At 28.4% G+C, this 59,583-nt stretch overlaps 3 protein-coding genes and 1 pseudogene across 3 annotated transcripts; 3 read left to right on the forward strand and 1 right to left on the reverse strand.

Moving 5' to 3' along the window:
- Positions 1 to 15,077: 15,077 nt before the first annotated feature.
- On the forward strand, positions 15,078 to 19,052 carry LOC111307910 (uncharacterized). Its single transcript, XM_022906245.2, has 4 exons — positions 15,078 to 15,536; positions 17,778 to 17,882; positions 18,087 to 18,143; positions 18,536 to 19,052. Exons 1-4 carry the CDS (start codon positions 15,219 to 15,221, stop codon positions 18,893 to 18,895), a joined length of 840 nt encoding a protein of 279 aa, XP_022761980.2. The 5' UTR covers positions 15,078 to 15,218; the 3' UTR covers positions 18,896 to 19,052.
- A 599-nt stretch (positions 19,053 to 19,651) lies between these two features.
- LOC111307081 (S-protein homolog 7-like) lies at positions 19,652 to 20,095 on the forward strand. Its single transcript, XM_022905130.1, has one exon. The coding sequence runs from the start codon at positions 19,652 to 19,654 to the stop codon at positions 20,093 to 20,095; it is 444 nt and encodes a 147-aa protein (XP_022760865.1).
- Positions 20,096 to 26,645: 6,550 nt separating this feature from the next.
- LOC111307911 (NADH dehydrogenase [ubiquinone] 1 alpha subcomplex subunit 13-B-like) lies at positions 26,646 to 29,837 on the reverse strand. Its single transcript, XM_089751843.1, has 3 exons — positions 29,505 to 29,837; positions 27,251 to 27,322; positions 26,646 to 27,166 (listed from the first exon to the last, which is right to left on the reverse strand). The coding sequence occupies exons 1-3, from the start codon at positions 29,717 to 29,719 to the stop codon at positions 27,022 to 27,024; spliced, it is 432 nt and encodes a 143-aa protein (XP_089607969.1). The 5' UTR covers positions 29,720 to 29,837; the 3' UTR covers positions 26,646 to 27,021.
- Positions 29,838 to 33,980: 4,143 nt separating this feature from the next.
- Positions 33,981 to 34,708, forward strand: LOC149512521 (bZIP transcription factor 53 pseudogene; annotated as a pseudogene).
- The last annotated feature ends 24,875 nt before the right edge of the window (positions 34,709 to 59,583 follow it).

Consider the following 59,583-nt stretch of genomic DNA (forward strand, 5'->3'; position numbering starts at 1 on the left):
TGCAACAAAATAATTAATGTTAGGAATAAAGATTTTAATTTATCATGGAGATTTATGAGCAGAATCGAATAAGACCAATATAATGAAAAAAACAAACATCACGTACAACTTAACAAATCAAACATCTAAGGAAAATCAACAAAAAAAGCCACAAATTAAAAAAAAAAAAGATAAAACAATGCATAATACAAATGATACTAACCTGAAAATTAATTATCCAAGAAACTTTAACAAACCCTGAGAGAAAAAATAAAAATGATCAATCAAAAACAAAATTATTTGATTCCAACAACATGCAAAATAAAATAAATTATCTGTTGAAAACATTTTACATTTTCATATGAATTTTGAAAATATATCATTTCAACATAAAAATACCATAAAATATCTTCTAAAAGATTATGTTTCCATAAAAAACGATTACAAGAACAATAAAACAAACCATTGTCAAAGAAAGAAATAACTAAAAACATTGATTCCAAGGCAACAAAATAATACAATAAGAGACTAATTTTCATCTAGGATAAAAAACATGCAAAGATAAAATCTTCTAAAACAATGAAGAAAACACACGAAATACCAATTCAATTAGCCAAAAGGTATGTTCAATTTAGTATTTTATTGATAATTAACTGTAACCACTAAAATTCACATTGACCATACAATATAATTACAATACAACATCATGAAACCCATCAATCAGTCATCAAAAAATAACAAAGTAAAATCCTAAAATACATTCAGTAACTATCAAATGGATGAGATTAAGATGTAAAAGGATTGAAGCCATTCCGTACCATTTTTTTCAATGGTCAAAACAAACATTGTGGCAGTTTACCCCAATCATACCAATCCTATCCATCACACTTATTTAGCTCCAAGTTTTGCAAGACTTGATTGGGATTTACCAACACTGCACGTACAAAAATAGTGACATAATAAGCTAGTTCGATTTTATCCAAGAAGAGATTTTGAAAACATATAATTAATCCCTTAAAAGAAAATTTGGAAACTATCCTTAAAGAAAATAGTGATTGCCAATCTCAATATGATATACCCATCCCTTTTAAGGTTGTGACTTAAACATGTAAGTCTCAAATATATAAAAACTAAAACATACCTAGAAATTTAGATATAGTTGAAAAAGTAAGCTTTTAATAAAAATATTTTTTTTATTTTCTATTGCTTTTTCACTACCCACTACAATATCAATATAGCCTATGTACTATCATTCTTAGTTAAAAAAATAACTTTCTCATATAGAAAAAATTATATAAATTTAATATGAAGTAGTTTAAGTGGGCAATAAAAAAATGATAGTTTAGTAAAAAGTCATCTAATAAAAACAGAATAAAACTAAAAATTCATAATTAGATAAGAAAGAAATTGAAAAGATAAAAGATAAAAAGGATTCACTATCTGTAAAGCTATGGAAACAAATTACTACAACTAAGAAATATTACAATCTACAAAAGATTTAGACTTTGTATAAATATAAGAGTCTATACTAAAATAAAATAGCAATGTAAAATAGTTAATTAACCTAAATGACTAAAATAGAAAAAAAAATGCACGTGTAAGTTAATAACGACTATAGCAATATCAATTGAATAAACAAAACAAAATTGAAATGATAGAACAAAGTTTAAAAGAATATAAATGCAATTTCATATATATATAACTTTATAAAAGAAAAAAACCAAATCAGATTCAACAATTTGAAAAAAAAAAGAAAACACATAATAAAAATGAAAATGTTTACACATGCAAAAGAAAAGAAATTGAATTACTTATATACAAATGTAACCAGTCAAATTACATTATTTTATATGCCATTACAAATTAAACATGTAATTACTAAAAATGGTCAGAATTTACATATTAAACATGTAAGTATAATGGAATAGAAACTTTTTAAGTTTCACTGATTAATTATTCATGAAACTTGTAAAACCAATTTTTTTAACTATTTGTTCTTCAACATCCCTTAACTTTGCAAAGTCCATTTTTGTATCAATTCATCTTTTATTTAACTTAATTAGAATTTTAATTCAAACATCAATGTCAAAACTTATACATGACCAAGAAATATGTGAAAAACAAATAAGAACAACAAAATTTTGACTTTAGTTTCCAAAAGAAGAAGAAACAAATATTGCCTAAAAACAAAGTTTATGTTTGTATGTCATTCCATACAGCAAGAAAATATGATAATCCTTATCAATTTCGTTAAGATCAAACTGAAAATAAATAGTTGTTTTCTTCAATTTCTCATTCATTCTATCCTATAATGTATTGAAACTCTCATTTAAGCCATCCAATGTTAAAAATGATTCATCTTTCCCACCCAATGGAGAAATTTCAATAAGTACTCTCAAATTTAAGCCAATTCAGTAATTTAGTAAGTGTTCCATCAAAAAAAAAAAATTAAAACCACATTTTCAAAATAGAAATGCTTATCAAAACAATTTGTAATAGTAAAGATTAAAATAAAATAAAATTTTAAATTAACAAAAAAAATCATAAAATAGGAAAATAAAATAATATAATCTTACTTAAAGTATAAAAAATTTTCACCTACATTTGGAAGCTCATTTTTATTCCTGCAAAAAATAAAGCCAAAGGTAATCTAAGACTACTGCTTTTGGGAAAAAGTTATAAGGAACACCAAAGTGTTTAAAAGATAGTTTAAATCATACTTAAATTAGATATATTCCATAACAGTATAAAAATAGAACAACTCAAGGTAAATACTTATCGAAATAATTGGATAGGCACTTATGCAATACTATTGTGAATGGATGTAAAAGAATTAAGAATGATGTTCTTATTGTTTCTTATTTGATTGCTACTTAGATATAAAAACATCATCTTCCTCATAGTAACCTTCTCCATCATGACTTTTTTTATTTCTTGCATGGGTGAGTTTTGACTAAGGATGAGAGAATACAAATACAAATCAATGGTTTAGTCTCGCTTCATGAATCAATCCAAAATTGAAATTAGCAAAACATAATGAATTTTCTCCATCAAACCAAAATTTCAATTGAAATTAATGATTGAATTTTTTTTGGGCATTATGTGTATGTGGTGGGTGAATGTCTAATCTAATAAATGCTCACTTATTTAATATTAAAATTTTGTTCTATTGATAAACATGACATAAGTTTCACACCAAAAATTATATGGTTATATGAAATATTAAACAACCCAATTAATAAACAAACTACTATCCACTCAATTATCTTTCAAAGTCAAACAAAACTTTTATTTTTTATTTTTGTTTTTTATTTAATTAATTGACTCTCACAAACATAGAAGTAAAATGAGCTAATAAAAGAAAAAGTAGTTGAAACAAAAGGCTTAAACATCTGCACTATATACAGTACGTCTAAGCATTAGGCAACCCATAAGACCAATCTTCCAATTTCTCACATCATTAAGCTTCACTACATGAAAAATTTATCCTATTATCAATCTGTTTACATCCATAAAAAATAAAAAGGGTCATCTTATAAAAAATATGAGTGCTTATAGCTTTTTCAACCAACTCAACATATTCATATTCCACAAACACAAGCATAATAATTGCTTTCATAGCCAAATTAAAATATAGTATTTAGAAGCAAATAAAATAAGAATTGACTTTATCTACCATTAATTTAAACTTTATAAATGTTAAACCATAAAACGTCCATCTAATTTTAAAACGATCATAAAATCCATCCAAAATCATCATCAGAGGACCATGAATGACTTTGGACCATTACACACCCTACGTTCTACTATTTTACTATGTATTTTTTCAAGTCCATTACATTTTTTTTATTTTTCTAGAATTAAAACATAAGAAAAGTAATAAGCATTATTTTTAGCTCTTCTTTTAACTCTTTAGCACTGCACTCTTTAAAGCTTTTTCCTACAACAATTGTCTTTTAATTACTACTTTTAACAATTTTTCAAATGTAAAAGAACCAAAATAAAAAAGAAAATAATTTATTAACTATTTAGTAAATATGCAGTGAGTTACATATAACCACCCAATACTTTATTCAGCTCAAAGAAACTGATGCCGAGTTACATATAACTAACAAAAAAAAACCCTCAAACATTTAAGTTTTACCCAATAGCAAACAAAATAAGTTAAGATCCCATGTTAAACAAACTAAACTAAAAAAATAACAAGAATCAAAAGCTAAGGAGAAGTGTGAGGAAGAGACAAGTTTAGATCTGAGTAAAAGAAAGAACTTCAATAATATATATATATATATAGAGAGAGAGAGAATGAGTTTAGAGTTGGATATGAAAAAAATGCAATGAGTAAGGGACTGAAAGAATTAAAAAGCTTTAGTTTTTAATACTTCTAGTCTCTTACTACTAAACAAATAATATAAAAACTCAACAAATGTTCTTAGATTACTTGATTCACTTTTGTCAAATCTTTTTTTTTATACCATCATATTGGCTTGCTTTGCGTCAATGCTTGGCATCTCTCTACCTACTATAAACTCTATTTTATCTTTCTAAAAATAAAATCGATAATAAAATAAAAAACACAGTGATTTGTAAAAAAATTCTACTCTAACTAGAATACATGCAATCCAACTATTACAAACGTTAAAGAAAAATACTAAACCAACATGAACAAATCCTTAAAAGAACTTATCTTAAATCAAAACAGTACTAAACCTTTAACAATTCCTATAAAAAAAATAAAATACTCATCAAATTAAAGCAAAACTCTTTGCAATAACATGCAAAAAAAATTCACCCAAACAATTTTATACCAAATATACAAACATAACAAAGAATTAAAAAAACAACAAATCTCTGATTTGAGAAAGATCACTGAAAATCGAAAACCCAAAAACTGCCACCCATCAAATGAAAAACACATTCATTGAAAAAAAAAAACCTAAAATTTTTGAACAAATAAAAGCACAAAACCTTACAAAGAAGAAAAAGTTTTAACAAAACAAAGCCCACAATGTCTTCAAACCCAAATACAAAGAAACACAATGAAAAACAAAAAAAAAAAGGCAGAAAGGAGTAAAATATGAAGAAACAATATCGAGGATAACGACTATGCAAAAGAAAATTCTAGAAGCTAAAAGAAACCATAAAAACTGGAAAAAAACTTCTTCGAAAAGAAAAAAAAATTATGAAAAATCAAACCACCAAAAAAGGACATGTGGCAACCCTATAATCATTCGAAATACTTTTTATTTATAATAGTATAGATTTAAGAATGAAAGGCTTTAATGAAAATGAATTTTTAAATTTTAATTATTTATATTTCATCATGATTGAAGAATTTCTTACATTAAAAAAAAAAATCTTTTCAGAGATGAAATTTTATGCAAGTGATAATAGTGATTCCTGAAAATCTTTATTTGAGAATTTTGTTTTAAATGTCCCCAAAATAATTAGGGTGTTTAGAAAAGAAATTTTAATGCAAAAGTATTCCCTTTCATTTTTTTTTATCAAATAATATAAAAGAAAATTATTAAAATTTAAGAAAAAAGAAAAAAAGAAAAAAAAGATAATAAATAATAAATAATAAATAAGAGTAAAAATAAAATAATAAATTAAAAAAAATAACAAAGTTTTTTCAAAAAGACAAATGAAATTACATGCACATCATATTTTTTTTTTTTGCATCTCACAAATGCATATTAATTACAAAAATAAACATGAATCTCTTATCATGAAATTTTAAGAAAGTCTAAATAGTTATTCCTAATAAAAAAATTTTAAATGAAAATATTTTTCTAAAATGGCACCAAAATATTAGGTACTTAAAAGGATATTAAATAAACTAGTATAAATTAAGTCATAAGCAACATATTCTATTTTAATCTTAAATTTTGAAAATGAATAAAAGCCTCTGATGATGAGATTTTATGGAAGTGAAATAGTGATTCCTAAGAAAATCTTAAGTCATAAGATTTTTCTAAAATATCACTAACATATTAGCTTATTTAAAAAATATTCAATACAAAATGCTGCCATTTTGTTTTTAATTTAACCATGAAAAATGTATTTTTCTAAAAATAAAATTACATCAATTAATACATAATTTCATGTTTCATATTTGCATTTTCTAAATGTATGCTAATTATGAAGGTGAACACAAGCCTTCGAGAATGAAATTCTAAAGAAATTCTAGTAGTGATTATTAAAAAGTCTCTAAGTGAGAAAATATCTCTCAACGTTAGCAAAATATTAGAGCACTTTGAGAATTTTTCAATGCACATGATTCTTGCTCGTTTTTTAATACAAAGTAAAACTTAAACAATTAAAAATGAGGAAAATTAAATAAGATTGATAAAAAAAAGTTTTTTATTTGTTTGAAATGAAATAAATCAAGAAAATTATTTTTTTAATATCAAAATTAAGATTATTTTTAAATCAAAGTTAAAAGGATAGCATATGATTAATTGGTACTGGTTTTAAGATAGGTGTTAAGGGATATTAATCATTCTCCACATGTAACTATCATATCGAATCCAAACTATTTTTGCAAACAAAAAATTTATCTTTTTATAAATCTTAATTAACTTTAATATTTTATTAAAAATGTAAGACTCTTTAAGTGGCTAATCACATTTAGAAAAAAATGATGATTTTTTATAATTTTAAAATTGTCAAGCAGTCAAATTTTTGGATGAAATTGTTATGACAAAGATAAAGGATATATGGGTTAGAAAACTTCGATAAAGTTAATTTTGATAATATTGAAACCTAGGATAATTGTTTGGATGGTAATTTGGAAACATTAAAAATTGATTGGATAGGATTGTTTAATAAATAATGTAAATTTAAGAATTATTTATAAAATCTGATGAATAAAAAATATAAGTTATCTGCATAGATATTTACTAGACATTTCTTATTAGGTTTTCATATAACTTGTAATACATATATATATGAACAAAGTGTTTAAAAGATAATTTAAAATGAGACTTAAATTAGATATATTCCAAAACAGCATAGAAAAAGCCCAACTCAAGGTAAATACTTCTTGTAATACTTGGATAGGGACTTATGCAATACTATTGTGAATGGATGTCAAACAATTGATAATGAGGCTCTTATTGTTTCTTATTTGACTGCTGTTCAGATATAGAAGCATCATCTTCCTCATAGTAATTTCTTCATCATGGCTCTTTTTCTTTCTTACATGGGTAAGTTTTGACTAAGGATAAGAGAATACAAATACAAATAAGTGGTTTAGTCTTGCTTCATGAATCAATCAAAATTTGAAATTATCGAAGCATAATGAATTTTCTCCATCAAACCAAAATTTTAATTGAAAATAATAGTAATTGGATTTCTTTTTGGCATTATGTGTATGTGGTGGGGGAATGTCTTGTCTAATAAATGCTTACTTATTTAATATTAAAATTTTATTCTATTGATAAACATAAGTTTCATGCTAGAAATTATATGGTCATATGAAATGTTAAACAACTCATTTAATAAACAAACTACTATCCACTCAATTATCTTTCAAAGTCAAACAAAAATTTTATTTTTTTATTGAATTCATAATTAATTGGATCTCACAAATATAGAAATAGAAAAGAAGGAGCTAATAGAAGAAGAAGCAGCCGAAATAAAAAGCTTAGACATCCGCACTACATACCGTACGTCTAAGCATTAGGCAGACCTTAAGACTAATCCTCTAATTTCTCACATCATTAAGCTTCACTACATGAAAATTTTATCTTGTTATTAATCTATTTACATCCATGGAAAGTAAAAAGGGTCATCCTATAAAAAATAATAGTTATTGCTATTTTAGCCAACTCAACAAATTCATATTCCACAATCGAAAGCATAATAATTACTTTCATAGCCAACTTAACATATAGTATATAGAAGCAAATAAAATAAGAATTGATTTTATAAGAGCTAAACCATAAACCATCCATCTAATTTTAAAATCATCACAAAATCTGTCCAAAATCATCATAAGAGAACCATGAACGAGTTTGAACCATTGCACACCCTACATTCTACTACTTTACTATATATTTTTTCAACTCTATTATAGTCTTTTTATTTTTCTAGAATAAAAACATGGGAAAAGTCATAAGCATTATTTCAACTCCTCTATCAACTTTCTAGCCGCACTTTTCAAAACTCTTTCCTGTAATAATTGTCTTTTAATTACTACTCCTAACAATTTTTCAAATGTAAAAGAACCAAAATAAAAAAAGGAAACAATTTATTAATTACTTAGTAAATATGCAGTGAGTTACATATAACCAAACCAATACTTTGTTAAGCTCAAAGAAGCTGATGCTAAGTTACATCTAACCAACAAAAAAATAACCTCAAACCTTTAAGTTTTACCCAACAATAGACAAAATAAGCTAAGATCACATGTCAAACAAATTAAACTAAAAAAAAAAAGGAATCAAAAGCTAAGGAAAAGTGTAAGAAAAAAACAAGCTTGGATCTGAGTAAAAAATAAAAACTTCAATAATATATATATAAAGAGAGATAAAAAAAAAAAAAGAGTGAGTGAGTTTAAAGTTGGATGTGAAAAGAGTGAAGTGAGTAAGAGACTGAAAGAACTAGAAAGCCTTAATTTTTAATACTCCTAGTTTCTTACTACTAAACAAATAATCTAAAAACTCAACAAATGTTCTTGGATTACTTGATCCACTTTTCTCAAATTTTTTTATACCATCATGTTGGCTTGCTTTGCTTCAATGCTTGGCATCTCTCTACTTACTCTAAACTTTCTTTTATCTTTCTAAAAAAAACAGTAATAAAATAAAAAAAATACAAAGTAATTTGCAAAAAAATTTTACTCCAACCATTATACATGCAATCCAATTACTACAAAAGTTGAAGAAAAGTGCCAAACTAACATAAACAAATCCTTAAAAGAGCTGACCTTAAATCAAAACAGTACCAAATCTTTAACAATTCCTTCAAAAAATAAAATACTCATCAAATGAAAGCGAAACTCTTCCCAATAACTTGCAGAAAAAAATTCACCTAAACAATTTTCTACCAAATATACAAACATAATAAAAAATAACAAAAACAATAAATCACTAATTTGAGAAAGATCATCAAACGCCAAAAACCCAAAAATTTTGTCACCCATAAAAAAAGAAATAAATTCATTGAAAAAAAAACATAAAATTTTGTAACAAATAAAAAAAAATAGAACCTTACACAGAAGAAAAAATTTTAACAAAACAAAACCCACAGTGTCTTCAAACCCAAAAACAATGAAAAAAAATAAAAAGGTAGAAATGAGTAAAAAATAAAGAAACAATATCAAGGATAATGACCATGCAAAAGAAAATTCTAGAAGAAGCAAAAAGAAACCATAAAAATTGGAAAGAAACTTCTTCAAAAAGAAAAAAAATCTTGAAAAACCAAACAAAGAAAAAGGGACATGTGCCAACCCCATAATCCTTTAGGATCCTTTTTATAGATAATAGTATAAATTTTCAAAAAACAAGGCTTTAATGAATATGAATTTTTAAAATTTTAAAAAATTTTAATTATTTATATTTCAGAATGATTTAAGAATTTCTTTACATAAAAAAAAAAAGAAAAAGAAAAATCTTTTCGAAGATGAAATTTTATGCAATCCAAATAGTGATTCTTAAGAATCTTTATGTGATAATTTTGTTTTAAATGTCCCCAAGATAATTAAGGTGTTTAGAAAAGAAATTTCGATACAAAAAGTATCCTTTTCTTTTTTTATCAATTAATAAAAAAAAAAAACTATTAAAATTTAAGAAATAAGAAATAAAAAGATATTAAATAATAACAAGAACTAATAAATAAGAGTAAAAATAAAATAATAAATAACAACAAAATTTTTTCAAAAAGACAAATGAAATTGCATGCACATCATATTTTATTTTTTGCATCTCATGAATGTATATTAATTATAAAAATAAACATGAATCTCTAATGATGGAATTTTAAAAAAGTATGAGTAGTTATTCCTAATTAAAAAATTTTTAAATGAAAATTTTTTTCTAAAATGACATTGAAATATTGGGGTATTTAAAAAGATATTAAATAAAATAATATAAATTAGTCATAAGCATCATATTCTATTTTAATCTTATGTGTTCATGTTAAATTTTGAAAATGAATAAAAGCCTTCGATGACAAGATTTTATGAAAGTGAAATAATGATTCTTAAGAAAATCTTAAGTGACAAGATTTTTTTAAAATGTCACTAACATATTAGCATATTTAAAAAATATTCAATACAAAATGCTTCCATTTTGTTTTTAATTTAACCATGGAAAATGTATTTTCTAAAAAATAAAATTACATCAATTAATACATAATTTCATGTTTCATATTTGCATTTTCTAAATGTATGTTAATTATGATAGTGAATACAAGCCTTCGATAATGGGATTCTAAAAAAATTCTGGTAGTGATTATTAAGAAATTTTTAAGTAAGAAAATATCACTCGACATTATCAAAATATTAAAGTGCTTCGAGAATTTTTCAATGCACAGGATTCTTGCTCGTTCTTTAAATACAAAATAAAACTAAAAAGATTAAAAATGAGGAAAATTAAATAAGATTGATAAAAAAAGTTTTTTATTTGTTTGAAATGAAATAAATCAATAAAATTATTTCTTAATATCAAAATTAAGATTATTTTTAAATCAAAGTTAAAAGTATAGTATATGATTAATTGGTATTGGTTTTAAGACACGTGTTAAAGGATGTTAATCATTCTCCACGTGTAATTATACTCTTGAATCCAAATTATTTTTGCAAACAAAAAATTTATCTTTTTATAAATCTTAATTAACTTTAATATTTTATTAAAAATGTAAGACTCTTTAAGTGGCTAATCACATTTAGAAAAAAAAATGATGATTTTTTATAATTTTAAAATTGTCAAGCAATCAAATTTTTGGACAAAATTGTTATGACAAAGATAAAGAATATATGGGTTAAAAGACTTCGATAAAGTTAATTTTGATAATCTTGAAACCTTGGATAATTGATTGGATGGTAATTTTGAAACATTAAAAATTGATTGGATAGGATTATTTGATAAATAATGTAAATTTTTTAATTATTTATAAGATCTTACGAATAAAAAATGTAAGTTATTCACGTAGATGTTTACTAGACATTTCTTATTAGGTTTTCATATAAATTGTAATATATATATATATATATATATATGACTAATCTACTTATTTAATATAAGTAAATTTATCAATCTTAGCTCATAGTAAAGTTGCCAAAAAGAAATCTTAACTTTAATTTATTTTATATTTAAGGCTTTTAAGTAAACACAAAATTCTACAAAAAAAGCTTTATATAAATTAGCACTTAATAAAATATTAAACGTTTATTTTATATTTAAGATTATTAAAAAATAACTATGTTAAAAGAATTATAAAAAAAACTAAGAGTTTGATAAATAAAATTATTTTTGGTAAATATTTTGCGTTTAATTTAATAATAAGTTCATTCATTTTTTTCTTTATTCGAAATTTTAAAAAATCCAAAAATGCCTAATATATAAATTTTATTTTTAAAAGTCTAAAAATAATTTTTTAATTCGAATCTTTCGAATCGACTAGTTTATTATCTCTAAAAAAAAAAAAACTTGTATCTCAGTATAAATGAGATATATGAAACTGCAATTAATTTTTAATTTTAATTATTAAAATTTAACTTTTAAAACCTTCAAATCATATATATCATATATTATATTATGTTAGCCTTAATTTGATCCTTATTTTGAAATGACAAAATTATGTTTTATTATTATTTTTGGTACTAAGTAAATAATATATCTTTCAAAGTGATATTTGATTTGAAAAATTCTTGAAAAAATGCTTTGAACTCAAAAAGAAAATTTTACCAGTAATTTTTTAAATGAAAAATGATTTGAGACCAAAAACAAACTTCTTTCGTCATTAAAAATAAGTTTTATACAAATTTGCGACAGAATGATTGGTCTTTTATGGATAGGATTGATCCTCTTTACATAAAAGCAAGAAGTTTTGGTAAGACCCTAAAATGGATCGATCCTTTTAAAAATGGATTGATTAGTTTTTAGCAAATGGATTGATCCCCTAAAAATGGATCTATTGATTTTTTATTCAGAATGGTTTCAATTTTGAAAATTACAAAGATGGATCGATTGGTTTTAAAGCTAACCAATATAGATCCATCTCTTATGAAAAAGGATTGATTGATTTTTTATACAAAAAGCAATTTGATTTCAAAAATGTCAAAATCGATTAATCCCTTCTAAAAATGGACTGATTAGTTTTCAAAATGATTTGATCTCCTCCAAAAATATATCGATTGATTTTAGCCCAAATAGCCTTAATCGTTTAGCTTTTCACGAAAACAATGGGCATTTTCTTATCAATCAATTCCCAACGGCAACAAACTCATTTCTTCTATAAATTGGGCATCCAATGCCCTTATGAAGCAAGAAAGTAAGCACCAACTAGCCTTACATTTATTCTCTCAAGAATTCAAGAGCATTTTAAAGATTAGAGTTAATTCTTCCTATTCTTGTATCTAAATTATATATGTTCTTCATTTATTATTCTTTGTACTTAAATTAGGCAAACATTTAACCTTTGAAAGGTTTTTCATAGTTTGCAAATTCTTTTGTATTCAAAAAGAATTTTTGAGTTAAAAGATGATGTATTTTCTTCAGTGAAATTGATAAGATTTGAAAAAATCCTAAAAAAGATAGAGATTGCTATCTTGACCGTGAAAGATAGGGATAGCATTTTGCAATTCAATTAGTGGATTGAGCTTGTCTAAAAGAGTCAATGGAGAAGATATAGATGCTTTTAGAGAATAACTGAACCTTTATAAATCTTTGTATTTGATTTTTCTATCCTTACTTTTTTTTTTCATTTTTGTTTATATGTGCTTTAGTTTTCTTTATTATTGTTAATCTCATCAAATTTCCATTATTATTAATCTCATCAAATTTCCATCAAAGATTTTATTGTTTTAAATTTTTCATTCAAATGCATTGAAAGTTAATTTTGAAAAAGAATTTAGAGACAATCTAATTCATCCCCTTTGGATTGTTATCTACACTTGAGTTAACATATTACAACATATAAGGTTACCTAATAAGAATTGCTTACGTGGTAGTTTTATATGTATAACTTATTTTGATTACTCATAAGATAGTTTTAAATATGCAACCAAATAAGCACATTTTCAATTATTTATCAAGTAATTTTATTCAATCAATTATTCAATGTTAAAAAATTTTTAAATTTTAAAAATTAACTTTATTCAAATCTTTTAATTTATAGATAAACTTCATCTTAATTTAAATTATATAAAAAATATCTCAACTTACTCTTATCACCAAATATATTAAATACAAAATTCAAATACTAACATTTAAACATCATATATTTTTCGATCAAATCATTGTGGTTTTACTATTTTTTTTAATTATTTCTCCATATATTACTTTAACTATTTGGATTAATTATCTGTGTCAATTTATTTTAAGTACTATGCAATTAAACTTATCATAAAATTGATAATTTTATGGTGGCAATATGTTCAAATAGGAGATATGAGTTAAAGCTTTGAAAAGAGCATTAAATATTAAAATATTGACAATAAAATATAATTTAGATATATCTCTTTTAAAATGGATTTTTCAATAATATATATCTTATTTAAATTTAAAAATGTCATATATAATTTTTACTATTTATAAATTTCGTATTAATCCTTTAATATTTTAATATTTGATTCTTTTTTAAATTCAAACATATTAAATATCACCTATTATACCATTTATTTATTTAAATCTACTTAATAATTAAAGATTTCACATATTTAGGTTAGTTAATAATTGTTATCTAATGTCTATTGCTCTTAATCTGTAGTTTAGCTTGCACTGAAGTACTTGTTAGATGTGAAATATATATTTCCACTTTTAATAATCTCATAACAAGTATATTATTTTCAGTTAAATTCTTTTTGTAGCATAAATTTCTTAATTATTTTTAATTTTTTTTAAAGCGTTGATCACGATTGCAATTTAGTTGAGATATTTAAATTCTTTTTTTGAGTTACGTTTGTCATCTAACATTATTATTTATTTCTAATGCTTATTTTATTTGCTTCACATTTCTTAATTATTTTCGTGTTTTTTATTATGTTTTTATAAATATCACATTTTTTAAATGTTAAAGCTGCATTTGGGGATTTTTTTTTTGTTAAGCCAAGAAAAATAATTGAATAAAAAATTGGTTTTATGTCATTAATAGATAATATGGATTTCATTTGCCAGATTCTTTGTGCTACGTGTTGATCTTAATTTTGTGAAGATCTTATTTAGGTGGCAAATAATTGATAAGTCATTGACTTCATCATTTTTTTTTTTTAAAGTTTTGAATATATGGAACTTCGTGATAACGATTTTTTAAGTGTAAGTGTTATTTTTTTTTAATATCATCTTTATACTAAATGAAAAGTGAAAAAAAAATTATAATTATTATTACTATATTATATTTGCATTTTAAAATATTGATCATTTTAATTTTTATATTAACATATTTTTTTTAAAATCCAAAAATTAACAACATAAATTGCACATAACAAAATAATTTTTTGGGATAATGGTAGAAAATTTTTCTTTGTCAATAAAAATTTTTCAATTCAAGAATTCGTAAATTAATTTTTTATTATTTTATGATTTGAGTAAGAATTTTTATATTTAAATCATTGATTTTGAAACTACACCAAACTTAAAAAGTGAGAATCAATTATACCCCAAAGGAATTTATTTCGAATCTAGGGTAATTTGTTATACAAGCAAATAAAATTTTTCATTGTGATTATATTTTAATTATTGATAATAAATTTTAATTAATAACAAACTAGTAAAAAAAAAAAAATCACATGCGTTAAGGATTCGGAGGTTTGCCACCTAAACTTGGGTCCTATCCAACTTGCCCCGAATGTAGAAAATTTATTGTCCACGTGTCAACCTCCGATGCCGTCGGCTCACAGAATCCAAGTCTTATCTGATATCATCCCCCGTTGCGTGCACATTGCAGGATTCACATGCTTTCTTTCTCTTCCCCTCTCTCACCATTCTTCCAATCTCTCACAAAAAACAAAACACGTCATTTCTCTCTATCCCAAGCAAACTCTCCCATCACTGACGAGGCTTTCACTCTTTTGTATGGAGACTGAAGAAAAGCTTTGGAGTGGTGTGGGTGAAGAGGGAGGAGAAAGGAGGTTGAAGAAGGAACGGAAGAGGAAGAGGAAGAGGAAGAGGAAGAAAGAAAAAGACCCAGAAAATCAGAAGCTAGAACAAGGAAATGAAGAAGACGAAGAAGATAAAGAAGAGGTCGTAGCAAGGGACCCGCTGGAGGTTTTTGGTAGGGACATTATGGTGATGATACTAAGCAACCTTGACGCGCGCAGCGTGGCACTATCTCTCCTTGTTTCACGTGCTTGGCACGGTATTGCTTCTTGTGATAGGCTCTGGAGCTCCAAGGTTTGTTTCCATTCTTTTCCCCCAAAAATTTGGTGTTCCTGAATTGGGTTTTTACTTTTGTGTTTTGGGGTTGTCAATTTATTCATGGTTATTGAATTTTAGGAATTGAGTTTTAGCTGTTGTAGCTGGGGTTTAGTTTAATATCGATTAATAATTAGAGATTTAGATGTTTCTTTTGTGATACGTTTACTTGTTTTGGTTCTGTTGTCCTGTTTTGTAATTTATTTATTTCTTTTCGTGTTTTGCCTGTTTGGTTACTCTATATCTGAAGGCCATTGACTTTTATGGTTACTGTATGTATTTGAAAGGTACTATCTTTTACGGCTTTGCTTGAGCTCTTAGTTACTGTTTTAGCGGTTCTAACTTATAAGTTCCATTTTTTTTTTTTTTGAATTTTGGTTTAAATGGAGAAAAAGGGATAAGAAAAGTAAGCTGTTTAGATAAATTTTTTAAGAGTCAGTTTTTTATCTGTATCATACAGCGTAATTATGAGAAGTAAAATATTCAAGGTGATTTACAAGCAGATAAGGAAGCACTTACAGTTAAGACACCGCAAATTGTAGTGTTTATTAGTGTCATGAAGGAAATGAAAAGCAAAGTTTCCTGTTATTTATACACGAAGGGTGGAAGAGTCTTATTTCTTTTAACATGATTGGTTGATCCAAGGATGATGGAGCTGTGGAGGAAATTTGCCATCCGATTTTCCAAATGCACAACAATGGCAGCATGTGTAATAAGCTTCAACATTAAGCTGGTCAAACACTCTTGAAAAAGGAATCAAATACTTGGAATTTGGAAGTTAACTTATACCTTGCCACTGCATTTGGAAGCTATTTGACTTGTTTACTAACATTTACCTAGGAAAAAGCTGCCAAACTGCTTATGTTAGTTGGAATTGAATTTATATGCATCATAAGAACTGATGTCTAGCTGCATGGAATGGAGTGTGACAGATTGAATTTCTTTTTGAATCTGACTCACAGTTCTGCTGCATAGTGGCAAGGAGCAGTGACTTTTTATTTTTACTTAGCCATAACATGTGTATGACCTAATTATGAGTGTTGTTCACATGTAATTAGAGAGCTATGGAATGGATGGAGACTGTGCTTAAGGAAGTGGTGAAATAGAATCAAATTAAGTATGCTAATTGGTTATTTAAGACATTCAAGCAATCTTAATCATTTGTGCATGAGAAAATTAACCTAGAGCGGCCAAAAATGAATGCTAGCAAATTCTCTTTGTATGATTGTAGTCTACCCTTGTTGACAAGTGAATAAGTTTATTCTCAGGCAATGTGAATGTAGAAGACATCTTTGAAAATAGAAATACATAGGTAGTAGATTAAAGTCTTCAACCAGTGAATAGGCTTATCAAAGTCAATTAAGACTTTTGTCTTGTGTTCTGTGTTTCACTTTTATCCTTATTCAAAGTATATAACCTTTCAGGTTTTTTTTTTTTAATTATTATTTTTTATTTTTTTTAATACAAAATGAGAGTATTATTGGCTAACACTTCACAAAACCTAATGTAAGAGTTTACCCACATTACATGCTGAAGGGGAAGGTAAGAGCTAGCCTAGAGGGTTGATTTCTTGAGGATGAGAAGGTTGAGAGACTTTGACAATTTAAGGATGATAAATAGGTCCACATGTGGCTTCATGTCCTTGGATTAACCATTGAAAACTTTAACAGCATGCTAGCTGGTAACTCTTGTTCTTGATAACTATGATATGCTAAGAGTTTGCACTGGCTTGAGATGCCATCATTTGCTTTAGTTTAGCTTTTTTGGCTCACAACTTATCTAAACCGGTGTATAACATGAATGTCTACCTTGTCTAATTTATCATTGGCTAATTTTATTCTAAAATTGAAATGAAGCTTACTTTTTTTGGCCAAAAAATGAAGCTTACTTGCTTAATTGCCTTTTAGCATTACCATAATGGTTTTTTATCCATTATTTGAAGTTTTGCATAGCATGACTTTTTGAGGAAGCCTCTGCCAGAATTTTACTGGATTTTGGTATCTCATGTTTTGCCTTGCACAATTTCTCATTGAGTTTACTGTTTAGTATGATCTGAATCCTATTCCTGTAATTATTGAAATTTTACTTTCACTAGTTAGGCATGATTTTTCTGGTGGTGAAGCAACATGATATCTGTTTGTGGTTTTATCTATTATGAAATGCGGCAGTTTTAATTTAAAGGAAATGTGGCAAAATGACTAATCTACTCTGCCTTCTTAGTGTGAAGAATTGTGGCATGGGAAGGCACACATACCTCGTGCATCCCAAGTTCGGGGACTATCCAAGCTGGCTGCTTATTCAATATCTGTCATGGACGGCGAACGTGTGAGTTAATAAACCTCGTCCTCTCAAGTACAAACAACCATGGTTGCTTTCACACATAAAAATATGCATACATGCTTGGACATTGACTTACTCCGGTTAAACCATTATGATTTGGGCACTATTGACACATTGTATTTTGTTAGTCTTTTATCAATCTCTTATCACGAAGGACGATCTGATTATATTTCATTAGTCTTTTATCAGACTCGTATCATGAAGGATGATCTGTGTGATCATGTCTGGGAGTTTCACTTTAACAAGGTATGTGCTACTTTATTGTATTTCTGCGAGAGTCAAAACTGTTTGATCTTGCACACTCCAGAAATTCATTAACGGTAGAAATTTTGAGTAGTTAAAGTTATCGCGAGAATTTCCTTTCACGTTGTTGTTGCTACTGCTTTCATAAAATGTTGTTGAATGTAAATATGATTCCTCAATGCTTCCTTCAGTTCTTACGATATTTTGTTGGAAGTGCTAATTTGGAATCCCTTTACCGAATTCTTGCTATCTCCAAACAACTATCTCTCAGTTGACAGAACTCCTGGCTAATTTGTGAACCTCATATTTACATATGTTTAAATCCTGCAGTTTACATGAGCCATAGACGCTGTCCTTACTTATTAAAACCTAACCGTTTTTCATTTTGCTCTCAGGCTGCTCCAGAGTATTGGCGAAATCTTGATCCCTATTGGAAGGGAACTGGTCCTCTCATGCGCCGCTACTTCCACCCGGATGGGAGCCAAACTGCAGGTCCTGGTGACAAGGTCTGGGGTGGACATGAATGCTGTTATTCTGTTGTGACTAGTGTTGTTGGTGATGGAAAGATTAGGGAGCATTATGTTAGGATAAACAGATGGCCCCGAATGTTCATTTCCAGAAACCAGGACTGGAGCTGGGAAATGTCTAATTGCATCTACTGCTACTCCAGTGTTCCTGATGCTGACAAGAAAGGTGGGACAGGGCCTTTGTTTTCACCTTCTGTAAATGTCTCTCCTCAAGCGCTTGGTAGGTAATTGGAGTGAACTGTATCTTTCTTTATTAGGATGTAAAAGTGCTGTAGATAGTGGTATATATGATATACTTAGTTATGCTTATCGCTCATGGTGTTTGCTTCTTTATTTGAATGCTTAAAAGAGATCAATAAAAGTTATTGTTACAGATTTTATAGCCTCTACTTGTGTCTTCCATCTCATGTACATGAACATGATTGACTAAAATAGATGCAGTTTTTCAGTTTGTCTCATCTTTATTCTCCTCAGTGGGAACAGAATTTGTCATGAAAAAATAAATTTCAATCGAAATAATAACCAAGGCCTTCATGCGTATAGGATGGAAAGTTATAATTTCCGTGCTCAAGAACTCGAGTTAAATGCCCAAAGGTCGAACCAAAAAATAAATAAATAAATCCATCTCAACATGGGAAAAAAAAGAGAAATTTAATGGACAATGACCAAATATATTTTCCAATTAACACCACTTATTCCCGTACGTGGTACGGCCACTGAATTAACACCAACTTATTATAAGAAAAATATTCCATTTAACTAGAAAGAGATTTAATACATTAACATTTCTACCTATCCATCCATAAATAAAGAGTTATATGTCTCTTTGCCAACCAGTATTATTCTGGCTTACCATATAAAGCCTTTTTTTTTTTTTTTTTTTATCCATTTCTGAGTTCATTCATATAAACCCTCCTCTTTGTCTCACAAGAAAGAAAAAAACATTCAGAACTTTCATATAATTTGCAACCAAAGCAATTGAGCATGGCTTACAGTAGTAGTTTAGCTCCTTTCTTTTGCATGCTTTTGCTTGCATGTTGCGTTTTCCAAACACCAGTTTCTGGTGCAGAATCAGTAGATAAAGTGATTTTTCGTTTCAGATACAAGGTTCACATTCTCAATGGCTTTGCAAACAATGCTAAGCCATTGATCATTAGTTGCCATTCCAACGACGACGATCTCGGAGTCCATACCCTTTGGAATAACCAAGAATTTCTATTCAAGTTCATCGTTCACTTTGTTAAGACGACTCATTTTGTTTGTGACTTCAACTGGGGATCAAAGTCTTTGCCTAATATCAGTGTTTTCAAGAACGGGGAAGAAACTCATACATGTAAAGGTACAGGGAATTGCTTCTGGAAAGCAGCTGAAGATGGGATTTATTTTAGCAATAATGATCAAAACTGGGAGAAAAAGTTTGACTGGTGAAACTGTAACTGTAACCATTGAGAAAATTAATATTCTCAATGTCAATCTAATAAAACTAGCTTCCAATAAAACTATTTATGTTTTAGTTTATATGTTTTCTGTTGTTGCCCAAATTTTTTTTCCTTTTTATGAAATTGCAATTACTAGTAAATAACTTTCATATATATTACATTCATGGTAAAAATCAATAAAATAAACAAAACAATATAAAGTTGAACATAACTTATATATTTTGTAAATTCAAGTTTAATTTAGTTGGTACCTGTTTTTATCTTTAAAAGTAACATCCAGCAGATTTAAAATTCAAATTCTAACACTTATAATTTTTTTTTCTATCTTTAAACTATGATCTCCTTTTGCACAAAATGATTCTCTATTAAAATATTCACATTAATTAAATGCTATTTAAGAAAAAAAATAGGTTTGTATCTTAAACTTTTTTATTTGTTAAAAATATTGATTTTAATGGTTTTTAAGGTAAAAAGAATAAAAATAATAGAATCAATTTAAATACAAAAAAGTTATAGTTTTAATTATTAGTTATGAATGTCACGTGTTATTCATATACTATCAAAGACAATATTTTAATCCAAGGGTTAGCATGGAATTGCATGAGATTTTTTTGTATCATCTTCTTGGCTGGGATTCACAGAAGAAACAGAGGAGAGAGGTTGGGAAAAACAAAGAAAAACAGGGGACAAAAATAAAGAAAAAATGTGAAAAGAAAATGAGTAAAAAATTAAGAAAGAAAAAAAATTGAAGAAAGCTTGGAGGAGGTAGAATTCCTGTTTTCTTTTCTTGCATCTTCATCATTTCCATAACATTTTCTTATTAATTTTCTGTTTACTTGAAAATTTTATAGTTTCCTCATCCTTTTTTTATTCAAACTTGGTTTAAAGTTTATCCAACTAAACCATAGTTGAGATTGAAATCACAAGAATCAAGTAACAAAGAACACATCCACCATTGAAACCAATTTGAAGGTTCTGTCAAGAATTCTCTCCCTTGGCTTTCTTTGAATATTTTCTTGCTTTAAATCATACGGAAGTTTTGATTTTTGTTTTGTGTTTAATGTACATTTGATGCAGGTTTTGGTAAGCTGTGTAATGTTTGGCTTGTGTTCATAGTTTCATGGTATTTTTGAATTTATTTGTTTATCACGTGTTTATCAAATGTCTTTACATGATTAGAAAGTTATTCTAGCATGGTTTTATGAATGTTTCATGCATGTTCTACTTGGATGAGGTGATGACCATTTGTGGAGGTGTCATAGAAACTTTTGGCCAAGGGGTGTATTTATGTTAACCGAATCTTGATTCTTCATTTGGTAGCTAATTTGGCTTTGATTCATGTATTTGATTATGTTTTTGTTATGATTTTCATGTTTCTAAGGTTGTTGAATCAAATTTTCAATGAAAAAAATGGTGTTTAATGTTTGGTTTTAATGATTTTTTTGTGTTTGTTTTGTTGGATTTTTAAAGAAAAAAATAGTGGAACATTCAAATCAATTTCAAAAGTTTGTTATGTTTGATCTATTTTTCTCTTGAATTTTCATACAAAACTTGTTTGTAATTTAGTTTTGTATATGTGTATGTTTGTAATTAGTTTTTTTTTTTTACATGTTTTTGTCATGCATTCATTAATGGTATTTTTGTAATTTGCTTTTATCATATGCATAATTTTATGAAAACTCACAAATCATAAATCTCAAACCTTAAACCCTAAACCACTTTCTAAACTTTAAAACACCTTCCAAACCTTAACCACCGTAAAAAGCCAAACTAACTCCCAAACCAATCCTGCATTTGTATTTCATTCTACATTATTACATACATTCATAAGTTATCATACATTCATACCTTATTATTCATATTATGCATTCATTATATATTATGCTCATGCATACCATGCAAAGTTTTTTTTTTTTTTTTTTTTTTTAAGAATGAGTTTTCAAAAGAAAATTGTTTTAAATAAGATATTATCTTAACCAAAAATAGTTATTGAGATCTAACTTAACTATATGAAACTCTCGATGATTATTATTTATGTGAGATATTATCTTGATTTTAGTTGGACAATTTGAAAACTTTTAAATTAGAAATATTTTGAAATTCTACCTAATTATAAGAAAGTGAAAGAGGTGTTTCAATATTTAAGGTGTTTTCATCTTGATCCAAAAATATTTTTGTTTTTTTTAATTTTGATTTGTTTTTATTTTTGAAAAAAAGGAAATTAATTTTAAACATTAAGAAAAATAGGACCATTTTTACCAAAATTAAAGGAGAACATGCAATCAATTGGTACCATTTTCAATGGGCATTATGGTGGTGCCAATCATTCCCTTAGCATAACCTACTTTCGAATTTAAATTCTAATTTCACATATTATAAATTTGTTCTTTTTATAAAACTTTAAACCCTCTTTTTTAAATGTTTTTATTAAAAAGATAAAACTTTTGAATGATCAATTACACCTTAAAAAGATTGTCAGTGACTTCTTGTTTTGATTTTCATCGAAAATGTTTTTAGCCTCCATTTTTCAATTCTCCATTTGTCCAGCTTTTAGGTCATCCACTCTTAGGTCCCAATATGTCGCGACACTTCAAAGCATGAAAATGAAGTTTGATGAACCTTTCAAGGAATATGCCCAGTGTTGGAGAAATCAGGTGGCCTAGAATATTATTGAATACATGAATTCTCGATTGAGTTGTAGCGTTTACATTGCATGATTAAGCATGGTACATCATGTTGTCTTATGAATTTATGAATATTGATTGAATTTTTTTTAAGTTTTAGATTTTTGTGATTTTTCTTATAAGGAACAAAATAAAAAAGGAAATTTTTTTTCTATATTAATAAAGTCCCACATATTTAGATTTTCAAAACCATAAAAAGGAGTTTTCGAAGAAAAAAAAAAGGGAAAAAAGGGAAAAAGAAGAAAAAAATAAAAAAATCTTTTGTAATAAAAATGAAAACAGTCTCGAAAGAATTTATTATTATTATTAAGAATGATTAGTCCCAATAAATACCCTTATGTTTTTCCTTTTAAACATTCTCTTGCCATGAACTATAAAATCATTCAAGAATCTTAATATTTCAAAGGGTGTACACTTAAATTCTGAATCTTCACTTGACCATAGCAAACAACAAGTGATAATCTTTTCCACGATGATGAAGAATGGAATGGTCAATTTGAAATTTTTAGATTTCTTGAAAACTAAGTAATCATGACTCCTCTTCAAAGATTCTATATGTAGGTACTTTGATATATGTCAAGGCTATGCTATAGTTTCAAAAATTACTAAAATAGAAGCCATTTGACTTCAAACATAGCAACTTTTTAGTTTTTCACCTTGAATTGTCCTTGTCCAATATTTTATGGCATATTAACCACAAAGCAAGACTTTACTACTACTAAGACAACTTGAGTTATGACTAATCTTTTTCTTTTTGTAGAGTGATGTGAACTATTTGACATCATAAACGAGTTTATTACACATGATCCTTTTATCACATTAATCTTCATTAATGGTGGTTTATCAAAACAGGACATCTTTTCCGAATTATCTTAGCAAGGTGGAAACAAAAACAACAAAAAGAAAGAAAAAAATTGAAAAAAAATTTATTGTGACATCATGCACTTGAAGCATTTAGATGAGTCTAAGAAATAAAAGATCACTATACGATTATGAAGAAACCTTGAAGAGAAAACCAAAAAGTGAAAAAAAAGTTTAGAAATACTAGAAAAAAATCCTAAGAAAAAAAAATTTTGAAAAAACATTTCTTCAAACCTTTTTTTGAAAAAGAAATTATTCTTCAAATTTAAGTAACTATGCTTGAGATGATAAATGCTCATCTTTTATCATCCTTTCACAAATATAGAAATTTATCCTTGTTATCTTTTTAAACATGATAAAATTTTTTCTAAATGAACCATAACCAAATATCACCATTCATATTGGGGGCAAAATGGATGACTTAAACGGTTAAGTATGGTGAAGTTTAAAAAGAAACTTTACATGTTGAAGGCATATGTCTAATAAAAAATTTCCAAAAGTTTTGAATGCATTTAAAGAAAAAGGAAGTAAAACAAGAAAAACAAAGTGAAAGAAAAAAGAAAAGAACAAAAAAGAGAAGAAAAAGAAAGTAAAAAGAAAAAAATAAAATAATTGAGTGAAAAGTATAAAAAAAATGAAAGAATAAATACCCTCGAGTGAATCCTTCAAATGGGAAAGAATGATTTGTGGTTTAATCACCTTGAAACACTTATTTTGGGCCTATCTATCTTTTTTTTTTTTAAAACCCCAAACCTTGCCTTGCTTTACGTTCTTAGAAAAGTTCATATTGGATCAAATATAGATGCTTAAATTGAGGAGTTTCTCTTTTAGGAACAACCCTAAAAACTTGTGAAACCTTTGTCTCCCTTTATTATCCAACTACCCATTTGAACTGTCAACCCATTTTGGATGAAATTTGATTTTTTAAGTGCCTAATAGAATAAGTAATCGAAAAAAAATATTGTTCTAGGGTGAAAACCATAAAAAGGGAGAATTTAGAGCAAAACTTAGTAGCAAATCCTAATGCCTAACAAAGTAAGAGAAGCCAGTATGAAAGATTCAAGAATGTTAATGATCTGAAAATTTGAAATCCATTAAAATGATTGATTTTGAAAAATTGAGCCTTTTTCTTCCATTCCAAAATGACTTTTCCAAAATCTTGAATCCATCACAATTAGTCATGAGATTTATTAAAGTGCTACACTTGGAGATTGAAGAGAACGTAAATTATCTTTGGTTTTTTTTTTAAAAAAAATCATGCATTTTAGAAAAAAAAATTATGTTTCATTTGTGAGTCTAAATAGAAGAATATACATTTTTTTAATTCCCTTCAAGCTATGAAGCTTTCTTGAATGAACTAAGCCCTTAATATGCTAAACTGCCCAATAGGTTTGGAAAAGGAATTATTACCCTTTTCATTTTTAATAAGGAACACCAATTTTTAAGAGACTCTAAAGTCACGTTTGTTTGGTAATTTCATTATTTTTTGTTATGAAATTTAATTATACGGGGCAATTTTGAAAAATTTTGAGTGACTAGTTAAACACTTTTATTGTGAGTAAAGAAATCATTTAGACTTTTTTTTTAAAAAGAAAAATGTTTTTCATTTGAAAAATAAAACATTTTGAAAAAGAAAAATAGATTCTTTCTTGCACTCAAGGAATAATAGGAACACAATGGTTTGAACTAATCATATGCATGTGATGTCTTGGAATCAATGATTGAAACAAAAAAAGGAAAGATAAATTGAGAGTAAGAATGAAAAGAAAGCTAAGAAATCCTATTTGAAAAAAAGAGAGGAAAAATAGGTAAAGAAGCAATCAGGAAATAGATGAAGGAATGATAAGAAAGACACAAGAAAGTAGAAAAAGAATCCTGTTAGGGATAAGTTGAAGAACTAACGTGATGAGCAAGGGGTAAACAAGCAAGATTAAATAATGAACAAAAATAAGGGATTCTGGCACTTGCATCTGTAGGCATGCATCTTCATCACCCAAGAAAAAAGCGATTGCATTGTTAGGATAAACATTTACACTTTAGTTAGAAGGCATTTGCATTATTAGAATAGGAACTTGCATGTACACCTTTGTAAAAAACATTTGCATCGTCAAAGATAAATATTTGCATTTGCATTCTAGCTAGAAGGCATTTACACCGTTAGATTTGAGCTTGCATGGGCATCTTTGAAGGAAACATTTGTATCCTTGTAAAGGCATTTGCATCATAAAAGGAGAATATTATTTTCATCATTATCAAGATCTTTCCATGTGCATGTTAATTTTAAAATGGCTTGACAAACATAATAAAATTTCTTTTATACTTATATATTTTGAGATAATGAAATTTTTTTTATGACGATAGAGTATTTCATAGTGATACATGCAACATTGAGGCATTTTTTTCAAATTTCTGACTCCTTCAAAAAATACATTAAAGATAATTGTTTTTAAATTACCTTATTTAAAAAGCACACATATATTATTATGAGAAATTAGTTCATCATACGAGGTGAGATTTTAAACTTTACAAGTGGTATTAAGAGGGTAACATATACCCCTTGGGATATATTTTAAAAATTAAAAAAATTAAATCAAAATAAAAATGTTACACATATCGATTTCTTAACCCAATATTAAAATTATAATTTTACATTGATAATATATCAAATACTAACTTATATAATATATAGTTCCAAAATAAATATTTTTTTAATTGACTTGCTCAAATAAAAATTACATATAAGTTTATATAGGTCACGAAGTGAAACATGGGTTTTTGTCTTCATATATATTGAACTTTACATGACAAAATTTAAATGCAAAACATAAGAATTGCGCTCATTCTAAGGCTATATTGTGTGAATGTCGATTCTCACAGTGTATTCTCTTCTCTCTAATAACGTATCGGTAGAGTTTACCATTTATAACATAAATAGTAAACAAATCATTCTATAATAATTTATAACAGTAAAAAGGATGTTACGGACTAAAAAAGGAGCTCAAAAATAATCCTTCGACAGGTTGTTACTTTATTAAGTAAACGTCGAACAGAACCCTACCCAGTATCCCACCAATGGGATGGCTTTCATGCAAGGTTTTGCTAGCAATGCCAATGGCAAGTGGTAACCTTCCCTTCCCACAACATTTCCATGAAAAATGTTTTGCTAACAGTGTCTTACTTCACATGATCAGATTATAAGAAGAGGTAGAAGGGTAAACAAGTAATGATCAGATCTGGTAATACTCCAGATACAGAAATAAGTTTCTGTCCAAATTTTTTTTTATTTCACTTAATGTGAAGACCAAGCAACATAAATGATTGCATGAATAGAAAACAGACCTACTCTGGACAAAGAGTTGACAAAAAGATATCACCAAACTTCAGGACGGAGCTCGCCGGTTGCTGGGGGCATCCATCTCCCAGAATTGTATACACTTTCGCCTACTTTCCAATCTGGCACATCCTTCATCACTTCGGCCTCATACTCAAGATACTTCTTCCACTCTTTGACAAATCTAATGAAAGCAAACATGGAAATACTCAATGCACTTCAGGTTTTAGCTGTGGAAATCAATAAAGCAGTCTGAATAGTTAAATACCTTTCATCTTCTTCAGCTTGAAGCACTGGCAATATTGCTCTGCGTTCAGCATACTTTTCTTCCTTCAGTGCCCTTCAAAATGTAAATATTTCAGTCCTCTTTTCTAAAATGGAAATGAAAAAAATGGAAAAAAAAAAGTGGCATTTGACTTACATATTCAATTTAGTTTTTGCTAATAGAAACTATTACAGCATGGCTGAAAAAATGAAACAAAGCAGCACCAGTGTATGGGATATCCAAAAAATAAAAATCAACAAATAAACACAACTGTCAATCTATTTATTTATATTTGAAAAATGCATTTCACAAAAAAGTACCTTAAATTTAGAGATATAGGGAGAGCATGAGAGAAGACTGCCCCATTCATTTAAGCCAAAAATTGGACCAAGCACATAGAATTTACCTCCTTTACGATTACAACTTACCGCTGACAACAGCCAATTGGGTTTGTTTGTAAGTGCAATTTATTTTAGTAATTTATTTATTTTTTGTATGCTACTTCAGTTATGTCTCTTTATCATAAAGATCAATTAAATTAATGATGCAAAGAGAATCTCAAACATCTCAATACAGCAAAGATAAAGCAATGCATGGCTACCTAATTGGAATGCACAAAATATCTTGCCTACCACCCATTAAAGGAGCTAAGTGCCTCAGCTGGATAAGATATTGCACCTAACGGCTAATTGCATTAAGTTTCACTTTTCCAACCCTTTCACATAAAAAGGAAATGTTAGATAGTTCATGCTTTCAATTAAGCCTTATTTCATAGTGAGTCTAAGATGGTCAGAAGCCAGGAAAATACAAAAGCCCCACCAAATATACAGCTTTGAAATCATTATATGATTTATTTACCACCTGATATTATCACTATTTGTACCTGCACTAGTGCAGTTGGAAAATCACCTTAAAATCTCTATGCTTGATAATGTGTATTAAAGTGGTTTTAACAATCAATAAATCCACAAATCAATCTCTTGCAGAACAATTGAGCAAGCATTAGAAGCAATACTTAGCCAAAGAAAAGCATTAGAATCAATAAACAACCGTTTGAATAACCATTCATGCATTCACAATCTTTAAAAGGAGACTGACAATTAGAAGATCAATAAATCATCATCAGCCCACAAAAAAAGACCAAGTTCAAATCTAATCTCCTCTATATTAAATGCACATATTAGTTTTGACAAATCTTTACAATCCTTTCTACAATTTCCAGTCTAAATGCAACAAAATGAATGGATATATGAAAGACACCTACTTAACTCACTAACTACTTGTTTTGCACTGTGAAAGGCCTACGAATTAGTAATATCAGCATATAGGCAGGCTCTTGAAATAATTAAACTTAGCATATGGGAAGGCTCAAGAATTATTACGCATTGTCCATATGTCAGGACCAAATAATAGCATTGTCTGCGAATTTTTGTATCTCAACTTTGTCTTTCCTTTTCCCCCTCCTATCAACTTCTTCGTAGGTTACATACTAAAAGCCATATGAAAGAACCAGCAATCCTGATCACCACATTATTGTACATAATATAATCAAAAGTCAACATCAACATCATTTGAGAATCATAATAATCCAGACCCAAAACAGCAGTTTATTAGAACTAAAACCAATAAGATGCTACTTGAGACCATACATAATAAGGACACCAAATTAAGAAAGAATACTAAACCAAAAGAATTACCTCCAAATCATCATCTCACTCCCCAAAACAACTAAATCCTATCCCATCCAGTACTGGTATAAATTAAAACAAGAAAATTCCTAAAAGTAATGAAATAATTACAGTTAATAACCCTCAATATTCTCTCTTCCTCTTCTAGGTACTAGATTAAAAAAGAACCAGAAGTTTTATGCCAACAAGACCCTCAAGGGCACAAGATATGATATTAATAATTAGTAGAATCCTTCATATTTCCAACGATAATTTGAAAGATAATCAAATCCCAAATGCCAACAATTAAAAAAATCAATCTTTAAATTAATAAAAAACCAAAAACAAAAGCACAGATATAAGTTAAACAACAGAACAAGATGTAACTCCAAATTCCTAACTCTAAATTATCTCTGACCTAAAAAGGCTTCAATTCCATCAAAAGCCTTTCAATAAAAGCAAACCAAAATGATTCTTATTTAAGGACATAACAATCATTTCAAGCAACACTGGATAAACCCAATAAAAATAATAGCTTAAATCTAAAAAAAAAAAAAAAGAAGATTTTTCAGAGTGAAAAAAGGAAGGACCTCCGGATCTTGTTGCCTTGGCCGACCTGGTACATCCCATAAGAAAAGGCACCAAAAGTAGCTAGAACGATGGCCATAGCACTTGGTCCCTTGTTGGGTATCCGACGGGCGTATCGGACCGGAGGGAACCCACAGGGGGGAGGCCCATCCTGGAGTATCGGCATGTCTTTCACGCTTGCCATTCCAGGCTTCTTCCTTATCACTACCTCCGTCATTTCCCCTTCTTCTTTAGTTGCCGATTGGAGAGAGATAGAGAGTGCAGAAAGTAGAAAGAGTCGACGATGGTGCTGGCGTTGTAGAAGGAGTGTTCGTTTGAGCTTGGATCCGTTTTGGGCTACGCCACGTGGTTGGGCTGGGGATTGTTTTGTCACGTAAGTGTCAAGGCTCTCATTGCTCTGCAAAATTTGGGTTTTTCATATTTTAATGATTAAATTGTCTTGATTTAGTATACTTTTTCTCTTTCTTATTCTTTAATTAATTGTTAAATTTTATTGTATAAAATACTTAAGATTAATATTTTAAAAAATTTAATCTATATCAAGTAATCATATTATGAATCAAATTTACATAGACAATTAAATTACAATATTTTATTTTGACATTATAAGAGCTAAAAAAAAGCTTGTATCTTTAACTTCCGGAGTAATCAAGTCTGAAGCAATGCGATTCCTATTTTTCTTTGTCCTCAACCTTGCTTGTCACACAACTCTAAATGCTCACACTGTCCAAACTCAAACTCCTAAAAGAGCATTTAGTTCGAGGAATTTGAGTTTTTTTTTTTGAAATTTTGCTTGTGAGAATGTAATTTTCACATTTGATTCACGAGTATCTGATTTTAAAAAGTAATCTAAGATTTTTCAATAGTACCTAAATATCTAAGAATTAAAAAATATTTTTTTATGATATTTTAAGATTTCAAGAAAAAAATTAATTTTGTCTCACATTTGACCTCAAAAATAATTTTTTTCAATTTTGTTCACCCTTAAAAACCAACATAATTGCATACTCATTCCAACACGAAAATTGGTATTCGTATCTGCATGATTTGGCAAAAGCGCAATCTTAACCACAAGATTAGACACTTGGCACTAAAAACGACCAATAGAATATTACATATATAAAAATAACGTTTTAATAAAACAAATGTAATGGATAACTTTAAATTTTGGTTTTTGAAAATTTTTTATGTTAAAAAGCACTACGTTTTTTATATATGAAACGTAATTGATAAATTAAAATAATAACAACAGAAAATATATATTTTCATATCAATTACGTTTTTTATATTGAAAACATAGTAATTTATATAATATTATAAAATAATACTTCTGATACTTTTAACTACGTTTTTATATCAAAAACATAGTCTTTAACAACAAAAATCACATTTTAAAAATAAAAACATAGTTTTTAATAACAAAGATCATATTTTTTTAACCAGAAACTGGGTTTTTGAAAAAAAAAAAAAAAAACCCATGTTTCTAACATAAGAAACGTGGTCTTTGTTTCTTATGTCAAGAAAAAATTAGCTAAAAATCAACAACTAGAATAAGACTAACCACAAAAGACTTGATATAGTAAAGTTATCAACTAACAAGTACATAGTTTCATTAAAGCCCAAAAGATAAAAAGGCAGTCATCTCTACAATTGCATGCCATTGAAGAGAGCAGACAATCTTCAATTCTAATGTAAGCTCCCTTTAACGTCCTAAACAGCTTAAGTCATATTCCATCTAAAATTACAAAATTCATACATTATATACTGTGCGTATTTTTTAAATCAAACTTTTCAATAACCAGCACCAAACTCTCACAAAGCATCAATTCATACAACAAATCTAGAGATTGTCGACCTATCATTGCTATTACTTTTTCTAATACAATGCACAAAGAAAGCTAAATAAACTTGTACTATCCCATGCTACCAAACACCTTATTCAATCTATATACAATCTGAAACTAACTCCAATTTGTAGAGTAAACTTATTTACAGGAGCTGAAAAACACCTTCACTCTTTTTAGTCATTGATGTTGTCAAGATTGAAAATGCAATGTAAAGTTTTCGTTGCCTAGTCAACACTACAAAAAAGTTGTCAACTAACAATTTTTTTCATGTCAAAGATAACATTTTTCAAAAAGGAAATGTTGTCTTTATATCAAAGACTGCATTTGTACAAAGACTACGTTTGTACATTTATAAATGTAATCTCTGATTTAAGTAAAAAATTACATTTTTTCATCCAAAAATGTCATCTTTAATAAAATGTAGTCTTTTAGTTAAATGAAACTAGGTAATTTAAATGTTTTAAAACATTATGTTTATTTTCATAGAAGAGTAGTGTTTGATATAAACATTGTGTTTATATAAGAAAAATGTAATCTTTGACCATATTTAACTTCATTTTTTTAGTCAAAAACTATGCTTATATCTAACAAAAATATTATTTTTGACATGTAATGAAAGACATTATAGTAAAAGACTTTTTAAGTAATATGAGTTTTTGTCAAACCAAATATAAGAATCTAACATTCTCATGCCAAGAAGAATCACCCATTGTCAAGAATCCACACTTTTCCAAGATCACTTTCTCTCTCGAAATTTTTTTCCATTTGTTTAGCCTCACTTTAACTCCCATTTTTTATTATAGATCTTTCATTTTTAGCTTCAATCCAATGTAGAAACCTCTTGAACTAACACATTCCAGGGACCTAAAGCATCAAGCAACAGAAGCTCAGCTTCCATTACAAGAAAGTAGATATTTAGAAACTCTATTTCCAACTACTGAAAATATCGTTGCAAAATCTCGTTATATTTATAATGATTTTTTATAATCGTTGCTTAATTGATTTTTTAATATTTTATACAATGATAAATTTTATCATTGTGAATTCCTATTATATTCTAACGATAAAAAAAGTTATTGCGAAAACTTGTTTTATTTGTAACAATTTTTCAATGTCATTGCTTAATTTTTAAAAATAATTTATATAACATAAATAAAATTATTATGAAAATTTTTATCATATTTGCAACGATAAAAAATTATTGCTACAAAAACTTATTTTATTTGTAATGATTTTTCAGTGTCATTGCTTAATTTTTTTAATATTTTATACAATGACAAAACAGTTGTCATAAAATTTTTTATCATATTTGCAACGATAAAAAATTATCGTTGCGAAACTTATTTTATTTGTAACAAATTTTTAATGTCGTTGCTTAATTTTGTTAATATTTTATATAATGACAAAAAAGTTATTACAAAAATTTTTATCATATTTCTAACAATAAAAAATTATTACTGTAAAAACTTATTTTATTTGTAACAAACTTTCAATATTGTTGCTTACTTTATTTTTTTAATATTTATATAAAAATAAAAAAATTATTACGAAAATTTTTATCACAGTTGTAACGATAAAAACTTATTGTTGCAAAAACTTTTTATTTGCAACGATTTTTCAATGTTATTGCTTAATCTATTTTCTTAATATTTTATACAATGACAAAAAAATTATTACAAAATTTTTATCATATTTGTAATACTAAAAAATTATTATTGCAAAAACTTATTTTATTTGTAACAAATTTTCAATATTGTTGCTTAATTTATTTTTTTAAATATTTTATATAACGACAAAAAAAAATTGTTATGAAAATTTTTATCATATTTGTAATAATAAAAAATTATTGTTGCAAAATGATATAACATTTGCAACAACTTTTCATAATAATTGCTTAATTAATTTTTTAAAAATATTTTATATAACAATAGTTTTTATCATTGTAAATTCCTATGATATTTGTAATAATAAAAAATTTGTTGTAGTATTTAATATGTTGTACAATGACAAATAATTTGTTACAAATATTTTATCATGACATAAATAAATTCATTAAATGGCTTCTAAATTGGCATGGTTTGGAGGAATGAAAAAAAAAATAATTAAGTTTCAACGACAATGAATTAAGCTTGTCACTTGGACTTACAAAGAAATATAACAACTTTCAGGTAACATTCACTATATAGCCATTATATTTTGTAACATACACAAAGGAGATTGTACTAAATTAAGCAAGTTAATTCTTGCATTTTGGTTAGTATATAATTTTGAAAGCTATCAAATTAAGGTATAAATTAATAAATTGTATGGAAACAAATAGAAATATAGTTAAAGTTTAACCAAATTTTTATTTATAGTTAATGCAAATATAAATAATATAAATGTTTACATAGCTATGTGTAAAACTAATTAGGAAATTTAACACCCTTTCCCTTTGCCTATAAAAACTCCCTTCCCTCAGCCTTAATAGCCTTCTTTCATTTCTCCTTTGCTTACTCATATATCATACACTCTCTGTTTCTCTTTGTGTTTTTTTTTTCCTTTAACCAACTAAGTATTATTAATTTTCTCTTTCCTCTTCCTTTAGTTTCTTTGCTCTTTTTTTTTTTTTTTTGGTTGTTTTGTTCATGTTCAATAAATGAATTGGGTGATTGGGACAAGTTTTTGTAAAACTATTCCAATGATTTTAGATTTTCTATGAGCTTAATCTTCACATATTAAATATATATTCTCCACTCGTTCTCGATCGTTTTCCTTTACAGGTTCTATGTTTTCTCATGAATTATTCATCTTTGTTCATCAATCTCCTTATCTAGATTTAACACTTAGTTAAATTCTAACTTAAAATTTAAAATCCCTAATTCTTATTCAATTTATTAATTCCTATTTAGGTATTTTCCCAAATAGAAACCCTTCCCCTGATATGGCTTTTGTGCAAAGGCCAACAAGTTTCTCCAATTCTGATTTGCGATATGATAACATCTACGAGAAAAAAAAAAAAAAAGATGCTATCAAATCGTGAATCTGCAAGGTGGTCATATATGAGAATCCTAAAGTAACTTAAAGATTTGTTTAATGAAGTAAGTACATTGCAGAAAGATAACAGTCAGCTATTTAAAAAGATCAACATCGTAACCTAATGCTACATCAAGATGGAATTTATCAACAATGTGTTAAGAACTCAAGGAATGGAATTGAGCTCAAGACTATGGCCCTTGAACTCGATACTGCACATTTTGAAAGAAGTCAACAAGTATATCGTTGATATCCCTAAGATTTTGGATGTTCTAATGAAGCTAGGATAGCTCCCTTGTTCGATATAGCTAGTTATGGTGTCAATCGATATGTTTGAATGTTAATGGAAAAACTCTTCCATGCCTTATCACTTTATTGATAAATTTTTTTTTTCTTCAAACATCCCCTAACCCTTCCTTTTTTATTAAAAATTGTCTAACTTTTTTCTTTATTTTAAATAAGGTTTTGGTTCCCAATTTCTCTTTTATGATCTAGAATTAGAAATTATGATAAAATCCTTTCATTTTAAAGGCATTAGTGTTCATGAATTCATTTGTGGCTTACTTGATAACACATTTACTTATAAAGTTATTGTTTGTGGTGAAAAGAGATTTAAAGTTATTTAACTTTAGCTTTGGATTGGTGTCTAAGCCAAACTCTTAAATTCAATTAGAGTTTGCATGGACTTGAGTTTAATTCATTACGTGCCAAGGTTTAATCATTGGGTTTTAGATGTTTTGTTCTTAAATGTAAAATATTTTTTTGTTCATTTAACTACTGTGGTTAAAAGTTTAAAATTGTTTTCAAAGTTTCAATTTTTTCTAATGCTAATGTTTGCTCTTGTATTGGATTCTAGGATCATTATCTTGCTATTGGATGTAATGACAACTTTGTGTATCTTTGGGATATGTTAAAGTCTAATTGATTTTTCAAATTCAATCTCCATGTTAATTGTATCCAAATTTTGAGATTTAATATGTAGATAGTATCTTAACTCTTTCAATTATATATTTTTTTGTTCTTATTTAAAATTTTACAATGCTTATCCCTTAAATATGTGACTCAATTATCATTTTTTGAAAATAACAAGTTAAATATGGGTGCAACTTGAATGTTGTCTTAATGTAATCATTATTATCACCCTTATGGATTTACATATACTTTTTAGTTTAAAGTTATTTCAGTCTTATGCATCACTGACATTAAGTGATTTCTTATTAACCAAATGATTTTAAGTAGATTGTAGTTTGAAAAATTATTTGTTAGCATGGTTCTCTAAGTTTAACAAGTCTAGTAAAAAATAAGATAAATTTAAGCAATTTAAACTTTAACTTTGTCAAGTGTTATGATCAACGATATAAAGCTATTTGTATATGTAGATTTGTTGGATATGAACGTTCGATATTTCATATTATCTAATCTTTATGGGGAGCTAAGCTTGTTTTTATCTCTAATGATCTAAGGTGAATAAGTTTTTTAACTCATTTTTTTATCGTTTTACTTTGTTATTGGAGCTATATAATGCATTAATATAATTTTTTCATTTATGTAGTGCTTTTATCTGGATAATTTGTATATAGCAAATTGATTGTGATGATAAAAGTGAGATTGTTAATCTTATACTCTTTAACCATATTTTTTTAACTCCATTACTAGACAAAGGTTAGTTGCTGCATATGCTAAAATTATTGTGTTGCAAAAAAAAAAAAAAAATTAAAGATTCAAAGAGGTTAAACTTGGCTTCTTTCTTTCTATTTTTATATTTTATATTAAGACAAAACACATTGTTTACACTTTTTAAAAAAATATATAGTTGTAGTTATCATTTAAGCATTAAGCAATTATTTATTATACTCAATTGCTATTTTGTTTTTGTATTGTACTTTCAATTTAAGAAATTATATTTGTTGCATCTATTTTAATCAAAATGTATTGTAATTAATGACAAAATGTATTCTTATTATATATATTAAAATTTCTTTATTAATTGATTTACTAATTATTATTTTTAAATAAAGTGCTTGGAATATAATTTATTATAATAAAGAATAAAATATTAGTTTATATAGTTGAAACATATTTTTTTAATTATATTTACTAATAAAATAATAAATAAAATGATTTTATGATTGAAAACAATAAAGTTATTGTGAAAAGTATAAAAAAAGTTTAAAAAATATTTATGTAACAATAAAAGTTGCTACTACAATTAATTAAATTAGTTTGTGTTAAAAATTTTGGAATGATAAAATTTGATGTTAAAATTAAAACATTTATTACAAAAATAATTTTATCAATGACAATGATAGTAGTAGATATGTAAAAGATTTTTCAATGATTATAGTTTTTGTTAAAATTATTTATCAAAATTATAAAAATAATGATACTAAAGGCAATTAACAACTATATAAGATTATGTTGTAAAATATTATAAAGTAACTAAAATAATATTATTACGTAAAAAGTTTTTGTAATAAAAAATATCAGGTTCCTAAAATAAAGTTAAAACAACAACATTTAATCATTATAAAACATTTTATGTAACAAAAATAATATTGTTATTTAAGAGTTTTTGTAACCAAAATTTATGGTTGCTAAAATGAAGTTTATACAACTTTATTTTGTTGTTGCAAAATGATTTTTAACAACTATAATTTTTTTGTAATGTAAAAAATTTTGCAACCAAAATAATATTATTATGCAAAATTTTTTGAAATCATAATAATAATATTATATAAAATTTTTTGTAACCAAAATTTATTGTTGCTAAAATAAATTTTACACAATAACATTTTATCATTGTGAAAATATGGTTTATATGACAACAACTAAAAGTCATTGCAATATGTATTTTTTTAATGATAATATAAATTATCACGTAAACTTTTTATCAACGATATTAATAGCTGTAACTTAGCAACGTCAACAAATTGTTCAAAAAAATTTTGACAATGATAAATTGCTATTTTGCAATGATTTGAGAATTACAAAATATCCATTTTTTTGTAGTGTTCTTTACTCCTCTTTGGTCTTCCACCAAACTATTGTCTTTCTTTGACGTGGTATCTCTTGTCTCGACTTGTCTTAACATTCTCAATAATCCATCTAACTTAAAGGTCTCTTTGAAAGCTTTACAATGTTTAGAATATGTAGCCATGCTTTTAGCTAACCATTTGAAGCTATGTTTTGATAGGGTTTTGCTTATTGTTGTGGAGTGTTTAGAGCATGATAAGTAGCCTTTATGTGATGTAGCTAAAAGGTCGTTGTTGATTTTCATTGATGTTTGATGGTTTTATTTATTTATTGTTATAAGTAATGATTTAAAATGCAATTAGCTTCTCATTGCCTTAAAGTTCTTTGAGATTTGTGCCATATCGATTACATTTTCGATCACATTGTACTTATTAGAATTACAGATATAATGATTATTATCAAGATTATTACTGTTATTATGGTTGTAAATTTTTTTTTAATTTTGTACAATTTAATTATAAAACATAATAATTATAATTATAACCATTAAAAGTATTTTTTTAATAAATTTAAAAATAGTTTTATAAATCTTGATTTCTTATTTATAAATATATTTTTCTTATTATAAGGGCTCCCGTATTTATCTTATTTATTAATAATGTATCTTTTATTTATAAATACTTTATAACAAAAATTTAACAATAACATATTCATTCATAATTTATTTATTGTCATAAATAACTTTTTATCTCAAAGTACACATTTTTTTAAAAAAAATTATTAATATGAATTAAAAATGAAAGTATACAAATCAAAAATTAAAAGATATAAAAATTATACTTAATCAACGTTTTAATGTTAATACCTAAAACCCTAGATCCAATAGACCCGAAAACCAAATTACTTGCCAACTTTTGAGCCAAAACCTAAGATGGGTTAAGTCCAAGGCCATAGTCCATTTTTTTTTTTTTTGCCCTTAATCCCAAAACTATGTTTTAGTTTAAGTATAAATTTAAAAAATTCAAAAACCCTAATCTATTTTTTTTCTCTCACTAATGGTACATTTTTTTTCTTCCAAACCTAAAACACCATCTTTAGGTTCTTACCACCAACCATTATTTTTCTTTTTGTTATCCAACTGCAAAAATCCTCTTCTCTTTTCTTTTTTTCCTTTCCCTTCTTTTTTTCCTCTAAACGATATACATTTTTCTTTTCTTGAAACATAGAGTCCCTCTTCAGATTACCTAACCTTTAATTACTTACTTATTCTTTATTTTGATTTAATGTTTAGGTTTGATTGAGGTTGTGTTTTTTGTTTTATAAGGTTTTTCTTAAATGAAAACCAAATTATTTTTTTCTTTTTCAAAAATGGGGTTGCAGTAAAAATGGATTGTTATTACTTATTATTGATGCTATTTATTATTAGGCTATTTTTCATAGCAATTACTGTTGAATGGCATTCTTACACAATTTTTCTTCAATAATGATACAAACAATGACTTTTGTGAAATAAAAGCCACTATACCGTTACTCCATAGTTTTTTAAATCCCTAATTTATGGTGATTTGTTTAAGAACAGTCCTTTTTAGCTTGTAATAGTTTTACTATTTTTCTATTCTATATTTATCAATGTTTATTTATTATTTTCTTGGGAGAGATTGGGTTTGAATAGTTATGTCATTTTCTTATACTATGTTAGGATTAAAAAAGGCAAAATGACCCAAAACTCTCGAGTTTTGAACTAATTTTTTTAAAAAATAAGGTTTCGAGTCGAGTTAAGGCAAAATTTGTTTGAAAAAATTGATGTTAGGTCGAAGGTAAGTTTAGATGAAATCTGCCTTGTCTGAACCTGAGACATTTATCAAAATACCTTATAAATATAATATTATTTTAGGGTTACATGCTTACTTTGTTTTTTCATCTCTTTTAGTCTTTGTTTTTTTTTTATGCCTTCTTTAGTCTTTCAAAAAAGTATCCAATCTTTGCTTCTTTTTTTTTTTTTAAATTTTGATTTATCTCTCTCACTGTCCTCACCCTAAGTCTCAACCTAAGCTAAATGGATTATCAACAACATCATCTCCAATAATAGTAATAGCATCTCAATTGATAGTAGCTTTTTCGTCAATAGCAGCAGCATTGTTTTCAACATTAACATCTCCCTTAATAGCAACATCTTTGTCGACAACAATATCACAAGTACTTTTTTTTATTGTCAATTTTTCTTCTTTATTGTTTAAATTGACCAAGTATTCATCTAGATTGTTAAGTTTGTTATTGAGTAATCTATTTAATTACTTAAAATTTTCTTAACTTAATAACTATTATTAAAAGCATTTTTGGATAAAAAAGGTTAGTTAATTCTTTACTTGAAATTTGGTTTCGTATTACTAAAGACAACTTTATTTCTTATTTTTATGCCAATGATTTAAATCAATCTTGAATCCTAGAACACTTTCTAGATTATTGTTTTTAGTTTATGGTTCTTTGAATTTTAGTTAATTTTGATAGTTAAAAAATGGCAAAACACTTTTTAGATTAAATGTTTTGTGTTTTGTGATAATGGAGTTTGGGGTAAGGTGAGGGAAAATCAAGTCAATTTTTAGAATTCAAAACTTTGAACACGAGTAAGTTAGGGATAAATTAGAGTTATAGGAAGGTTAGATTAGAGGCGAGGTAGACAAAAAACTATCTCACCTTAATTCGTTATCATCTCTAGTTAGGAATGTATTGCTTTCTTTCAGGAGCACTACAAGTGTGTAGGTCAAAAAACTAATAAAAATCGAAAATATTCTAGATTATTGTCTCCTCAAGGATTTGGAAAGTCTAAACTTAGAAGAAAGTACCAATTGCAATAATTTAGGTATATGTGATCCTACAAAAATTGTAAAGTGATATAATTAACCTAATTAAATATAATAAAATTATCAGATAACTCAAACCTAAATTTAACTACAAGTTATGAAAGTTAAAGATTTAAAAGGAAAACTACTAAATAAGGTAATTTTCTAGAATGACATGTTACTAAAAATGAAAAGCGATAACACTGAAAATTAAAAAAAATTAAATTAAATGCATAAATTAAAATTGAAATTAAAGAGCAGAGGGATGAAAAATAGAAATTGAATTCAGCAATAAAATTTGAAATTAACCTAGCAAAACATATAAAGCAAAATTAGCATTTTTAATTTAAAATTAATTTAAGTAAATTCATAACCTAGCCTAAAATGCATAAAAAATATAAAACAAAAATAAAACATGAAATTTACATGGAAATGCATGAAAAGATGCACTAAAAATAAAAAAGAATTACAGTTTACCTAAAAGCTAAACTAAAAATCTAATAAAAATCATGTAAATGCTCTTTGGGACATTTTATCGAATACCTAATATACTTTATGCAAACTCCTAAATTAAGTAACCTAAATCCTAAGGCATGCAACCAGAATTTAACTTCAGCTAACCTAAATGAAAATGACATGAAAAAAAATTGAGCAAAGCACATAAAATAAATAAAAAATCTAAAATATCGAAATAAAGCTAAAATGCAATCTAACCCATTTTATCGAATGAAAATGTGATCTAAATGGATACAAACATAAATGTGACCTAAATAACCTAAAATAAACTCAAAATAGAGCTTAAAACTAATGGGACATTATATGCAAAATCGAATGAAATTGAGCAAAAAAATACAATACAAAGTCAAACTAGAAAATGCATATTACATGTAACTTATGATTTAAAATGCTATGCAAATGTGATCTTACCTAAGGAATTTGCAAAAACTATTTTACCCCCTTAAAATATACATAAAAATGAAATAAAATGATGCATAGATCCTCTCCAAAACTTATCAAAATGGGTAGAAAAATTTAATGCAAACCATGACATGTAAAATGCAAATACTTTAGACTTATGCACTAAAAATGCTATAAAATTGACCTAGAACTTAACTAGACTACAAAACTAATTTAGAGACTTTAAAATGAACCTTAAAATGCACTTAAAAGGTGTAAGAAAGTAGAACCTAAAATTGACCAAAAAAAAAATAGAAAAACAAATGCAAATTGAAACTTGACAATAGCTTAAAACTACATGATTAGATGTTAGGAAAATAAAAAATGCACTCGTGCAATATGAAAACTAAGCTTAGAACCTTAAGATAGATGAAAAAGGTGTAGGACTACCTCTAAAATAGAACCTAAAAACTAAGCTTAAAACCTTAAGATAGACAAAGAAGTGGATGAAAAAGGTGTAGGATACTACCTCCAAAATAGAACCAAAAATGGATGCAAAACAATTTTGAAAACTAGTAAAGAAAAATGCATGAAAATTCATGGAAACCAAAATTACTTCCTAACCATTTCACCAAACATAAATCAACATCATTTTTATCATCTTTATCAACTAAAAAATAACATAAAAATATGAACCAAAAATAACAAGGCAGAACATAAAACCAAAAAAAAAAAAAAACTGGGCAGAAATTAATACAAAGTGATAAAGCATGAAATGATAATAATAAAAAAAAAGAATCAAGTCTTTTAGGCTTATATAAGAATTTTCTCAAGCTAAGGCCATATTTTATTATCCTCGTTTTCCAATCAAAATATCAAATATAAGCAAACTAAAGCAAAAAAAATAAAAATAGAAAGAATCAAAGTTGAGAAAAACCAAAAATGAAAGTTGAAATTTCATTACCAAAAACATAAATGAAAAAGAAAAGTAAAATGAAAACCTCTTACAAAAAGTCCCTTTTAAAGCATAAGTAAAGCTCAAAATAAATACATGAAGAAAAGCTAAAATGATCCCTTAAAAATTACGACAAGGTTAATAAGGGGTTGCTTACTAGTAACACTGAAACAAGAAATTGAAAGAAGAAAAATGCTACAAGAAATGATAGGTTGACCCTCCTTTTGGTCCCTCTCAAATTTTTTATTTTTTAGCTTTATCCTAGGTCTTTTCTCAACCCATAAATGATTTTTTGAATCATGCAAACCAGTAGTAATGCTTGACTTTTATTTTTTATTATGTTTCTACTTGTATCTTGATTTGCAATTGGTTCATCTTTTTTTACATTATTGTAGATTCTTGTGGTCCACTTTCAGATTATTTCATGGCTTGTTGGCTTGCATTTTATCCTCATTTAAACTCTAGCCTCCTTTCATGCTAAATTATATCAATTACTTAGGTATCTTTTAATGGCAAATGACTTTAAAAGGTCTATTCAATTCGACACATCTTGTGATAGCTTATAGCAATATAGCTTATTATAGTTCAACAATTAGTTTCAACAAAAAAAAAAATCATCTTTTGGTGTGACTCTCGTTATGCAAAAAATATGGTAATCTTTTTTTTAAAATACAACTAATGCTTTTGAAAGAAATGGCCAAGTTAGCCTATCAATTGTCAACAAAATTTATATATCATCTTAGAGACTCACGAGCGTAAATGCAACTAAAAAAAGTGATAACTAGTTGCTACCAGCTATGTTTTATTTTTTTCTTTCATTTTCTTAGCATTTTATTTTCCTTCTTTACATGGCCAACAACTAATATCTCTTTCTAAATATTCCTTAACAGCTTGCTAAATTAGATGGATACAAAATAGCCTAATTTTCTCTTTATGCAACACATTAGTCATGCTCAAGCAACTCAATATATTTATCTGTTTGTTCCAATGGTCTATCATATAATGTGGCATGCATTTCGTGCAAATTTCACCTTATTTTTTTTAATCTTTTAATTTTTTAACATGAAATAATTAAATACAATTAGATGAATAATTAAATTAATTCGCTAAGAATCAAGCAAAATAACCAAGTAAGTGTTACAATTAATTAAATAAATTCATTATAATTTTATAAAAAAAATTATCACACCCCAAAACTTAATAACAAAAACAAGCTATGAGTTAATTCTACTTCTCATAATCAATTGATAATGCATGGCTTAAGAATTGCATAATGATTATAGTTTAAGGTTAACATAAACATGTGCTAATCACAAGAATCATTTTAGATCATGCATTAATTCAATTGCAGTAACATTATATGTGCATTATTCTTCACATATCAACACATACCATATAATTGTGAATATACAATCAAGGATTTAATAAAGCATTAGCAAAGTGCAACTATATTTCATTTATTCACCTTTTACACATCTCTCAACTAATGTAGATCATCATTAAATTAAAGATCTTTAGGTCTTCATAAGCTTGTAATGTCAAGTTAGGGTAAAGGTAGGATAAAAAGATATTTTAGGTTTAAATACCCTAATCATGCATCTTTGACTTAGGATTATTTTGATTTTGAAATGAATGAAAGCATTTTCAAACTATACAACTCTCTCATAAACTTGAATTTTATTTCCTTTTTTATTTTTTCACACTCTTTGTTTTTTTGTTCTTTTTTTTATTTTTATTTTTTGAAATAAACCATCCCTACATATATAGCATGACTTTTAAATTAACATAAATGATCAATATGTATATAGGGTGGAGACAAGAAAATGAAAAATAAGACAAGTTTTATAGTTATCATATGGGTATATAAAGAAAGGAATGTTAAAGCTCAAATAGAGTGACTAGAAAAATATATAGTAAGATTTGCTTGAAGACTCAATCGATCCAAAGATAGCCTAAATCATTTTCTTAATTCATTGATGTCTAATATTTTATCTTGAAAGGTGATCAGATGAATTCTAACTACTTTAAAAATGAATGCAATGTTATGTCATGTAAACATTTCTTAAATGACATCAAATTAATGATCAGAATATATACCTACAAATATATACTTGCAACCAAATATCACAATTACTAAAAATTATCTCATGCTTCACATAATATTTATTATTTTCCTAAAGCTATAACCAAAGTCAACTATATGATCATTATCAATTGACTAGAAACAATATATTAATAACTCAAAGCCAAAATCAATTGAGCTAAAAAACTTTCAAAAATTTTTAAAATTTGAAAATTTGGGCACAAATTTTCTTCCCCCCTCAAACTTGAAAATCACATTGTCCTTAATATGTAAGCAAGCAAATAATTAAGCACAAAAAGGTATAGAATACTTCTTTGACATAGCTAAGACTTTTCCTTAAAGTTTTTCATGATCTGTTTTTATTTTTCCTTTAAACAAAACAAAATAACCAAACAGAACATCAAACAAAGAAAAAAGTAAAAACATAATGTAAGTTACAGACAATTAAAAATCTCTTTTCTAATGTTTTGGATGTGATCATGTGCATAAAAAATGTGCCTTTATTCATGTCTACAAAGCACGAAAAAAAAAAGGACTAGCAAACATAAACTAAACAAAAATAGTGAAGAAATGAAAATAAAGGATAAAAAACTTAGATTGCCTCCCAAGAAGCATTGATTTACAGTCTATAGTTTAACATTCATTTAAAGCTCAAGATAGGTAAAAGAACATAATTATAAACTTAAGCTGATCAACACCTCCATCGAAATAGTGCTTCATCCTCTGCTTATTCACCTTGAATGGCTTATTTGTATTCTTATCTATAATCTCAATAGTCCTATAGAAAAATACACATATGACCATGTAAGGACTTGACCATCTGGATTTTAGCTTACTTGGAAAGAGTTTTAATTAATAATTAAAGAACAGAACTTATTGGCTATGCTCAAGCTCTTTTTTAAGATTTTCTTATATTGTAACCTTTTTGTCTTTTCCTTGTATAGCTTGAAACTTTCATAGACTTGTAATTTGAACTCATTAAGCTCATTAAGTTGGAGCAACATCTTCTTACTAGCTACATTCAGATCAAAGTTTAAAGTTTATGAAACCCAGAAAGCTTTATGTTTTAACTCAATTGAAAGTTGACATGCTTTTTCAAATATTAGCTAGTATGGTGACATCCTTATAAGAGTTTTAAAAGTGGTCTTATTAACCCAAAATGAAAGTTAAAATTTCATTGCCAAAAACATAAATGAAAAACAAGAGTAAATTGAAAATGAAAGCCTCGTACCAAAAGTTCCTTTTAATACATAAGTAAAGCTAAATAATAAATAAATGAAAACAAGTTAAAATGATCCCATAAAAGTCATGACAGGGTTAACAAAGGGTTGCTTGCCAGTGATGTTGAAATAGGAAAATAGAAGAAGAAAAATGCTACTAATAATGATAAGTTCGACCTTCTTTTTTGTCCATCTCAAATTTTTTATTTTCCAACCCTATCATAGGTCTTTGCTCAGCCTATAAATGATTTCTTGAACCATACAAACCAACAACAATGCTTGACCTTTATTTTTCATTGTGTTTTCACTTGTATCTTAAATTGTAATTTATTCTTCTTTTTCTTGCATTATTGTTTATTCTTTTGGTCTAATTTCATATTATTTCATGACTTATTGGCTTGCATTTTATCCTTATTTAAGCTCTAAACTAAGTTTGAAGCTCTTTCAAATTAGCTTGTTTAACAGTTTATGTGTTAATTTTATAGGAAATATTAGTCACAGTTTCAACAATTGATTTTTATCTTTTTTATGCATAGATGGCCAGCTGCTCTATCCTCTTTTCATGCCAAATTGTAGTAGCTACTTAAATATTTATTAATGGAAAATGCTTTTGCAAGGTTTATCCAACTCAACATATATTATGGCAACTAGCAACAACACACATTGCTATGATTCAATAACTTGTTTAAAAAAAAATTTTCTTTTGGTATGACTTTCTTGACACAAAAAATATGGTAATCCTTTCTTCCAAAATGCAACCAATACTTTTGTAAAAATGGCCAAGTCATCCTACCAATTGCCAGCAAATTTTATGCATCACCTTGGAGACTCACGGGTGCAAATGCAACTAAAAAACGCAATAGCTGGCTACTACTAGCTATGTTTTATATTTTTAGATTTTATTTTCCTTCTTTACTTGGCCAATAACTTATATCCCTATTTAAAATTTTTTTGGCAGCCTACTAAATTGAATGGATACAAGTAGCCTAATTTCTTTTTCATGCAGCACAGTAGTCATGTCCAAGCTACTCAGCATCCTTGTCCATTTGTTCCAATGGTTTACCATATGACGTTTTCATGTAATCTATGCAAATGTGGTCAACTCCTTTCATGCATGTGTAACATGGAATGAAGTAAATTTTTTTTTATCTTTTTTAATCTTCTAATTTCTTATATATGAGATAATTAAATACAATTAGGTGGATAATTAAATTAATTCGATAAAAATCAAGCAAAATTAACCAAATAAATGTCACAATTAATCATATAAGTTCATGATATTTTTATAAAAAGTATAATAATAAGATGGAGATAAAGAAAAGAAATGAAAGCAAAGAAAAGAAAAGAAAGCAAAGTACATTGGAAAAATTTTTCTTGGTTTGGATCATAGGAGGGGTGATTACTTCCTTGGTTTTTCTTGAATTATCTCATTCTTTGATTATCCCAAATTAGGGGAAAATAAGGGGAAAGTAAAGCAATAATATTTTTAAAACATGAAATAACTAGTGTACCTTTATTGTTTTCTTTAAATTCCAAATAATGTCTATTAATTTTCAAATCTAGATATTAAATAGAAAATATGATTTTTTGAAAACATGAAATGCAACCTTTTAGTATTACTTAGTAGCTTTTTTTTTCGTAATATATGCTGCTATTAAGTGAGATTTTATGGCATTTTTAATTGAATGAAATCGATCGAACCCTTTTCATGCCTAAACGTATCTCAATTTTCTCTTTCTCTCAATTTTTGCAATCATTCATCCTTCTACAATCGATTATCTTTTCCCTTTCCTTTCATTTTTCTTTTGCTCAAGATAATAGAACCATTCAATTTTCGAAAGCCATATTCTACAGTGGTGCATCATTGGACATTGGTGTTATTTTTTAACAGTGAGTAGTGACTTCTCTTAGTTTTTATTACTTCTCAATTTTTTAAAATAGCTTCTTTTTCCTCCTTTCTTTCTCAATTAATAAACTCATTTTCCTTTATTATAGGTTTTTGGTTGTATAAATTTTCAATTATAAAAATTGTATAAATTAAAGCTTGTTGGTGTTTTAAATGATATAGAAGGTAAGATTATATGAATGTTCAACCATTGACATCTTATTATGCTTTAATTAATGTGTTGGTTAAGTCTTGATGATGCATTAACTTTGTTTAAGAATTTAATGCATGTGAATAGAATGATATCATCGGAAGTTTTAAATGGTTTGGTGGTTAGTTATGAATTCTATGATTCATTTTTAGTAGTTTTTAATGCATTGGTTAAAGCTTCCACTCAATGTAAGGCTATTGAGGGTGCTTATGCAATCATTAAAAAGTTAAGAATAGAAGGTCATTTAATTTCTATTCATGCTTGGAATAATTTTTTGAGTCATCTTTTGAAGTTTGATGAAATTGATAGATTTTGAAACATGTATAAGGAAATAATTTTTTACTGGTATATCAAGAATGTGAATACTCGGCCATATATGCTCTTTGTATGGAATGTAAATTACTAGAAACTATAAACACTGCTAAATTACAAGAGCATAGTGGCATTTATTGGAACAAAATTTCACTAAATGAAAAATATTTTCGTTGATGGGAGACATATCAAAGCTTTTATGAAACACCACTGAATTAACTATAAACATCGTAAAATTTAGCATTGTTTGTTTATGAAACACCTTTAAATTTAGTGACATTTGTTTCAAACATGTCGCTAAATTTTTGGACATGAGTATAGCTGACGCTCTTAGAAGCATTTATAAACACAGTTAAAAGTGAAAGTAAACGTTGTAAAAACCTATTTTCTTGTAATGATCTCTCTTTTACCTGTATTTTCCTTACCCTAGTTTTGTTTCTTGGTTTTTCAATTAATTAGTGAAAAATCAAGTGTAGACACCCAATTGGGTCCGGCCCAGATCAATTGGGCCTGGCCCAAATGGGTAGGGCCCAATTCAATTTGTCCTGTATTATTTTGTATTTTATGTATTTTATGTATTTTATTATTATGTATATATTTATTTATTTATTTATTTTTTATTAGATTAGATTTATATGTATATAGTTATATATTTATTATTATTTTTTTTATCTGTTCTGATTTTTCCTGATTATCAGATATTTTTTTTTATAATATCTTTTGATTTATCTTTTCTAATTATCTAGTAATTTTTATTTATTTTGATTTTAATTTTGGAGGGCTAAGATTCAAGGCTGAAGAATCCCACTGTGGAGGGGAACTCAATCAGAAGAGTCCAGTGGGATTCAAAGATTGAATTTCCGTCCAAGGAGGAATTGGGATTTATCAGGAACTCCTGATCAATCCCTATAAAAGGGACTCTGGAACAGAATGCAAGAGACAGAAAACAGTAAGCAAAGCTACTGATTTGAGAGAAAAGGAGGCGTATAGGAAGTTAGAAAAAGTTTAGGAGTGTTCTGGGAGTGAGAAAAATTTTTTAGAAATTTTTGGCGAAAATTTTTTCTGGAAATTTCTGGGAAATTTCCAGATTCCGGCGAAAATTCCGGCGAAGTTTGAATTTTCCGACGAAAATACCGGCAAACATTGAAGTTTCCGGCGACCTGCCCAGTTTCCGGCGAAGAATCCCAGAAACCGGTGACTTTCCGGCCAACTTCCGGTGAAATTTCCAGATTCCGGCGAAAATTTCCAGAATCCGGCACCGGTGTTCTTCGGTTTCTAGAGAGAAGGGAGAGAAAAAGGAAGAAGAGAGAGAGAGGGGGAGGAGCGTTCTGCCGAAAAACGGAGGAAGGTGCCTTTAATACCCTCCCAAAACGACGTCGTTTTGGCCTTAAGTAACCCAGAGGATCCGCGCGTTTTGCCGCAACCCGACCCGACCCGGGCGTCGACCCGCTTTTCTGACCCGCGCGTGCCAGCCCACTCCGAGCCGAGCCGAGCCGAGCCAAGCCGCCAAGCCGCTCCCCCGAGCCGTTTTCTCTTCCTTGAGCTGAGCCGAGCCGAGCCGCGATCCGAGCCGCTCCAGGTTTTTTTTTTTTTTTGATTTTTTTCTTTGTTTATTTGTTTATTTTATTTGTTTATTTTTTATTTATTAGATTAGGTTTATGTAATATTCTTTTTATTTATTTTTTATTATTTTATTTTCTTTAAATAAAAATAAAAAAATTCTAAAAAAATATTTTTAGGGAAAAGTTGAAAGTATCAATTTTCCTTAGAAATCAATTTCCAAAAGAGTATTTTTGGGGAAAAGTTGAAAGTATCAATTTTCCTCGGAAAAAAATTTCAAAAAAAAATATTTTTAGGGAAAAGTTGAAAGTATCAATTTTCCTTAAGAATAAATTTCCAAAAAATATTTTTAGGGAAAAATTGAAAGTATCAATTTTCCTTAGAAATAAATTTCCAAAAAAAAATATTTTTAGGGAAAAGTTGAAAGTATCAATTTTCCTTAAGAATAAATTTCCAAAAAATATTTTTAGGGAAAAGTTGAAAGTATCAATTTTCCTTAAAAGAAAAATAAATTTCCAAAAAAAAAAAAGTATTTTTGGGGAAAAGTTGAAAGTATCAATTTTCCTTGAAAATCAAAATTTCAAAAAAAATATTTTTGGGGAAAAGTTGAAAGTATCAATTTTCCTTAGAAATAAATTTCCAAAAAATACTTTTGGGGAAAAGTTGAAAGTATCAATTTTCCTCAGAAATAAATTTCAAAAAAAAAATATTTTTAGGGAAAAGTTGAAAGTATCAATTTTTCTCAAAAATAAATTTCAAAAAAAATATTTTTAGGGAAAAGTTGAAAGTATCAATTTTCCCTAAAAAAAAAAAATCATTCTTTCCTTCCTTTCTATCTTAATTTTGATTTTGTTTTTTTAAATAATCCGACGACGGAGCCTCTGCAAGTGAAACAGTAGTTTTTCTTGCATACTCTTGAGGTGAGGGAATTTTCTCAATTTTCTGCTAAAAGTATTAGAGTCAATTGAGAATAATTTTCAATAATTAACTACTTGGTAAAATTTTAAGGCTTTTGGATAACACAAATTCAAGCTGGTACCATCTTTTGATGGCCGTTGTGAGGGTGCTATAACCTTCCTCACACGTAACCGAACTCCCGAACCTTGTTCTGGTTAGCAGACCTGAACCTATTCTTCTAGGGACCCTTAAACTTAGGTGTTCCCTAAAAGGACAGATTCCTTAGGTGACCAATCGCACCTAGATAAAAAAGATTGGTGGCGACTCCCTAAAAGTCAATGTCTAGCGATAGATCCCCGGATCTAGACGTTACGACAGCTTGGCGACTCCACTGGAGATCTTGAGAGTCAGGCCAGCAAATAATTTGTGTTATCCAAAAGCCAAATGGAATTGAACCTTGTTGTATATATGTGTTGTTATTCATTCATGTTTTATTTACTTTGTTAATTATGTCACTCATGTGCATGTGCATAACATGAGCTCTACACCCGAGCTCCGTCCCTCTAGGAGGGAGTAAAGTACCTATTGCTTTCGTGAGGTCTAATGCCTCCACAGTGGCTAGCAAAATACTCCCACTCAAATTGAACCTTTTCCACTTGTAGCCTGTAATGGGTGAGGATTAGGGTGCCTTACTAGTCTGTGATGGACAGAGATGTAAGGAGCAATTTGAGAACCTTTAGACTTTGACCTTAAAACCGCATGTAGTGAACCTTAAGAGTGCCTACACCTAGGATAGAGCCCTTTCTACCCAATGATAGATATACCCTGAAATTAGGACACAAAAATGGTGTTTATCTAATCATTTTGATTGCTTAACTTTGTGTATTATTTTTATCATATGTAACATTATGCATCAACATCACTTACGTTTCATCCACGAAACTAACTATGTTGTTTGTCTGATTGTATGCATCTGTATTCTTTTCATGATCATGTTTCAATACAATCATTTGCATTCATTTCATACTAGATTTCATTCAGAAAAATGTACATTTCATTTGTGTATCAAAGCATCATACATAAGGCACAGCATGACATTTCTAATCATAAGTATGGTACTCAAGGTCCCAGAATAGCTCCATCTAGCAAAAACCCTGCTCATCCATACAACACAAGATCCAGAGCAAGACAAATGGAGGAAGAAAATTCTCATAGATTTGAAAAGTTAGAAAAAGCTCAGGAGAAGATTGAAAATGAACTAAGCAAGATTCTGGAAGCTCTAAATAACATGAATAAGGGGAAAGGAGTCGAAGGAAATACAAGCCAACAAGTTTCCCATTTACAAGAAGTGGCTGACCCTTTGTACCCTCCAGGTTTTGGCCCACCTCAAGCCCAGTCTGCCCAAGAGGTCCCGCCACAACATTTCGCCTATCCTGGAATGCCATCAGCTTTCAACCCAGGGCAGTATAACAGCTATATAAATCCTGTCTTCACTGAAAAGGCAGCAGAACCAATTCCTGATCTAGAAGAGAAGGAGAAGGAAAAGATGAGAGTAGAGGCTGAGGAAAGTTTCAAGATTAGCATGTTAGAGCAGAGGCTACGGGCTGTAGAAGGATTTAACTTTTATGGGTCAGTTGATGCTGCTGGGCTCTGCCTAGTTCCTGATGTGGTTATTCCCTATAAGTTCAAAGTACCGAAATTTGAAAAATATGACGGTACAAAGTGCCCCAAAACCCACATCACTATGTATTACAGAAAGATGGCAGCTCATGCACATGATGAAAAACTCTTGATGCATGTTTTCCAGGACAGTCTTACTGGCTCTGCCGCCAGATGGTATGTTCAGTTGGATAGGACTCGTATTCGCTCTTGGAGTGATATGGCACATGACTTCATCAGTCAATATCGACACATTATCGATTTGGCTCCTGATCGTTTGTCTTTGCAGAATCTGGAGAAAAAGTCAAACGAGTCTTTTAAAGAGTACGCCCAGAGATGGAGAGATATAGCTTCACAGGTACAACCTCCTCTGACAGAAAAAGAGACCACAGTGCTGTTTGTTAGTACTTTGAAACCTCCTTATTATGAAAAGATGATAGGGAATGCAACAAAGAATTTTGCTGACATGGTGATCTCTGGAGAAATTATTGAAAGTGCCATAAAAAATGGCAAGTTGAAAGGAGGAGAAACCAAGAAGGCATCAGAAAAGAAAGAAGCTCAAGCTCAAGCTGTGAGCTTCGATAGACAACAATTCAGGGGTTATCGACCCTATCCATCTCAAGGCTACTCTCCATACTATCCCGCTGTGAATAATGCCTCATCCTACCCATACCAGCTAGCTCCCCAACCATCTTATTCATCCACTTATCGCCTTAACATTCAAGCTCCTGTAAGAACCCAAATCCGCCCTACTAACCCAGCCAGTGGTTCGCGAGAACAACGGACTACTCGAGAAAAACCTGTATTTGATCCAATCCCTATGACTTATACAGAGTTATATCGAGAGCTTTATAATAGCCATTTGATTGCCCCCAGCCATGTGGAACCACTTAAACCACCCTATCCAAAGTGGTATGATCCTACAGCCCGTTGTGACTATCATTATGGAATTACTGGCCATTCTACTGAAAATTGCACTGCTTTAAAGTATAAGGTGCAACGGTTGATCAATGATGGAATGGTAAGTTTTGATCAGGAAAAAGCAACGGCATCTAATGTTAGTGCTCTGAACGAAAGTCAAGAACAGAAAGGATCCGGAGATTCACAATGAATTGAGGGGCAAGATGTCAATGGAGATAAGGCTGGTTGAAGGTTTCTTCTGTCATTTTGGGATTTCTTTTCAAACAATGTTAGATTTTTTTGCAATATGACTTCACTTGTTATCATTTTAATAAAGGCAACTCAATGCATTTCATTACATTTTCTCTTTCACTCGACCTTTCATGACTTTACATTCTCATTTTCAAATTTCAGATGATGAATATTTAGACAATGGTAACAATAATTCTGGAATTTAATTTTGAGAACTCGTTCACTGAGGAGATGATTTGAGCGAAAATAAAGAGGGTAAGCCATTACCAGAGATGAAAGAGATATATCTTGAAGGTGTGCAATCTTTTATACAAGTTCATGAGCTTTGTTCAATAGATGATGTTCAAGAAAGGTATTCACAATTGAGATGAAAAATGGCCATCTTTCTTTTACCATTTGAAAAACCATTTATTGTTACCCCTTTGAGCTTATCATTTTTTTTTTTGGAAGAACCCTAACCAAGGATCACCCTCTACACTGGAGGGTAAATTTTGAAAAAAAAAAAAAAAAGAAAAAAAAACACCACAAAAGGTCTCAAAAATGAAAAGAGAAAGAAAAGCAAAAAAAAATGCCACACATGACTTGGGGCAAAGTAATGAGAATCCTTTGTGTGAGGAAAGAGAAAAGTAGTGAAACGATGTGGGGGCAAAATGCCAAGTTGTATCAAATGATCCTTTGGTTTTGAACCTTTTTAATACATATTTTGAGCCTATTCTATCCATTTTTTTATGACCCTTCACCTTGGCCTACGTTACAACCTTGAAAAGTCCATTTAGATCAAGTGTGAATACTCAACTTGAATGATCATATGTTGAATGAAGGTATGCTCACGAGGAAGCAATGAAATCATGCTCTAAAGTTGGACGTATGAAAGATATCAACAATGGATGAAAAAAAAGATGATGAAAAAAAAAGAAAAAAAAATGAAAAAATGAAAAAAAAGAAAGAAAAAATGAGAAAATGAAAAAAAGAGATTCAAATTGAAAACCTGAAAGGGTGATTTTAGTAGAAAAAATTAAGTCAAATGGCTCACATGAATGAAAGATCAAAGACATCTGAAGATCCCTCAAAGACTGGGGCAGAGTTCGTCAAGCTCAAGATGACTTCAACAGTAAATGGAATGAGTTTTTGAAAAAAATCCTAGATTAATGTTAATAATTGTTTGAATATTCATCATTTGGACATACCATCCACCCCAATGACACGTATCCAATTAATTTCCTTTCCCATTTGCTTTGTACCAAAACAGATCTTCATTGATTATCTTTACCATAATTCACCTTGTGTTCTCTCATTGTTTCACCCCTAGAATGAATTGAGAAAATGCTTGATTGCATTATATTTGTCAAGAATTGAAATGATAATGAATGAATGAATATGTGTTTAAAAGAATCTTACATTCATTTGAAAAGAAATCTAAGATGATGGTGGTAGAAACCTAAAAGAGATGATTGGGAAGGATATATGATGTGACCAAATCAAGAATATGATGGGGCAAATTTTGAAAAGTGGTATAACCGAGTGATGGGTACAAGGATGAATTGGTCGATATAACTTGTAAGTTATGATTGAATGGTGGGAACAATCAGTGGACAGAGTTTGTTTTGGAATGGTTGATGCTGAGACAAGGACCCAGTGATGGTGGATGAAATTTGTTTTGAAATTTGCTAGTGCTGAGAAATTCATTGAATGATGGTCAAGGGATGATCGATTGATGAAGCTTATTCCAGAGTATTGAGAAACTGAACAAGGAAAGAATGTGAGTGGAAAGGACAATTGAGAGCTACACTGGTTCGATCTTAGAAGAGCAGTGCAATTGGATCCTTGAGGAATCAAAGGGCTTGACACCCAAGAAAGAAAAAAAGAGCTTGAGAAACTTGAGTACCATACATTAAACAGGAATTAATTGGCCAACATTTGCATAGCATGCATTGAAAATCATGCACATTGCATAACATACACTACTTTCAAGAAAGTATAGTGTACAAATTCAAGAAGCAGGGGTGTTCCAACATCCCACATGGAAAAGACAGGTATGAAAAGACTTTGCAAGTTTGAGAAGAAACTTGTCAGGTAAGTTCCTAATCCTTGAAATAGGATGTCTCTTGGTATCGGGGTTGATTTATAAGACCTTTGGGCATAATCTCCTGAAATCCCTTCAAACACAACTTTCAACTCCTTCGGACATGATCGTCTAGGAGTATTTATTTTCCAAAGTTCGTTGCCTCTGTTTAGAGGAGCAATTTATTTTTCCAAAGTCGTGGTACCTCTGTTGAGAGGAGCAATTTACTTTTCAAAGTCGTGGTGCCTCTGTTGAGAGGAGCAATTTATTTTTCCCAAAGTCGTGTTGCCTCTGTTTAGAGGAGCAATTTACTTTTCAAAGTCGTGGTACCTCTGTTTAGAGGAGCAATTTATTTTTCAAAGTTTCGTTGCCTCTGTTGAGAGGAGCAATTTACTTTCCAAGTTCGTTGCCTCTGTTTAGAGGAGCAATTTACTTTCTAAAGTCGTGGTGCCTCTGTTTAGAGGAGCAATTTATTTTTCCCAAAGTCGTGTTGCCTCTGTTTAGAGGAGCAATTTACTTTCCAAAGTCGTGGTACCTCTGTTTAGAGGAGCAATTTACTTTTCAAAAGTCGTGGTGCCTCTGTTTAGAGGAGCTTTGGTAAAAACAAAAAAAAAACAAAAAAAAACAAAAAAACAAAAAAAAACCAAAAAACAAAAAAAAAAACAAAAAAAAACAAAAAAAAACCAAAAAAATGTTGAGTTGAGTCTTGATTGGGTGTCTACGTCTTTGCGCAATTTTTGTTTCACAAAAAATGTGCAAAGAGGGGCAGCTGTAGACACCCAATTGGGTCCGGCCCAGATCAATTGGGCCTGGCCCAAATGGGTAGGGCCCAATTCAATTTGTCCTGTATTATTTTGTATTTTATGTATTTTATGTATTTTATTATTATGTATATATTTATTTATTTATTTATTTTTTATTAGATTAGATTTATATGTATATAGTTATATATTTATTATTATTTTTTTTATCTGTTCTGATTTTTCCTGATTATCAGATATTTTTTTTTATAATATCTTTTGATTTATCTTTTCTAATTATCTAGTATTTTTTATTTATTTTGATTTTAATTTTGGAGGGCTAAGATTCAAGGCTGAAGAATCCCACTGTGGAGGGGAACTCAATCAGAAGAGTCCAGTGGGATTCAAAGATTGAATTCCCGTCCAAGGAGGAATTGGGATTGATCAGGAACTCCTAATCAATCCCTATAAAAGGGACTCTGGAACAGAATGCAAGAGACAGAAAACAGTAAGCAAAGCTACTGATTTGAGAGAAAAGGAGGCGTATAGGAAGTTAGAAAAAGTTTAGGAGTGTTCTGGGAGTGAGAAAAATTTTTTAGAAATTTTTGGCGAAAATTTTTTCTGGAAATTTCTGGGAAATTTCTAGATTCCGGCGAAAATTCCGGCGAAGTTTGAATTTTCCGGCGAAAATACCGGCAAACATTGAAGTTTCCGGCGACCTGCCCAGTTTCCGACGAAGAATCCCAGAAACCGGCGACTATCCGGCCAACTTCTGGTGAAATTTCCAGATTCCGGCGAAAATTTCCAGAATCCGGCACCGGTGTTCTTCGGTTTCTAGAGAGAAGGGAGAGAAAAAGGAAGAAGAGAGAGAGAGGGGGAGGAGCGTTCTGTCGAAAAACAGAGGAAGGTACCTTTTATACCCTCCCAAAACGACGTCGTTTTGGCCTTAAGTAACCTAGAGGATCCGCGCGTTTTGCCGCAACCCGACCCGACCCGGGCGTCGACCCGCTTTTCTGACCCGCGCGTGCCAGCCCACTCCGAGCCGAGCCGAGTCGAGCCAAGCCGCCAAGCCGCTCCTCCGAGCCGTTTTCTCTTCCTTGAGCCGAGCCACGATCCGAGCCGCTCCAGGTTTTTTTTTTTTTTTTTTGATTTTTTTCTTTGTTTATTTGTTTATTTTATTTGTTTATTTTTTATTTATTAGATTAGGTTTATGTAATATTCTTTTTATTTATTTTTTATTATTTTATTTTCTTTAAATAAAAATAAAAAAATTCTAAAAAAATATTTTTAGGGAAAAGTTGAAAGTATCAATTTTCCTTAGAAATCAATTTCCAAAAGAGTATTTTTGGGGAAAAGTTGAAAGTATCAATTTTCCTTAAGAATAAATTTCCAAAAAATATTTTTAGGGAAAAATTGAAAGTATCAATTTTCCTTAGAAATAAATTTCCAAAAAAAAATATTTTTAGGGAAAAGTTGAAAGTATCAATTTTCCTTAAGAATAAATTTCCAAAAAATATTTTTAGGGAAAAGTTGAAAGTATCAATTTTCCTTAAAAGAAAAATAAATTTCCAAAAAAAAAAAAGTATTTTTGGGGAAAAGTTGAAAGTATCAATTTTCCTTGAAAATCAAAATTTCAAAAAAAATATTTTTGGGGAAAAGTTGAAAGTATCAATTTTCCTTAGAAATAAATTTCCAAAAAATACTTTTGGGGAAAAGTTGAAAGTATCAATTTTCCTCAGAAATAAATTTCAAAAAAAAATATTTTTAGGGAAAAGTTGAAAGTATCAATTTTCCTTAGAAATAAATTTCCAAAAAATATTTTTGGGGAAAAGTTGAAAGTATCAATTTTCCTCAAAAATAAATTTCAAAAAAAATATTTTTAGGGAAAAGTTGAAAGTATCAATTTTCCCTAAAAAAAAAAAAATCATTCTTTCCTTCCTTTCTATCTTAATTTTGATTTTGTTTTTTTAAATAATCCGACGACGGAGCCTCTGCAAGTGAAACAGTAGTTTTTCTTGCATACTCTTGAGGTGAGGGAATTTTCTCAATTTTCTGCTAAAAGTATTAGAGTCAATTGAGAATAATTTTCAATAATTAACTACTTGGTAAAATTTTAAGGCTTTTGGATAACACAAATTCAAGCTGGTACCATCTTTTGATGGCCGTTGTGAGGGTGCTATAACCTTCCTCACACGTAACCGAACTCCCGAACCTTGTTCTGGTTAGCAGACCTGAACCTATTCTTCTAGGGACCCTTAAACTTAGGTGTTCCCTAAAAGGACAGATTCCTTAGGTGACCAATCGCACCTAGATAAAAAAGATTGGTGGCGACTCCCTAAAAGTCAATGTCTAGCGATAGATCCCCGGATCTAGACGTTACGACATCAAGTAAAGAACTGGTAATAGAGCAAAGAGTATATGGACAATTAACCCAATTTAAATCGTTGAATACTTGAAGTTGAAATACAAAAAATGATAAAAGAATAATTTATTGTCTTGAAAATGATTAAGATTTTGAACAAAACAGATGACATCTTTTATATGTGGTTTCCATAGTTGACTCATAAATTGACTAAGAATGAGAATAGAATAAGTGATATTTGGCTTTGTAATACTTAAGTAAATGAGTTTGCCAATCAAATATCTATAATGAGATGGATTGGACAATAATTTACCTTTCAAAGTAAAAAACGTAGTGAGTTGCTTAATAGAAACATATAAAAGTTATGCACCTAGCAAGTTCGTGTCAGCAAGAACTTCAAGGATGTATTTTATTTGAGATAAATGAACTCTTTGCTAGAAGCAAACAACTTTTAAGCCAAGAAAATATTTTAAAGTCTCTCGATCTTTCAAATGTAATTATTGGTAAACAATTGTCTTGAAAAACTCAATAAGATAATAATTATTCACAAGGGTTGTTTCTAATAACAACAATATCATCTACATAAACCAAGACTAAAAAAATCACTAAAAGAAAATTTAGCATATAAGAAATAATAAGCATGTGATTGATTGAAAGAATCAGATAAAAGGGGTGAAAATTTGGCAAACCATTATCATGATACTTGTTTTAAGCCATATAAAGATTTACATAACGTGCAAATAGAATGCTCTCTTTCACAAGAAATTCTTTGTGAAAGTGACATATCGACTTTTTCATAGAGATCATCATGGAGAAAAGTATTTTAAACACCATGCAAAAGCAATTTTTTTGAAAAAACCAATAGCTAAAAAACACCAAACAACAGTCATTTTGACAACTAGTGTAAAAATCTTATGAAAGTCAATGCTTTCTAGTTCATTGTAATAGCCCTTGACTACAAGTTTAACTTTGTACCATTCCACCTAACCATCTGATTTATATCTCACTTTAAAAACTCATTTACAACCAATGAGAGTTGAAAGGTAATTTAACAATGCTTTAAGTATTATTCTCTTTTATCGTTTATACTTCAACATTAATTAGGACATTTCTCCATTTAGGATCTTTAACTGTCTCATTGTATGTTTTAGGCTTAATGATGAAAGTATTACTTGATATAAAAGAATTGAGATGAAGATAAAAAGGATAATGTGTACCCATTTGATTGTGAACACCTATCTTGCATATCAACCCATATATCAAATGCAAAGGACTCAAATATAATACTAGATGCAATTTTCTTTGAGACAACATTGAGAATCCATGACTTCACAATGTCATTATAACAATTCCAAACTAAATGAAGAAGAGGAATATAGTTTTGATAAAGTTTCTTTCACAAAAATCAATT

The sequence above is a fragment of the Durio zibethinus genome, chromosome 22 (genome assembly GCF_047325235.1).
Source record: "Durio zibethinus cultivar Kanyao isolate XHJ-2024 chromosome 22, ASM4732523v1, whole genome shotgun sequence".
Taxonomy (NCBI): domain Eukaryota; kingdom Viridiplantae; phylum Streptophyta; class Magnoliopsida; order Malvales; family Malvaceae; genus Durio; species Durio zibethinus.

What these genes read in the sequence shown, in the direction of transcription:
- LOC111307910 (XM_022906245.2), top strand. Translation starts at nt 15,219, where the DNA reads ATGGAGACTGAAGAAAAGCTTTGGAGTGGTGTGGGTGAAGAGGGAGGA. An exon ending in ATAGGCTCTGGAGCTCCAAG is followed by an intron (nt 15,537 to 17,777) that starts GTTTGTTTCCAT and finishes CTGCCTTCTTAG; the next exon opens with TGTGAAGAATTGTGGCATGG. An exon ending in GGGAGTTTCACTTTAACAAG is followed by an intron (nt 18,144 to 18,535) that starts GTATGTGCTACT and finishes TTTTGCTCTCAG; the next exon opens with GCTGCTCCAGAGTATTGGCG.
- LOC111307081 (XM_022905130.1), top strand. Translation starts at nt 19,652, where the DNA reads ATGGCTTACAGTAGTAGTTTAGCTCCTTTCTTTTGCATGCTTTTGCTT.
- LOC111307911 (XM_089751843.1), bottom strand. Translation starts at nt 29,719, where the DNA reads ATGACGGAGGTAGTGATAAGGAAGAAGCCTGGAATGGCAAGCGTGAAA. An exon ending in CAAGGCAACAAGATCCGGAG is followed by an intron (nt 27,323 to 29,504) that starts GTCCTTCCTTTT and finishes TACATTTTGAAG; the next exon opens with GGCACTGAAGGAAGAAAAGT. An exon ending in CAAGCTGAAGAAGATGAAAG is followed by an intron (nt 27,167 to 27,250) that starts GTATTTAACTAT and finishes TGCTTTCATTAG; the next exon opens with ATTTGTCAAAGAGTGGAAGA.